This window comes from Nymphaea colorata, chromosome 5 (assembly GCF_008831285.2).
Source record: "Nymphaea colorata isolate Beijing-Zhang1983 chromosome 5, ASM883128v2, whole genome shotgun sequence".
Classification (NCBI taxonomy): Eukaryota; Viridiplantae; Streptophyta; class Magnoliopsida; order Nymphaeales; family Nymphaeaceae; genus Nymphaea; species Nymphaea colorata.
Genome location: NC_045142.1, coordinates 23016988 through 23088589, shown reverse-complemented (window position 1 = coordinate 23088589; position 71602 = coordinate 23016988). Strand labels below are relative to the sequence as shown.

The window sequence follows — 71602 nt, the reverse complement described above, 5'->3', positions numbered from 1 at the left end:
TCAGGGATACTGTAATGAGGACTCATATGATGACTTTATACGCGTGTAGATATGTTGTAATCTTTCACTAACGGTTCCATTTTTCTCCCAATCTGCTATAAATTCTTCGGCACGGTCAACCTATAAACCAACGCTGAAGTTTAAAAAAACTATAAACTTGAGAACTATAGATCTCCCAACCGTTTATTTCTGAATCACAGGGTTGTATGTACACATGCGTATATACACATTCGCCATACATATATACATACACAAGTATACACACCACATGTACTCTCTCTCTCTCTCTCTCTCTCTCTCTCTCTCTCTATATGTATATATATATATATATATATAATATATATATATATATATAATATATATATACATATACAAAGAGAGTAATAGCAACAAAGCCTAAAGCTAAAATGTGTGAATACGACTTTGTGATCTAAACAGGGACTCTCGGCGAGATGATGAAACGGCTTTCACCAGAATATCTAGAAAACACTATTGGGCATGAATAAGATTACAAGATTGAAAAGGTGCCAAAAAATATACACTTAAGACGTGTAAAGGGCGTTTCTTCCCTAAAAGTTCCCATCTCCTTTGTCATACTCTCCTAGAGAACATGAGCAACTTACCCCTTATTTTTCCATATTGAATCTTCCATGGAAGATACATGGTTGATACAAGCAGCGTCACAAAGGCATCATTTTACATGAAGAGATGATTTGCGTTTCAAAACAGAGCTGTTTTTTGCGCCTTTCATGCTAACAGAACTGCAGCATTTTGAACAAAACCAGTCATCTTCTGGAACAGAATCAAGGGGAGGATCACAGCAGTCAATGTGCATTGCAACTCCACAGCCTACTTTGCCCGCATCATCCCCACAGATGAGCATTACTTCTGCTCTGTCATTTAGTTTGCAGACTGAGCAGACAATGTCATCTTCCTGTGTTGGCACCTCAATGACCTCCAGCCTCTGTAAATGGTTTGCATGTGATTTTTCGGCAGCAGCATAAGTGTTGTAGAGGACATGGCGGTCGAGAGAAAAGCCAGGTTTGCAGACAAATTCCACCAAGTAATCAGCAAGAACGCATGGGACGTTGTGGGCTAGGAATTCTTGGATCCATGCATCAACTCGAGGCATGCCTGGACTGACAATGGCAAAATCCACATGAGACTTTAGAAAACGGTGATAGGGAGGGGAAGTAGCCAGGATCGACCCATCGCCGGCCTTCACTACACGCTTCAATGTGTCCTAATAACATTTCAGAACATAGGTTAAAAAATCAGTTATAGCACATAGTATCATAGTCATTTTGTAAGTAGAAGATTCATTTCACTTTTTGTTTCAAAAATACTAGACCATGGCACTGCTGCTATACATGTTTATGAGGCTGTATTGATCCAGTGTGAAAAGGAAATGGGAAATCAATGGTCTAAAGTTCATGTCATCTGTCGCAAGGTGAGTATGTAAATCTATTGGACAAATATCAAGTTTTCCTCTCGTTATAAGTTCAAGACCCCAACACTATATACCAGCAGAAGTCGTTAATCTTACTTTCCTCTCAACACTATCTTCCCAAGAAAGTTTCCATGGTTTAAAGTTTAAACTGCAAAAGCTAATTCAGGAGATGGGATACTCTTTTGGGTCCGTCCACATGTGATAGGAAGCAACAATGTGTTCCCACTGATTCATTGAAATGAAGAATCTTCTAGAACTACAATGAAATGGTGGCAAGCACGAAGGGCAGTTGTCTCCATCTTTCCAATTTCTGATGGCACAATCACATCGACGAAAATAGCAAAACTTCAGAATGAGCAAAGCTGCAACAATAAATTACTACAGCGAGATGATGCAGACACATACCAAGGATGGGGCGATGCACTCTCCATATATGATGATGTTCATTCCATAAAATGCACCATGCCCTGTCCTCTGCCTTAATAAGCGCCATTTTCGTGGAGATTCTAAGTTAATAGCACCATCCTCGCTGAGGCCAGTCTTGTACCATTCAAAGGGTTCTTCATTCAGGAACTTCCCAGCTTGACTACTAGCAGTCAGGTAATCCGTCTTAAGTATCCACCTGAATTATCAGAATTATAGTTAACCACAAAAAGAGTTTAACACCCACCCACCATAACCACAATATGAATCAGTTATGGGGGCAAGACGTGTCTAAAGAATATGATGGGGAAATAGATACAGAAATAGAGTTGTTTATCCACACAACTGAGCCTCTGTACTCGGTCGTTTAAAAGTTTTGCATAGAATGCACATAGAACTTAACAGTTAAAGCTACATGATGCAGTATCATCAACATTTCTAAATTAGGAACTGAAATGTCAAAACATATAATCAATTAAACTATACAATTATGCTACAGCAAGTGATGTCACCTGTCTGTAATACATGTGTGCACTAAGTAGCAATTATGAACTGCAAAGCTAAATATCAAATTATATATGACAAAAAGAAATAAAGGGTAACAAATATTTAGCTACATTTAACACCTACAAACCCATACCTTGATTAAGATTTACTAAACCAAAAAGTTGTACAATGAGTTGGGTTGAGGTAAAACTCTCCATCAACCCATTACCAAAATATCTAGGACCAGGGTTCATAACAATGCAATGAATCACAGAACAAATGAAGAATTCAAAAGCATCAAAACATATGATAATTTTTTTACATATTCTGAGAGAAAAAATAAAATTTGTCGAATCTACGCATGCTAATGAAAACCAAAGGTACCTTCCAGCTGCTGCTGCTGCAAAAAATTTCTCTGTTCTGCGGAGAGGATCTGGGACAATCAAATGAGTAGCTTGATAACACCAGTGGTGAGAATCTCTACAAATTCTGCCTCTCAGATTCTTAATGACCTGCTGAAATTCCTTTCGCTGGAGATGATGACCACTCAATATAAACCACTGGGGTTCAAATTGCTTGCTTGTTGACATCTTTCCCACTTTTGATGCATCAATTTTGCCTTCAGAATTAACCCCACCTCTCTTGCTCTTCACTTGTGTAGATTTAGACACAATCTTTCCAGTTGAATGTTTCTTCACATTATCAATATTTTGGCTTTCAGTTTCATTTGGCTGGTTTTCCTTGTCTGCAGCCAAATTAGTTTCACTCACAACCCTGGATTTTCGCTTCAAGTTACTTGAAGATTTTGGCACTTCCAATCTACTATTTTTTCTGCCAATATGCTGCATGTTATTTGCTGTTGGACCCAGGAATTTCTCAATGTTTTCTCGCCCTTCTGCACTTCTAAGAGCAAAAACATTTGGTTCATTTGCATGCTCAAATTTAGAGACATTCTTCTCACCATCACAAACCTGGTTCTTTGCGTTATACTGTTTATATTTAGTAGAATGTTTTTCCTCGTCATCAATAACCACGTCATTTTCAATCATAACTGCAGATTTTCTCTTTGTTTTGTTTGAAGGCCTCTGTGCACTTGGCCTATTATTCCCTTGCTCAATCTGCAGGACCTTACCGGCTGTTAAAGTAAGACCTATCTCAAAGTTTTTCTTTCCTTCCAATGGTTCATGTTGAGCATCAGCCTGTGATTGCACTGCACCATTTGTAAGGTTGCCGGTGATTGGCTCCTCACCAGAAGACAAGCCACATTTGGCATCAAAAGGAGTCATGTCATTTATCCCATGCCTTTTGCTAGTGTTCTTTCTGGCCACAAATTTTTTGGTAATCTTGATAGAAGGGTTCTTGGAAGAAGATCCATTCATCTCATTTTCACATGCCTCTGCACTCTCACCGGTTTGATTTTTTTCAGGTGAAAAATTATGGTCACTAGATAACAATTCCACACGGCTGCAATTAGTTTCTTTGGATTCATTATTTTGACCATTCAAAGGAATCAATGATGTACTCATATGTGCATTGTTGTTTGCCTGATCAGATATAGATCCAGAATCTATGAACAATAATGACTTAGTGCCTCCCTGATTGGAATTCATTTCAAGTGAGCCTCCCCCTTGTGTTACATAACCTTCAATAGGAGGCATATTGGCCCCATCCACCTTACCTGAGAAGGCAGTTTGATCCTTCACATGAAGTTCAGAAACCTTTGCTTGCAGAGTATCAGCAGGACTTGTTGAAAATGCAGTTAATCGCTTTGTTGAATTCCTTCTGAAACTCAAAAGCTTCTTTGGAGGTGGATCAGCTATTCTATCCTGAGCAGTTTCTACAGAGTGTGTTTTGACAGGGTTGCACACGCTACTTTCCAAATTATTCTTTAAAAAATTATGTGCATCAACAGCTGGACTGCAAGAGCTTCCATCTTCACTGCCCACTGATTTAAGTTCAGTTGACTTATTTTGTGGTTTTTCTTCTGCCCTTGCCAACGCAACACCATTGTCAGCCATAACATGAACTTGATTCACAGTTAATGTATCAGTCTTACCTGAGACCTGTCCATTGATTCCTGTAACCTCAAAGGCATCAAAGTCATCAGCAATTTGTTTTGAAGCTGGAGGTGAGATGCTTCTTTCTCCATGTGAATTTTGATGAGGGATGCTTAACCTATTTGAAGGATCTTTAGACAAATATGAAGCGCAAGATAACTTCGATGTTCTCGAAGAGCAACTTGGTGGAGTTCTCTTATCTGAGGAATCAGAATAAGGGGTTTGGTTAGAAATATTTATCCCAGAAATCACTTTACTGATATCATAATAACCTGCAGCTCTTTCACCATGTTCTGCAATTGGAGTTCTTTCAAAGGCGTGCTCCACAACATGGCCATTCGCTTTTACCAAAGAACCTCCAAAATTTTCAGTGCCTAATATTCCTTCAGGACGCCCTCCATTGCCTTTATCAGGAGTAGTTTTTCTTTGGATAGGTAACAGAGCGGCATTTTCTAGTACTTTGTTAGGTGTAGATAATGAAGCCTGAATTGCTTCATTGTCATATTGTATCTCAACCATTTTGCTAGCTTCATCAGAAATCCTACCATCTACAGCACCTTTATCAGGAGTACTTTTTCTTGTTAAAGGGGCATTGGCTAGCATTTTGTTAGGTGTAGATGATGAGACCTGAACTGTGCCATTGTTATATTGCATCTCATATGCTTTGCCAGCTGTCATGACATCTCCATGCCACTTATTCATGTAACTACCATCTCCACCAATCTTTCTCTGATTCGATGGTCTACCATAGCGCATGTTTTCAGATTCTTCCTCAGAGTCTCCAGCTTCAGCATCTACAATTTCCAATTCCCAGCTACTGCAGGGCAGAAGAAAAATCAAAAGAAATCTTAGAAGCATGTATTAATTGAAAATGAGGCAAAATGATAAGGAGACATTTTAATCCATGTTGCTTGTACTAAAACCATGATTGAGTATCAATAACAAATGGAGATTGGAAGTTAGTGAAATTGAGAAAATTGGAGAAGCAGAAGTTGATTTCATCGTTCACAAATCCTTCAGAAAAATGCAATTCCAGCCTCTATAAAGAAGAGGCTAGCAGAAGTCGAAGTGGAGAGTTTAGAGCCATGAGGACACTTTGACTTGGAAAACATAGATTTATGATTCCCTGGAATAACACATCCAATTTTGATTTTTATGGAGCATAAGTTACACCATATCTGCAAGAAGTATGTGAAACAAAATCATGTGCAAACAAAATTCATGACATAACAAGGTACAAATTATTGAATCCATACTACAATAATAGTAATACAGACTAAAATACAGTAAACCAAGATCCTGAATTTTCCTGACTGCTTTGCCACCCTATTAGCCTTCCAATCCATGGGTACTTGGCTGTCTGGTTTATAGGTTGACTGCAATCCTTGAACGCCATATACAGGTAGTATATTTTTGACATTTCACAAATGATGCTCCACATCCAGGCCCAAACTGGTCCATGTTTTCATGGAGATCAAAGCCAAAGTTCTATGGAACATAGCATATCTTAAAAGATGTTATATAATGTAACTATAAAGCAAAACGATACCATAGACCCCTGCATTTAAATTTTTAAATTTTTAAAATTTTAAAGTAAAAAACAAAAATAAAATTTACAGTTAACTAGGTGCAATAAAAGCATTTTCATGGTTTTTCTTACAAGATCCTATATTTATTCTCAAAATAGAATCTAAAATTTTGCGACCATAAGTTGCTTAAAGACTCCAAGGAGTAGATCATAGATAATGAAAAACATATTTATTTTGTTACCCATCAAGTATTGAGGGTAACTTAAGTGATCAATTTTGATTATTTCAAATGAAACATGCATGTTGTAGGTAACATATATTTGTTATTTTTTTTATCTTTATACAATCTTGCTTTCTATAGAGAGTATCTCTTCCTAATTTTTTCTTATTATTTTTATTTTTGTTTTTCCAATTTCTTTTATTTTTAATATTATAAATAAAACTTATGACTTCTTTACATTACATCACATATCTAACTTTGGACACAACCAATACAAGTCACATTACGCATTTTACAACATTGGTGAGGACATGTCCCAGTTTACATTGGATATGTCCTTTCCAAGGTGTCCCACCCATATGGTTGGAGAGTTGGATTGGCAGATTTGGGATACATGGAGCCCTACATTCCTAGTCCCATCATTTACAATCCTATATTCAATCGCAGCCAAAGTCCAACGATATTAACCTGGGATCAGGCCTTAACTTTGTACTCTGTCCTACTGAATTACCTTGTGAAAAGAATCACCATATGCATCCAAATACCACAAAATAGCCAATACTTATAAAAAAAAAACCTAATGGAAAACATGTAACAAACTTGAATACCATTACCTCTTACTATATTCATCTTCTGGACACTTATCCCATGCCCTCAAACTGCAAGTTTAATGTTGTACATTAGCTTCAATGTGAAAAGAATTGAAAAAAAGCCCAACCATAAACACTGAGGAACTAGCAAAACCTCAAAGAAAACAATCACATAGACATGCTACCTGTCCTCCAACCAGCGATGATTAACAAGTTTAATTCCTATCTTCTTAGCAAGGACATATTTTTCACCTGTCACCAAGAAAACCTGACAACTTAAAAGTGTTCCAAATGAGAGATGCTCTATGTTATAAAAGCACACTAGAACAACCATGTGGAAATATAGGAGAAAATAAAATTGGACCCAATCACATTTTCTCTAGAAGTCAATAACTGGAGGAAAAACAGTAGAAGCACCCAGATGCTTACTCTTAGCAGCATATAAAAACAGTACACATCATCAGGTAATCAATTTCTTGAAAGAACAAAGAGCCACAACAGAGGTCTTCAATCAGATAAATGATATGATCAACAGCTAAAAATTTATCAACATGATACTTAAGTTAGATCACCAAAAGAAATATAGAGGATTATCGAGGGTAGTATTTGTAATTTTTCAGGCAGAAAAACTTAGAACCAAAAGAAGGAATAAATGGGCATGGCTTGCCCAATAGCAGAAAATCATGAAGATTCATGACTTAGGAAAAGTCCACATGAAAACTAAACTGGACAGTCAGATGTGCATTCGTTTGGTTGTTCATTCCTTGTATTTCCAAATCATAGACAAGCTTTTAGTAAGTGAAACTTAAATGATTCAGAGGATAAAAATATACTTAAAATTGAAGCAACATAAATAAGACGGAAAATAGAGATACAGCCATTTTACTGCTTTTTTTCATCACAAATCAAAAGAAACAAAAAAAACACATAAACTGCAAGGCAGAGCATCCATGTGGCAAAATCCTATACCAAATAAGCTCTTTCTTGTACAAGAGATTTGCCACAATACAAACCTAAATTTAAATTTAGTGCACTATAAAGAAATAAAATTTACCTTCAAATTTGTAGCAGATAAGGTGCGTTACTTTGGTTGCTACCAATGGCTTGCTGAATTTTGCACCCACCAGTTCCACCATTCTCTAGAAAAGAAAAATAGTAATAATAAAATTGAGCGGCAGATTAACAGGAAAAAAAATTGATGAGAAACAAGAAGTAAAGACCAACCTAACAAATGGTTTATATGTCTATAGAAACTTTGAATGCAAACATTACCTATAACAGACAAAAGTCCTGCCGTAAATTAGTTTGTACATGCTTGAAATATGTATATTCACATGCATGAACAGAAACTTAATTTTGTCTGAAATCTTTCTCGCTCATGATGTGAATTTCACAGTTTCATTTTGAAAACAGAGTACACAAAGTTACAAACAATGGATCATAACAATGAGGAGATCAGCAGGTGCAATGCAGAATCCTGGCATTGCCCCAAGTTTAATTTGCAGAAACTAGAAAACATTGAAGGTCAAAAAATTTCTAAACAGCGAAAGTTCTAAAGAGAAACAAGAGAAAAGGAAAAGAACATTGGATGAGGTTCCAAGAAAATTAATGCATGCCTACACCCAAAGTCCTGCAGGCACACATACAGACAGGAGCCCATGAAATATTAACAACTCATGTTGTATATGAATTTGAAACAGGCAAGGAGATTCATTACGAGTTTATGAGAACAAATAATACATGTATTAAATCACCTATTTGCAAATTTCGAAAAAAATTGTGATTTTCAAGACCTGCATCATGCAGAGTTCTGATGCTCAAACTGGCATTTTCTGCATTCAAAATGAGGCTTGGAATTCAAAAAATTTTAAAGAATGCAGTAGTGAGGACATATATATGCATGTCACTGTGATTTTAATCAGTCACAGACACCAGTACCGCTAAAGTGTTCTATACCATATGGAACATAGGGATTCCAGTGATGAACCTTATCCTTCTGAGAAAACATGACTGATCCAAGAGACTAGCAAATCTTCACACATCAAAATGGAAACCAATGGCCAACAAAACCTTAAAAGTTTATGATTTTGTCAGTTTTCAAATCAAAATTTAAAGTTGCACAGAAAGCTTTTGAACCAAAGAAGCCCCTGATGCACCAACATATCAAGATCACCTTCACCAGAAAACAGTTCTTTCAATGTGATCATAACCAACTTTACTTGCCCTGCTTGAGTAATAATACAGAGAGAGGCATACACAACAAAAATACAACATAAAAATGCACCGAAGGAAATGAATGTGGTCACTACTGATTCTTTCAAACAAATAATTCATAAAATTCAGGTGAATTGTGTATGGCCAACATGGCTTATCAAAGTAGAAAAATCTAGTTTTAAGGGAACATCAAGCAGTCTTCGGGTGTCCGTATAAGGAAAGCTCTATTGGAGGTCAAGAGAAAGGTCCAAAGGGGGCGGGAAAACATCCATCACCCGTCAGTGAAAAGTTAGACGTGAAGTGCTCAGTAGTGCTTCACAACTACCGGAGCTTTGTTCAAAGCACTTGCTTTTTATTGATTTTCGTTAATCCATGAATAAGATCAAACCTTATTCCATTTTAATTTTAAAAGTAGTTTAAAGCTAGTTTTGCTACACTGTATAAATATCTTCTCCTACAAATTGGTGGAATTTGTGAACGAATATAGTGATCAATGAAGCCTTCTGTGTCCTTTTTCATCCCAAAGTAAAATGAGTTATGTAGGGCAGCCAATCCCTGGTAATCAAACTCCCACAAATATGATTTTTCTATTTCACTAGTAAGGCCATGCTATATGTAGTAAACTCATCATTAAATCAATCATCTTACAGGCGTTTTTAGCATGTGATGAGGAGATCCAAATACAGCATTTGAAAGAAATAAGAGGTTTCATTTCCATTCAACTGTGAGTTGCCATAAAATTGTTCTGGCCATTTTAAGTTTTTAACATAGCGTGCATGTCAGCATCTAATGGGGCATATATTTAAGATAAAAACAGAGAAAAAAATGAAAAGTATTATTATCAGAAATTCACATTATATTGCAGTTGTATTTATATTATAGATCTTCAACGCATCAAATAAAGCATCATTAGCATACCATAATATCATATCGTTCTTGCTTCTGATAACCAGTCAAACAAATGTGTATTTCTCGAAACTTTGGTATCCCATCTAAATCTTTTACCGGCATATATAGAACCTGTCAGAGTGAAGAAAACACATTAAATAAAAAATGTCACGTAATAAACTTAATTACTTAATTAGGTAATTTGATTAAGCACACAAGAATCCAAAGAGTTACCAAGCAAAACAGAGCAGTATGAAATATTTATCTAGACTAGGAGAGAAAATTATGCAAGTATACCAAGTACCAAAACTGTCTCAAGTCTCAACCTTGCATACACTTCAAAAAACATGAAGTGTCAGGATCAGCCAGTGGCCAACACAGACATGCGTCAACGTGCCCAAAACACTCCATTTTTGAAATATGATGTGTTCAAAAAAATACACATTCTTCTTTATCCTTTCTCCCTCTCTCCCTCTCTCTCTTCCCATTTTCTTTTCTTCCCTCTCAATATTCCCTTCTCTCTTCCTAAAATGACAATTCGTCATCTTTTAAAACTGAGTTTAAGAAAAACTTTGTTTTATTTTAATTAATTTCAAATTAGACTAAAGTCAATAAATAAATTATATAACAAAATTTCAAATAACTTCTTTTCCCTTATGGAATTTTTTATTTTTATTTTCTCTAAAATTATATGTATAGACATAGCTGATAGCTGTGTCCAAGTGTCCAACTTTCCATGGCTCACCAGTTCGATGCTTGTATCCGTGTCAGACATTGACACCCAAGTCCATGTCCATGCAATATAGGGCCCATAGGCTCTTGTGCTGGCTAACATCAAATAGAACCGGAACTCTTGATTGTGCAGTACCTAGATGTTGATGGGTACCATAGCTGCAGTTTCAGTTCAAGAAAAAGTATAAAAGGAACACTGGTTTGAGTCGACAAACTTTAGGTACGCAAGTAAATGCCTTGTCATGAAACCATCATCAGAAGGTACAAATAAAAGAAAAACATGTGCAAATGAATTTAAAAAATATATATATATAGTGTACAGCCATCCAATATAATGTCAGAAGAATATTAAAGCTTCACCATAAATGTACACATGATATTCTTAATTTCCAGGCCAACTGAAAATTAAAAGCACCGGACTGCTCTCCATGACCCACTCTCCCTCCTTTTGTCGGGTAATGCATTGTCTCATCCAAATTTTTAGCAGAAGGAATCCAATTTATATTTATTTATATATATATATATATATATATATATATATATATATATATATATATATTCATGCTGCGAAGCATTTAAGAAGCACCTTCTTTACTTAGATAGGCTATTCACGGCAAAATTTATTTATGCTTCTCTAGGTCACAATAACTAGAAAGTATCGATATACTACTCCATCACATTGTTTACCTACTGTTTTTAGTAACGGTTTGTTAGGACCAACAACCATATAAGTTGCATCAAACAAAATTTTAGGTAACTGATGACAATATTTTGTTACACCAGTAAGCATGCTCCTGAAGCATCACAGGATTGGAAATGCTCGTACAGTAGTAGCTGATAAGCAAGCTTGATACTTCTGATAGATGATTAGCAGCAGCACCTCCCGCCTCTTGCGTTTCCAATTACTTAGGTAGCAAGCGTAGCGTGCATGATCATCAATTTGTTAAATGTGTTTTGAATGTCAACCCAAAATACCTTACTCCTAAGTTTGTGATTAAAACCCCTCTTTTTCTTAATCAAGTGTCTGAGTCGCAGTTTGATGCCAATAATCATGCTTTAGTTAAGGCATCACAATCCAATATGATCAGCAACCAGAACATTCCCAGTTGACTTCCCCTGCTAAACAAATTAGACGGCCGTGCACTAGTTTGTGACATAATGGCATATTTCATTCTCTTGCCATGTTGCCATGCCTGCATCTTCCGGTTAACCAAACCGTGTCATAAATAGTGAAAAGAAAGTAAGCGCAAGTATCAATTATTTTATGACAAATTACAGCAGAGACTGGCATATTCGTTTCGCACTCTACATACCTATTTGGTATGAACATGCATTTCTAAGTTTCCACTATAGAATGTAACTTCAACTGGGGAATTAATCATGCACAAAAGGCATACTTAGGCGCCTAACTTGGCGAGAAAATGTGACCAGACAAGAACTTTCTGCTGGCGGATATTATTCGGAAGCATGAAATTGTTTCTTAATCAGCAATGTTTCCATCAAAAAGGAAAAAGTGAGCGCATACACTATTGTCCTATAAATCATCACGTGCGTTTTGCCCTGATGTACTTATTTATGTTCTTCCAAGTATTTCAAGCATTGTCTGTGTGTTTCCATATGCGTGTCCGTGTCGCCAGAAAACAAATCAATGCTAAACATAAATATCCGGAGATACAAAAGGAGCGAAAAAATGAAAAACATACACGATTAGCATCAGCAGGCCTCCCAAGATCAAGGCTATCTCCAACCCACGTCTCTGTAACGACAATTTTCCCATCACGCCACGCCACAACACAAACCGGATCGTCCTGCGATTCGTGAAACGTCCGATTAATAAAAACTCGATACACGGCAACAGCACAACATAAAAGCGTTGCGTATCAGCTAACCCTTTTCCATGTCAAGGATCGAGACATTTTCCGGTCAGTGTATACGCTAGGCCAAAATGACGAAAACACTGAACAATGTGGACATTTCATTCGCGATTTTGAACAGATGAGACTCGTAAAACCAACTGAAGCAAAGATAGAAGACTTACGCGAGTGAGTCGATGCACAATGACGTGCGTGCAGGTAGAATCGTACCGTCCAACGTCGACAGCCCCGCCGTCCACAAGCGCATCCCGGAACTGCAATCAGATCCAACGACGGATCAGTGCCGGAACAACCAATAAGAATCGGCCAATCTCCGACTTCCGTGGACCAAAAATAAGGAAGCGATGCATTCACCTGAACTTCGTCCGGCTGATCGAAGCCGCACAGAACGAATCGCACGCCCAAGAAGATAGACCCCGGAGGATTTGCATTGTCGGAAAATGCAGTCGGGCTCTCCGCCATTCGCCCCAAATCTGGAGATTACAAAAACGAGATGAAGCCCTAGAAGAATACAACGTCTGTTCTTGACGACGTTCCCTGTCAGAGAGAGGGCAAGAGAGAGAGGCAGAGTAACGAGGATACAAATACACTTCGATTTGAGTTGAGTGGCGGGAAGAAAGTAGCGGCGAAAAAGGTATTTGGTCGACCGCCATAAATTTGAAGGAATGCTAAAGTGCCGAAACATTTATGAATCAATCCTGAAAATAAGCCATCGCTCCCTTCATCAGACGCGTGTTACGCAAGCGGCTAGTTTCCCCTTAAAACCTCTGGCTTTTACCAATTTCTTTGTTCGAAAATAAATCACGTTATTTCCACGTTGAAAATCGGATATAGCTGAATCGGCCCCGTTCCTTGCGTTGGTAGCTTGCTCATTTGATTAAATTACTAATATTTTATTATAGATTAATTAAGTATTATAATTTGGTAAAATATTAATAAATCAAAATTGAATTTTTATTGTCATTTTGATTTTTATTTAATCACAGTCGTCCCTTGATACAAGGTATTAGGTGGATGTGATTAAACACAATGCATGATTGTTCTCACGAATCCAAAATTAATATATATGAACAATTAAGAATAAACAAAAGAAACTTTGTAATTCTTATAGAATAATCAAACTTGATTCCTTATACCAATCGACGATTTACCAACGATTTGAGTCAAACAGAAAAAGTTTTTTCACAAATGATCTTGAACTTAAAAAGACAAACTCAATATCATGGGTTTCAATTATAATAAGAGTATCATAAACCGTGCTTTTGAATTTTTCCGGTAACGAGTAGTCCGATAAACTACCGAACCCGTTGAACTGCTTGGCTGAAACAAACAAACACAAATTATCGTGACGATAAATGTATATAGAGAGTTTATTTTCACGATACGCTTATGCATCAACAATTGAACAAAAATTTCAATCAAATGTGAATAATTTTGTCAGTATAAAACATATTTCCAGAAAATGTTTAACCACGTGAACTTTAAATTTTTTCTTGCAGTTTGATTATTGGAAAAACAATTCAATAGAACATAAGCAACTAATTAGCTAAATTTTGACGACTGGCATTTTAAAATCACTATCAAATCGAATCAGTTTGTTCGTAGATTCAAGCAACGCTATAACAATCTGACTCACTCTTGAGCTCAGACTCTTGGTTCGACGGATCTCAACCCGTTACGTAACAGTTTTGGTTTCAACTCTAAAAAGGTTAAAAACGATAAAGATCTTCTCATCAATGACTCCCTTTATAAACACTTGAAGATTCCTTACAATTTCAATACATGACTAAACTTTTAAAGTGATACAAACACTGTAAAAATTATAAAAAAAAAAAAATTGAATAAACTCATGAAACATTATAAATACAACACACAAAAAAGGGTCAGATTTGTTGATATCTATTTATCACAAAAAATTCGGTTCATACAGTAACAAAACAAGCCATATAATATTAATTTGTTGATATCTATTTCTATGCACGTGTTTTTTATTGTGGTCGTAAAGAGTATAATCGGAGTTTATATGACATGGAACTTTGTCTCTTTTATGTCACTAAAAAAGACGACAAAAAATCTTATTTGTTTTGTCCCGTGACAATATGTACCTACCTCTTTGAATCAAGGAGGAACGCCCACTGACATTTTCTTTTAATACTTATGAAAAAACAACCCACTGACATTTTCTTTTAATACTTATGAAAAAACAACCCTCAATAAGATTTGACTGCTTGAAATCATTTCCTGTACGTGATTTGATTTTAACTCTCTTCTCATGCTCGTAGTTAAAGCAGATTAAGGAGTCCAGGTTGGGTCAGGTCCACGTTCTGCTCAACACCTAACTCTAGCTCGGTCCCATTAAATTAAAAATATATATTTTTCATATAAAATAATATATAAATATAATTAATCATAATAAAATAATTATAATTATATACAAAAACTAATAAAACATGTATTAAAAAAATATCAGTTTGAATGAGGATTAATCGAGCCCACTCGGGTCAATCCAATGCCATTTTTTCGGGCTCCAGCCCGAATCGGGCTAGCTAGTGCCCGACCCGACGGCCAGCTTATTCATGATTTCTTTTGGTTACAGCAAAAAAAAAAAAAAGCAAATAACAAAAACAATAATAATAACCAAACAACACATTAAATATTTTGGTGATTAAAACAACTTTTTTTGTCGGTAATAACTTGATTTTTTATTTAAGCAGTCACAATGGTATGTAAGTTTTCTATTTCATAATCTAGTTGCATTTGTTTACCTCATATCTGTATTTGATTTGAGGTGATACAAGATTGTTGAGGGTGGGGAAGGCCCCTGCCGGCCCCCACTCGGTTCTAAAGAATCCTTAAAAGGCCACGTGGTTTACACTGGTCATTTAATGGTTACCATTAAAATATATGTTTGTTTCGATTAGGAAGAAACATTTTGGTCCATTTATTGTCAATAAATACAAGTGTGAATTGAATTCCACTCGTATAAATTTTTTAAATTTTATGTTGTGGACTGCTAGCTCTAGATTTTGACTATACCAAACTCCAAAGCCGTATGTGACCATAAATTATATGCGTCACAATTTTAAAGTTTTATACAAGCAGCAGGTGCATGTTTGTGTGCGTGACGTTATTGGATTAACAAAGCAAATCATATTGCTATAAGCAATTAAACTTTTAAAATAATAGAAAGTCACCCATAGAAGCTCATTGTCCACGGTCGACAAGGATGATTGAAAAAAACAAAAGGGGAGACAAAGAGAAGAAAGTAGGTGAATAAGGTAGGTGAGTAAGCAGGATAAAAGAGGCGATTGAAATTAATCTCTCTTACCATTCAAACGTTCAGATTTGAGATCCACGATGATCCGAGTTCATCGATATATCAAATCTGTTGATTTAAAATCAAATAAATTCCCATCCAACCTTAAATCTACAGGTTGTCACGTGTAACGTAGATTTAGGGTGCGTTTGATGCACATGGAAGAAATTAACGTGGTAAATTTTCCTGGCAAATTTTTCTGGAAAAAAAAACAGGATGAAATTTAACCATCTTCCGATTTGAGGTCATGTTTGATTCACTGGAAGAATTTAACCTGTTAATTTTAACCGTGTTTGATGCATAATGAAAAATTTAACCTGGTAAATTTAACCATGTTTGATGCACATGATAGATAATTTAAAGAGACTTTTTTCAGAAATGAAATAAATTATATGACAACATTGCGGCCTCCAAGAATATTGGGAAAAATCATAAACATGCGCAATCAATGTAATGAAAATTCAGCCTATAAACAAGTAATCAACCTGACAATGATTAACTGATATTCATCCAACACTAGAACCTATAATTAAAAACATTCACCACAACTTATTGTTCCATCCAGTTCATAAGTTTAACGACTACAACCTGTATGAAAGTTTAAAGAGTACATATCCAATAAAGTTTAAAGCAGTCACCAAATAACATATGTGTCTCATTCAGTACATAAGTTTAACGAGTACATATCCAATAAAGAAAACAAGTAGTAACAAAAAAAACATTCCAGAAAAGTGGAATGTAGATCCGTCCATTTGTCTTCATCACATCTTTCTCTTCCGTTGCGTTGACATCGACAATGTCCAATGGCCTACAAAATTGCACATCGTATTTGTTGTGCAGATATTCATTCATGTGATGTTGAGCTGCTTCATAGGTATGAAATGATCTGAACAGGGCGCCCTTGTAGCGATACACTAATGGTTGGCACTGCTCCCAACTATTGTATATTCCTCGTGACCTGCCTTCGAAGACGACATAGTACTTTTGACAAGGAATCATCTTCGTTGTCCTGTCGAAAACAAAACAAATGTTAAACAACTACATGCAACAATGGTAAAGATAGATAAAATAAACTTACTATTCAATTGATAATCTGCAAACATTTGATTTGTTATAGTTGTTCTCAAGGGATTGTTGCTTCCCCGCTGGTGTGTTTGGCTTGCAATTTCCAGTTCGCTTACGATAGAATTATCAATTGAAGGTGCGTTCTCATCACCAAATTGTTCGGCATTTGGATTGTGGTCAAGTATGAAGTTGTGCAATACACATGTAGCAAGCACAATTTGAGCTTGTTTTTTGAATGAGTACGACACTTGCATTTTCAATATTGGAAAACGTGTTTTCAACATGCCAAAAGTTCTTTCTACTGTATTTCGAAGTGACGAATGCCTATGGTTGAATAATTCTTATGGAGTTATAGGTCTGCGTGCCCCCGGGGTGTCAAATTCTGACATATGATAACGATGTCTTCGATAAGGTGTTAGGAAACCAACAACGTTCGGATAACCCCCATCAGCAAGATAGTATTTGCCTACAATTGAACACACATTACGTAAACATTTGCACCTTTTTTGAAAAAGTAATTGGTTGGTTGGTTGAAGTACGTAGCTTCGAGGACCACAAATGGGTCTGTTGGATGATCAAGTTCATTGTATAATACCCTTGAGTCTGTCGCACTTCCTTCCCATCCTGCCAAAAAGTAGTGGAATCGACTATCGAATCCAACTACAGCCATAACATTTTGTGAAATAAAACCTTTTCTATTGCGAAATCTTGCTTGCTCTGATGCTGCGACCCATGCAGGTACATGAGTGTCATCAATTGCTCATAAACAATCATAGATCCATATGTGCAAGTTAGTCATGTTGTATGTTGGATGTGGGATGCATTTTGTTTACTTTACAATTTCGAAAATACCTGGAAATATGGATTGATTTTTTTCGAAAAAAACGAGGTTCACCCGGTGCATCAAACGCGGCCTTAAGATCCACACTAACATTTTGTTTGGGGTGATAACATAAAAGCTTCTCCTGGTCCCGGATTTACAATGCTAAAGCATTAGCGGAGTCATAATTTTTTAGTTGTGTGGCACTTGCATTTAGTAGCGGAGCTACTTGTTGGTTGGGGTGGGCCACTGCCCACCCCAACTCATAAAAAATCAAATTACAATATCTAAACATTACATTGTTATGACTCTAATTATATACAGTGCCCACACCCAGGGGCGGAGGGAGGGGAGGGCCCGCCCCTAAGTAGCTAAAAAAAAAAAATTACATTAAAAAAATAAAAAAAATTAATTGTTCAATGTATTTTTTTATTTAGATTCATTTTGGCCCTACCCAAATTTGAAGTTGTATTTTTTGGCCCGTCCCTAAATGAAATTCTGGCTCCGCCCCTGCCCACACCAAATTTATGTCACTATTACAAGTGCTCCATGACTAAAAAATCAGGGCTCCGCCACTGCTTACATCACAACACAAATTTAATGTGCCGTTGAATGTTCAATATTTTAATGCCATTTTTTTGGGCTAACGTAGACAGTGATTCACAACCAACAAGTAGCTCCCCTGCTTCGTTTGTGGAAGAAGTTAATGAGAGCATGTTTTTGTGAACAACAGCAATAAATTTTGTATTTAAAATCACCTTCATAAAAATAAATAACTTGGGAAAAAACCACCCACAATATTTAAGATGTTTACTTTCTGGCTACCAACTTTCCGGTCACATGTTCACGGCCGTCTATCTCGAGATGGACGGCGAGGAGGAGTCCTTGTTGTACGCGGTGCCCGTTCTCGCAGGCAAGCTTCTCCACCTACCAACGCTGGAAGACGAAATTTGGTGGAGCAGTTGGACCACCATGGTCGACCCGATCCACGTGCTTTGACTCGGATGACCAACGATTCAAGCGATCGACCATATTCAAATACAAAATAGACAAGTTGATATATCTATAAAGAACCGCTCAACATTTGAAAATTACAAAAAACCACACAACTGCACGATTGCCATGCCTGAAAAACATTAAAGGAACTAAGTATCCGCGGAGTTTGTATTTTAAAATGGAAGAGGAAAGAGCTTGTTCCTCACTCTTCTCTCGTTTTGGACACGCTCCGCAGCAAACCCTTCCTTATATAGGAGGCAGCTTGTGTGCTTTGTCGTGTAAAGAGGGAAGGATGTGAAAACTTGTCCCTCTCTTCATTTTGTGTAAGGATGTACAACGAGGGAGCCGAGTTTGGCTAGCTCGAGGTCGGATCAAGTCTCATATTGCTCAATTTGAGTTTGGTTAGAGCTTTATGAAGCAAGATCGAGTTTAAATGGAGTATGATGGTTCGAGTTTAAGTCGAGCTTCATGGTTCAAGCTGAAGCTCGACGCATATCATTATACATATGCATGGGTGTGTGTGTGAGAGAGAAAATGAAAACAAAAAAAAAACCCAAATTCATAAAAGATTACCGACATATTCATAAATATTAATAAACATGGAAGACACAAGGTGGGTCGAGTTTAGGTGAGTTGAGCTTGTATAACTCAAACTCGATTTGTTTATAACTTGAGTTTTAACTCAGATGAACTCGTTTATTAGATGAATTGAACTAAAGTAAATTCGAGCTTGAGCTCGGTCAGCTTTTACGTAGGCTGGTCCGTGAGGGTGAAGTAGGAGAAGTTGCATTCCCTCTTTGGTGTGGGAAAGCGAGATTTTCGTCGTTTGTGGATCACTCGGATAAATGCAGTAACCCGCGAGAATGGGGTACCCTATAGTCGATTAATACACGATCTGCGCAAGAAGCAGCTCCTTCTTAATCGTAAAATACTTGCACAAATAGCTATATCAAATAGGAATTGCCTTTACATGATTTCCAATGATATCCTTAAATAAGGAGATTGATCGGGAGGAGTCCGACGGAATAATTGAAATGAAACAGAGTTTCCCGGAGAATGACCCCGGGAAGGTAGAGTCAAAATAGCAATGTAAAGGAAAATAAAGGTAGAGCCCTAACGTTATGCCCTCCGAGGCATGTGGCTATGGACCGTTTAATCTAACATATTAAAAACATCAGCTTGTTTTGTTATTATTTAAAAATTGAGGGACTTTCTCTAAATTTTCTTTCCAATTCACACAATCGAGCGATGGGAGGTCACCGCCCAAGCCGACCCACTGGTCTGGTCGAATGGATCCAAACTTAATGCTGAATGACCCGAACCCGAGACTTAGAATCATCAGTCGTGCTCTGCTATTTAATGCAGTAAAAATCCGACCGGGAGAGAGAGAGAGAGGAGTGGAAGGGAGGGATGGGTTGGATCACGAGGTTCGTAGTGGTCGTGGCCTTCCTTGCGGCAGGCGCCGTGTTCTTGCCGGAGAGCTCGAGTTCCGACGCCGACGGCGCTCTCGTCGTCTCCCTCAAGCTGGGCCACCTTTTGTGCTTCGCCACCGCTTGGGGTGCCGCTCTCTGGGCCACCTTCATCGGTGGCATCATCATGTTCAAGTGAGTGACCCATTCCCCAACAATCTTCATACTGTTTTTGTTCTTCATTTCCTATTCGTTCACGCACTTTGATCGTCTTCTTCTACTCTGGAAATTCTCTAATTGTATTGGGATTGTCTCAGTTACAATCACGCTGTGGGAAAACCACAGGAAATTTCATGTCAAAAAGTAATTTTTTAATCTTTCAAAGCAAGAGTAAATTAATGTTAGAAGAACATTTTTTCATATGCGAAATTGTTCTGCTTGTTATGATGTTATCTAATTATTTTTTTCTCAGCGCATGTTTGCACTTGATTCCATGATGCTAAAGACACAACACAAGAAAGCATTTTCTTCCTCTTTCTAGCATTTTTTTTTTCCGAAAGCGAATCATTAGTACGAAAATTTATTTATATGTAAAGTCTTTCCTGCTTCCAAAACGTGCAAGGGTCGTTGCTATAAAAACCCCTAAAGTTTCCCTCATTTTTGTGAGCAATTGGGCCCATCGAAGGTATAAATTTATTCATTTTCCTCTTTCGAAGAAAATTTTTCCAGTTTTTCATCACGTCAATCGAACGCTTAAATGTACCCATTTTTAGTGCCGAAGAATTTTCAAAGGTGCTTCCTTCATGCTAGAGCTTTTGTTTCTATTTTCATGTTGTTTTTTCCTCGTTTTTTAATTTTTTTATGGGATATCTGGTGGTTTGAATGTCTAATCACCTTCACGAGTTCTTTTGGCAACCCTTTTTTTTTCTTTCATTTAGGTGGCTTCGACTACTTTATTAATTTTTAACTTCTCTTGATTGCCGCTTGAATTTATTCCCATTACATTAGGTTGCATTGTTATTTATGCTCATGATCTTTTCTTAACAAACTCTTTTTGTGTTACTTAAGTGACTTGAATTAACTTATTATATTCATGGGTTTCCTGATTTTTTTTCCTTTAAAACTTTTTCCGCTATATTAGGTTTTTTTTTTAATTGCTTTTTCCTGAAATTTGGTCTTAATTTTTTTCCTGAGTTATATTCAATGGTTTGAATCGGTTTACAGGAAAGGTTTTCTTTTGTTGAGAAGTACTTTGAATCATTTGTTGATTTCTGAGTTGCAATTTCAGGAACTTGCCGAGGCACCAGTTTGGGAACCTTCAGAGCAAAATGTTTCCAGCGTACTTTTCTTTGATTGCTGTCTGCAATGCCATCTCGATAATGGCATTCTCATACTTGCATCCATGGAGGAATTCTACTTCGACAGAGAAGCTTCAGCTGGGATTCTTGGCTTCGTCCATGCTGTTTAACCTCTCAAACTTGTTCATCTTCACACCGATGACAATAAATGTAAGTTTCCTAGCAATGCTTGCATTTCACCAGAAACAATCCTGTACAGTTCAAGGATGAATCAGTAGTATCTTGAGTTGAGTTGTGGTATTAGTTCTTTCTGAATTTTATTTCTAATAGTTTTTTTCTAAGTGAATATTATTCTTCATGTCTTTTATAGTTTTTATGTGTAATAGAAAAACAATATTTCAAGAATATCTGTTGCTAGACCAAGAAGTAAGAACTGGTACATATGAAAGGCACTTTGATCAATTTTGACACGTTGCATAGTATGTCAGTCTGAATTGTAGTCGAAAAGAAGTAATGGCAGAGTCACGTATGGATTGACTATGTGCACAATTTCTCATGCACAAGTAGAAGTCGACATTTTCACCTCCTGTGCACATAGTTCTTTTTTAATTTTTTGTAGCAGATCACTGTGGACCTTGCTTTTGATTCTATCACAGTGCATTCACTGCATTGTTGCATTTATTGATCAAAAGTTCAATGTTGGTTTGGCTTCGTTTCAACCTGTTCAGGGCCTTCGGCCCTTCAGGCATGTAAAAAAATGAGTTGTCCTTTTAGCTTGTGGGGATTACTAGGCTGAGTAACAAATTTGAAAGTTATTAGACTCCCTTTGCTTCAGGTCTGCTACATGAGCTTTTTTTCTATGTATATAGTATATACACATGCATATAAATTGAATGACATAATCCACCTACTATATTTAGACCAGTTTGTTGAGGCACATTGAAGTCTTCCATCATCACATAAACAAACAAGTTAAATAGTACAATGTTGAGTTTTCAGCACGCTTACATAAATATATGATTCTAAAATTATTGAATTTTCAAGATAGCTAGATGGTCCACACAAATTTTTCTGGCAACCCATGCTTGTACCAAGGTACATCCATCCATTGCCGCTATATTGTCCGCTGGGATGTTAAGCATGTTTAACTTTTTCTGTACACTATTGTGACATCTAAGGTCCTATTGTTATGGTTCATATCCTTATTTCTTTTTGTTGTCGCTAGTTCCAGTACCTTTTTGTTTGAATTGTCTTCCATACAATTGATTTGTCACATGGAGTGCATGGAACATGCCTTCTAAATGGAGAAGGATGTAATCATTCTACCGCATAAGCAGATCTCAAATTGTCGGCTGGCCTTGGTGTATAGGAGGTTAAACCCTTATATGTCAGTTTTGCAAGACCATGTGAATGAAATAGGTATCTTTGGTTGATCCCCTGCCGCAATCTTCCCAGAGTGAACAAGATCTACCATTCCACTCCACCTTCAAATGCTGCTCGTTGGATGATTTTTATGATGGCAACCATGAGGTCCTCTTGCTTAATTTGTTACAACCATGAGTTTCCCTTTGCACTTATCCTGTACTATTTCCACCACCACCATGTTTGCAATGGCCATGGGTTGCCCCCAGGCTAGTGGTTTGTTTGTTTTCCAATGATAAGAGTATAACCTCAAAATTTTTCCTTGACTAATGAGAATATATGTAATTGTCCTCGTTTTCACTTTAAATGTCCTTTTGCTCATTCAAATAATGATTTTCATCTTGTTTAGTCTGGACTGGTGCTCAGGATCGCTGCTTGAAGTTAATTGTATGATTTAAGAGGACTCCTTGGTGAAAAGGTGTTCACTGTTCAGTACATTGATAAGTGGCAGGCAGCTCGCAAGAGTTTGTTATAATATTAACTCTTAAATTAAAGATGGGATGATTGTGTCTGGAGCAATGCTATTATAGACTTAAAAGTTAAAACTGTATATCATAAGGCAAATGTCAAGGTCAGCTGTACCATGAGCATCTTGTTCTGCCTCCAGTTATTATTGATTATTAAACAGATCAGTGCCATGAGAATCTTTGGGAGAACTTAAGGGTTCCTACCGCTTTTCGTTGATGCTTTGTTGCTTGCTTAGTTCATTGAAGAGCTTTAAGCCTTTAAGCTTGCACTATAGAGTGTAGACTGCTGGAGAATGTGCAAGACAGACTACGGGCTTCTTTTCTCAATGAGCTGGTACCTTTGGTGTCTTCTGGCTTGCAGATTCGCAGGCATTTTAGCAGCTAACGAATTGGACTCGTTGTTGTGTCTTATCCTTTATCAGACATAAAAAGAGATGGTTGAACATGCATATTTTGATTAACAGGGTCATATTTACATCATCTTAAGTGAAGATACTCGTTCTGATTGGAAAAATCTCTTTGTTTAACTTGGACCGTGTTTGTATATAATGTTGGGTCTGATGGTTATCTTACAGATAGAAAATAAAAGTCTGAAGGCTTCATAAGTTCTATAAACATAATGCTAGTGTCATTTTCCGCAATAAGAAAATTAGTTTCTTTTTTGGCTTGTGAAAGGTTAAGCTCATCTGTCAACGACAGTGATTTTTGCATCATTCTAGAATAAAATTTGATTCATCGTTTAGCATTTTGACCGCTTACCTGGTAATTATCTCCTTCCAGATGATGAAACGGCGGCACAAAGTGGAAAGGGAAGCAAATATTGGTGAAGAGATCGGGTGGTCGAAGAATGTGGAAGTGGCAAAGGCCAACCCACAGCTAGCAGCTATGAACAAGAAATTTGGTATGATCCATGGATTATCATCACTAGCAAATATCTTTTCCTTTGGGAGCCTTGCCTTGCACTCATGGTACTTGGCTGGCAAGCTTCTCCTGTAGATTAGCCATGTTTACGAGAAATTTGTCACCTTTGCACCTAACGAAGCAAATGTTCCTCGGCAACTTGCATGTTATGCTTCAGTTGTGATTTGTGAAACAATTCTGCTGTGACTGAGATGAAGAATGTATAATGAACTATTTTTCTGGGTGCATATCTGTGAAGCGTGAGCTCACTTCTCGGGAGCTTCGCCGTACACATCAGTCCCCATAGGCGTGTGCGTTCATGGAAGAGTTCAAATCTGCTTGATGTTGGATGTTAGATATTGCTAGATGATTAAAAATTAAAATATGTCATTAAAAAAATGAGAAACTGTTCAACAATAATTTTAGTAATAGTTCATGGTGTTTTCAAGATGGGATTTTTAATTTTTTTGTCGTTTAAGAAATTTTGATATTTATATATATGGATATGTGTGTATGGGGATTGCTATGGCCAGGCTTTGGACATAGCAATATGGGGTGCGCATGCACCTGAGAGGCCGGATCGCCACTGTACGTAGGGATCCGGCTTATATTTATATATAAAGAGAGAAAAATAAATAAATAAAACCGGTTCCAAAATAGGAGTGGCATTAAACAAACTTCAAGGTTGTATTGGTATTCAACGTCCGTCACTGGTATCTTGGATTCTAAACAAACATGGGTAGAAAATATGGAAGGACAGGTCAGTCGACTTCTTTTTCTTGAAAAAAAATATATCACTGTGTAGGAATAACATTTTCATAATAAAAAAAAACCCACATCTCTCTCTCTCTCTTGCAAAATGACTGGCTGCGTCGGCCATGGATGCCCGGACCCCAAGCTCCCTCATCTGGCTGGGCCTGGACCTGGACCCGAGATGGGCCACGCCCCGGCCTGATATCTTAACAGGTGGGTTGCTAGCAGCCAGCCAACTGGTTTCGCCCAAACACCCTTAAGCAACTGTTTGACAGTGTGTAATGAATGCAAGGATGATAGGTGGAAATGGGATTTTGACAAAAAGCGTGTTTCAGATACTCTGAATTGCCTCTTCACCCCCTCTTCCCCCACCCAAATAATAAAATAAAAGTTCTCACATAAAATACGGTATTTTTCTTATCAGCTGAGCATACAAACTAGGTCTGTAATCTTTTAAGGGCAATCCAGGCCTGTATAGTGTTTCGAGTATTGTTGTAAAAATTGGATACCATATCTATTTGGTCAATGTGCCTATGGTTAATCGCCCGATGATAATTAACAAAAGAATTACTGTCTCGATTAATTATGAATTAATGAAATGTATATGTATGTTTGAGTGTACATGATTGTAAATAGCAAATTGTTACATGGCAGTGTAATATTAACCGCTGAGTCTCCCCATGGTACTTCTCTTCCTAAGACACGTACTTGCTTGAAACGGTGCATGAGATTAACGGCGGTGGCAGAGGCAGAGGCAGTTCTTGGCGATTGCGCACATAGATCTTACACAAATTGCCTTGTTTATATATTGTTATTTACATAAGATTTACTTACTTATTTGCATACATTTGTCCGTTAAGGTCTAAAATTTAAATTATTAATGCCTCGTAGCTAGAAATTCCTAGCTCGATCACTCGGCCATAAGAATTGAACTAGCCACTAGCGCCCTAACAGCCAGCCTTGCTAAGCTCATCGAAGCTGCAAGAATGATATTTGATCTAAACTGTTCAAACTTATAGATTTTCACTTTCTTATTTTGTTACCATTTCATCCGAATTGACTATAATATTTGTTTTTAAACAAGCTATAGTGTGTTGTTGATATAATTCGGTCACTATTTAATGTGTATGTTCACATATTAAAATGAAAAATCAAAATTTTTGTGCATATATGTTAAGTCAAATATCTCGAGGGACTCAGCATAGTTGATCAGGTAAGTGGGTGCATAAAAGAATCGATTTTCTTTGAGTGTCATTCTTCTCATTGCTGGCCGTCGGTCGAAAATCAAATGCGATCCAAATTGCTGGACCCGTATCCGACTCGTTTGAGCGGTTGGCGCCACGATGGACATTTACGTCCACCAGCCGCTTCATGAGTAAAGTATTACAAAAGCACCACTGTGACTTGTGCGTAGTGAGTAACCTTAGCAGCGTAAAATACCTATAATACCCTCTACCTCAGGCAACCGGTCAGCGGAGTCCGTTCGGCATGGACAACGGGGGAGGGCGAAGGACTCATCAGTCATTACTGGCAACAAATATGAATTCGAGGGGCAGCTTCGGCAAAAGGAAAAGCCCTCGGGGGTTGCCCCTGCTCTGCCCGTTCGGGAGGGAGCCTTTCCCGTCGCGCCCTATCCTCTTTCGTGCTGGATAGAAGAAGATACTCTTCCTTCTCTTCTCTGGCTCCTTCTCTGAATCCGAATTCCTCGTAGAAACGGGGAAGGGAAAGGTTAGGGAATTCCGATTCATAAGGCGAGCGCCAAGTCCTAACAATGGCGGAGGCTGGAGCTTTTCTCTCTCTCTGAGGAATAGGGACTCGGGAAGCGACGCCCTTCGGGCGTGGGTTTTTCGCCATTGGAAGCCAAACGCGGAAGACAATCGCCAAAACGCTAGCTCGTTAGGTGATTTTTTAGCTTCTTACCTGCTATATGTTATTGTGCTATTGATCCATGGAGGCGACCCTCACCGCTCCGCCTTTTACGAGCAAGGGAGCCGCTCCGTCTTTTGCTGGATTCGCATTCTCTCGTTACACAGTTCATTTATGCAGAAACCTGGGATTCAACGGTTTTCTGCGAGGAAGTCCGGTTTTGAGGAGGAATTTGGATCGTCGGCGGCGTTTTAGCCGGCTCAGAGCAGAGTCGTCAAGACATGGTTTGGAATTGTTCGGTCTTCTGCCGGCCGCTCGCGGTTTCGGCGATCTAAGCTGTTGCTCGGACAAGGAAATGGCGAAGAATGGTGAAACAGGGATCGTAGACAAGAATTTGTCGCCAGTACTCGTTGCCTTGAAGAGTTTTGACGGTTCGCAGTGGAATGTATGGAGTTTCCTTCGAACGCCTATATGTGTCGTGGTGTTCTGCGTCGTCACCGGTCTGATACCGAACCAGATGTTGCAGCGGCAGGCTATTGCGGCCCCGGCCGTTGCCAAGACTACTAAGAGAACAGCTACTAAGGAGGAACGCTTAGGATGGAAGGAACATGAATATGCCGTTTACACTCGGAGCCTGCTGGATACCGTCGCTGTTTTGCTAAAAAGAATTCAGGCGGTTAGGATTTTTTGGGACAGTAAGACGAATCCGAAGGTCAGGGCTCCTTTTGCGAGCGTCGAGACGGCTCTCGAGGACGTGAAAGTGAGGAAGGCCAGGCTTCAGAGGGAGATCTTTCGAGTTCTCAATGCTGAGTTGAGTAGGTTACGGAAGGATAAATCTGAGCTCATAGTTCAAGCTGAGAATGCATTAAAGCCGGTTACGAGCGCAAGAAGGGAGTTGCTTAAATTGAGGAGGAGTGGCAAGGAGGGGAGGGAAGTAACTGATAGGATAAAGGAATTGGAGATGTCTATCAGTGCTGCAGAAGCTGAATATAATGGATTGTGGGAGAAAGCGGATGAGATTGATGAGGAGATTTCAAGAAAAGAAACGAGAGTCTACAGCATTGTCGTGAGGGAGCTGATGTTCATTGAGAAGGAATGCGAGACTTTAGTTCGGAGATTCAAACATGAATGGGAGCATTCAACTCCTCAACGGTATATGTTTAAAAACTAACTTGCTTCCTATTGTAAATCAAAGACTGACGGGCATAGTCTCGTGAAGATTATTAAATGGTGAAATGAAAAGGATAAGGGAAAGGTTTATGAAATTATACGCTTCTATTATTTTTCTTACGAAAGGTATAGACAATGATTCATGAACAAGGCGACACGGTTGTGGCATGTTAATCGATGGAACTAAATCTCCGAGTGGTTTCCTTTTTCATTTTCCTTTTTTCTACCTTTGTTGAAGAATACATTTTTGAGATAAATGCATCTAAAATGTATTGACATTTTTTTGTCTTAGTGAACAAACTTCACCTCTTTTACCGTGCGATTATTTTCTTTGGCGTTTCTTATTTGCTTTCGTTTAATTTCTATTGCTTTTCGTTAAGATGTTATTCAAGATCCATAATTCCTTGTAACCCGTGGAACTTTCTTAAAGCTGTCCCTTCTTGCACGACAGTACGCAGCAGAAAAATATTGCGGGTTGTCATCTCTAGGTGAAAATTGTCATGTCACTGAGGCGCATGGACCATTATAAACCTAAGAATGTTTATGCTGTGCATATGCACTCGTTTTTCTGCAAATATGTTTATTTGGATTGTCGACTCCAGAGAAAAAGCAGAGTGCAAGATTATGAAATTTGAACGTTTTGTGAGATTCTTATTTAAATCGGTTACTTGCAAGCTCTTATTTGTAATTACTTTAATTTTGTAGTTCAGGCATTTCAATAGCTTGTTGCTTCTGGCATATTGCAAAAAGTCGTTGCATCGTTCTTTTTCAGAAAGCCTCTACTCCATTTCCTTAGAGCGTCTATTCATTTGGTTAGATCTGTTACTGCAGGGAGGACAAAGGCTCTACTAATAGGCTATCAGTTTCTGACATTCGTGAACAACTAGAAAAAGCCAGATTGGATGTTCTGGAGCAATTGATTTTGCCAAGTCTTGTGGAATCAAGTGCTTCTGATGCATTGGAGCCTAGTATAAAGGATTTTGTTGTAAACATAAAACATGTATTTAAAGAGTCAAGAGAGATGCAAAGGCATCTCGAATCCTCTATAAGGAAAAAAATGAGAAAGCATGGGGAGGAAAGGTTGTTTTTGCAGCAAACACCAGCAATTGAAGCAGTGAAAGGGTATCCAGAGTTGGAAGTCAAGTGGACATTTGGAAAGAAAGAGGTTGTTCTGCCAAATGCTGTCAGTCATCACTTATACCATGGTTGGAAGCAATGGCGAGAAGAAGCTAAGGCAAACTTGAAGCAAAAGTTGCTTGAAGACAGTGACCATGCTAAGCAGTACTTAGCCAAAAGACAGGTATATTTGATGTTTCTGGAAAGCATATGCTGCTATAGGATATAAGCAGAATGTTTCTGTTAGTCTTATGTTGGCTTTTGCGTGGATATTTTCCTTTTCAAATCTATTGTTTTTGTGATTTATAGCCGACAGTAATTGCTTCTTATATCTATCCTAATTTGAGTCCTTTTTAAATATTTTTTCCATTTTGCAAGCTTTATTATTTAGGCATTTTTTTTCTTTAACTAAAAATCTTTCCTTGGGGTTGCTCATCTAAGCTTTCCTTGAAAGGGTAAAATTATTTTGTGCTTGTTCAGACATTAGCAGAAAGAAACAAAATCCAACAATTGCTGTCTCTACATTATACGGATCTCCCTTTCTATGAATTCCTTGTGATCATCTGATACCTGCATGATGACTTTTATGCATCAAATAACCACATGCTACTTCTCCCTTAACATTGTTTATATTCTTATGCACACATGAATACCATTGCAGGCCAATGATTTTATTTCATGGAACAAGTAACTACATTTTATGTATATTATTTAGATAAGATATTCAGTAAAAGTTTGAGCCCTTAATCTAAGATTGTCATTCATATAGCGTTGCATGTAATGAAGGGGATAGCTGGATAAACGCACCTTGTAGCATGTGGCCTTCTTAGATTTAGAGAAAATACTATGATGGACAAAATTGATGACAATAGCCTAGTGAAACTTGAGCTTTCTAAATCAACATAATGTATGAGTAAACATGTCATCCATCTACAGTATTTGCATCTTATGTTCAAGCAATTAGATGTATTCTTAAATTAATATTTGGTGCACTTTTCTATAGTTAATAGTTTGACCACCTATAAATCCAAAAAGTTTCTGAAAGATATATTTATCCACCTCAGTATTCATCATAATGGATTGTAGAACCGTAGAAGTAATCCAGACAACCTTGTGGCACTTATTTGTGTTCATTCATCTGCAAGGTAGTCAATCTTATATCTTGCATACAGCAAATGGATGGTGAAAATTTTCTTCAACAATAAATAACTGAATTTGTTATTTATTTAGGAGAAATTATAAATGGATTTATGTAACAAGGAGCAGAAAAAAATGTTTCTCTGTTCCACAGTCAGAATGAGTTACTAGGAATTTACTTGTCTGATTAGATATAGAAAGAATTGTAATGCTTACAACTCGAAGTGAATCTGATACAGTGCAGAACAGCCAACTAAAAGGATTCACCAAAAAAGTTGGATAAGGATAGATGTGACAGAATAGGCGGAGAAAAAGAAAGAGACAATAGGGAAGGTGAAAAAGGTGGACAAAAAATCCTAATGACTGTGCAATTGGTGTTTCATAATCTTATTCATGGATAGACATTTTAGCACATGGTACTCTGAGTCACCAGACAACTAGCTGCTCAAGATTCACATCGATTTAACTCCATGCCCAAAGAAATTGTAGTCTTTGATGTATCAAATTTGTTGGTTAACTGTTGTACACTTCTGTCATGTCTTATTCTTGTTATGGTCGTCATAACCACCATCATCATCATTTTCACTATTATTACTATTATGATCAGTCTGTGTCTCTCCATTGTATGTGTGTGAAAATTATTCATGTTCCTTGGCTTACCTATCCATCATTTTCAAGTGTGTTCACGGATTTTCTATGGTTCCTCGTATTTTAGGTTAGAACTTTGTTTGAATTTTCTACAGTATGTGCATTTTCCAGGTTCTTCTCTTTGTGTGAAACCTCTTTGTGGTAAATTTTGTAGGAGGTATATGACACATCTTTATGACAGGAGCGTATACTTATTGATCGGGACAGAGTTGTGGCTAAAACATGGTACAATGAAGCAAGGAAGAGATGGGAAATAGATCCACTAGCTGTTCCTTATGCTCTTTCAAAAAAATTAGTGGATTATATTCGCATTAGGCACGACTGGGCTGTCTTTTATGTTATGCTTAAAGGAGACAATAAATCATATTTTGTTGATGTCTTGGTAAGGTTCATATACTTATTCTTTTTCATTTCTTGTAATCAAGGAAGTTGTTAGTTGTTTAACTGTCATGGCAGATATTTTAGTGTTGATCATGCTTTTGTTTATTTTTAGTTCATTGATTTGATTTAATCTCTTCTTTCTCCTTCATACAGGAATGCGATATGGTTTTTGAAGATTTTGGGGGCTTTGATGGGCTATATATTAAGATGTTGGCATCTGGAGTCCCAACTGCAGTACAATGGATGTGGATACCATTCTCTGAATTAGATCTGGTTGAACAACTTCGCTTGTTCACAAAAATGTTTTATAAATGTTTAGTTGCATTCTGGAATTTCGAATTTGTAGCAAATGCAAGAGAGTCGTGCCTTTCTAAGTTAACAAATATCAATGCTGATATAATGGTCATGATTGGTTTTCCGACTCTGGAATTCCTTATACCAAAACCGGTATGTATTTTCTTCTTCCAAGATCTTCTAGTGTTGCAAATTGATTTTACCTCTAAAATGTTTTTAACTCTTTCCACAAGAAACTTAATTGGCTTTAAGACCTGCTTTGCTTAATTGTTTATGTGTATTCTTATGTTCAGATAAGAACAAGATTAGGGATGGTCTGGCCAGAAGAAGAAAGTGAAATTGCTGGTTTTTCGACTTGGTACTTAAAGTGGCAGGCAAAGGCTGAAATGATTTTTCGAGCTAGGAAAAGGAATAACCTAAGGTGGTTTCTTTGGTTTGTGATTCGAAGTGTCATCTATGGATACTTGATATTTAATGTGATCCGTTTCGCAAGAAAAAGGGTTCCAAGGGTACTTGGCTATGGACCCTTTCGCAGGAATCCAAACATGAAAAAATTGAACAGAGTGGTATTGTTCTTATATCTTTTCCTCTATTTTGTTTAGGAAGTATGCTATTATATTGTTCCAGTTCTGCAGTCATGTCTTGATAGGTCACGTTCCTTTTTCAGAATGACTTAGGCTTTACTGTAGCTTGCTCTTAGTACTAAAATGGTCTTCTGGAGCTTGAATTTTTCAGAGCCATCAATTTGTAAAGGCCTCTGGTCATGTCTTGCCTTTCTAACAATCTTATGGCTGATGGAGCTATGTCTATGTGAAGAATAAAAACATCATATTTGCCTGTTTGTTGATATAAGATCAACCTTGCTCACTGATCAGCTTTGTCAATTTGTTGATTCTCTTGTGACTATTTTTTTGCATGTTGTCTGAAGAAATATAATTTGCATTTATTCCTTTCCCATTGAAGAGTTTCTTCTATGTAATTCTGTAATTATTTATTTCTTTTTATCCAAAACGTGCTTGCTGGAGTTCTCACTGCAATTGTCTGCCTGGGATCTGCAGTTCGGCCTTTGTTATATCTTGTTAGTGTGTGCTTGTTTTCTTCAAGTTTTCATGGCAAAGTCCATTCACATTTGTTTAGCAAATTTTTGGGTTCAATTATGTCATCCATTTTAAGTCTATGACAATTATGATGGTCTCTGCCTTTGTCATATCTCATGATTTTACTGTTGTCAATATCAGCTACAGGTTATATGTTGCTTAGCTGCTTTCTACTATGTGTATATATATATATATATCTATACGTTTGTATATACGTAATGTTAACGTGTGTGTGTATGTTTGTTTGTACACATGCACAAACGTGCCTCAAGAATCGGGGCCATGGCAATACAGTCTAGCAATTACACCTTAAATCTCCCATGTATTTTGTTATTGCATCAAAATTATAGAATGAGTGTAGCAGGCTTTGTTGTGTATGGTGCATTGCATGGGGATTCAGTTAGGCACTTGTTATCTTAATGAACTTGGTGAAGCATAATTGTTCGTTTCACTAGGCCCATGCTTCCTATGTTCTCCTCCTTTCTCTTCCGGTGTCTTTCAGTGAGAGGCATGGTCCATGGAGAACTTCCATGCATCAGCAAAGAATGACATCTTTTGATTTTTTTTCATTTCCTGTAGTTATAAACGAAAGGAACAAACTTCATTCGTTTTTTTTTTCTTTTTTTCAGAAAGCTTATTTTCGATTTAAGTTCAGCAGGCGAATTCGTCAGAAAAATGAGGGCGTTGATCCTATAAAAGCAGCTTTTGAGCAAATGAAGGTTAGATTCTGTATGGTTCACTTGGCTTCACGTTTGCATGTCTCCCTATCTTTGCTGATTAAGTTCTTACTATTCTTATTGTGCAGAGGGTGAAGAATCCACCAATTTGGTTGAGGGACTTTGCTAGTGTGGATTCTATGAGGGAGGAAATCATTGAAATTGTAGCATTTCTGAAAAACCCTACTGCTTTTCAGCAAATGGGTGCTCGCGCACCTCGGGTAGGTTGTCTATATGAATTATAATGTATAGCATTATCAATATTTGTCTCTTCAAACTTCAAAGTCATCTTTTGGTTTGGAAGAAACAGTTTTATTCTTTTGGTGTGGAAGACCATTTGTTGAAGCAAAGATATACCTTTTCCATGATTGCATGTGATCCCTATACGATTGCATCTATTTTTTATGATAATAAATTGTAATGTTTATGTTCATAATTGAACTTGTTCTAGCATTAAGCAAATAAGCATTTGAATTTTAACTACAGTTGTGTACATTCTTGTTCAAACTTCAATGGATAGTTGAACAATGAAGGTTTGTAAATGTCAGGTGACTTGTCTGTGATGTCGTCATTCCTTTTGTCAATGACAACCAAGTCAGAAAACCAGAACAGTAGGCTAACCACAATTATCATTATCAGGCGATCCATCAGAAAACAACTTTAAGTGGGATATGATCAATCTGTGATTCTTGAGGAGGAACTGGATCTGGACACTTGCGCTTGATAAAATGTTGTATTCATTTCTGTTGCTAACAGCATTTTAATAAAATTTCATTTGCTTGTCTGATCGTCTTGAAAAACTTGGGTACAGGGACATGGCTGTATAGTAGATATATATGCACACACACACACACATAACAAACAATATGGCTTTAAACAAACAAAGCAACACGTTCATGATTCACAATTTATGAATTATGAAGTAACCAATTAAAAAGTATGAAAGTAACAGACATACCAAATATGTTAGTATTATTGATCAACTTCATTATCAAAACAACGGATGGTCAGACTTCAAAATCAGATTATAAGTGCCAAATCAGTTCATATTCATATGATGAAATAATACTAACAGGTAAACGTAAACAAAATCTGGTAAAAACAAGTAACGAATGTACTTAAAACTAAGATTATAAGTGGCACATCAGAGCATATTCATACAATAAGAACACCAACAAACTTTCAGATCACATATTCATCTGAAAAAATAAAAACATAAGCTGAAAGCCTTATATGTACTGAATACTGATGCAGTTGCATGCAGTCACAAGATAATGTCTGTGTGTCCACAGTCCACACATATATATATGCATGAACACAGAACACACACTGATTTCACAGTCCTATTCAGAAGAAAAAAGCCTAAAAATTAGTGAAACTATAAAACTGAAAAAACTGAGAAAGAGAGGCAGGAATACAGAGAAAGAGAGAGAGGCGGAGTTGCAGAGAAAAAGAGAGCCAGAGAGAGAAAGAGAAAGAGATATGTGGAGAGAGAGAAAATGCAAGAGAGAGATGGAAAGAAAGCGGCTGAGAGACACACTTGTCACCAAAGAAACATCACCTGGAGGTACGCTGTTTCATTAGAGATGGTGGGTTTGAGGGTCGAGGTGAAGCTTAGAGAAATGGGGAAGGGTCAAAGCGTCAACCCTTTCTTGCCTTTATAAAGGAAGATCAAGAAACAAAAAAAAAGCCCCAATTTTGGGACTGATTTGGACTTGGCCAATTAAACCAAGACCAAGAAAAGGATGGATGCGGCCTCTGTTGTGGTCAGAGAAGTGTCCAGGTCATGTCCAGACCCACAGGTATACCTCTGTTGGGTTGTGTCAACATGGCGTCGCTCATTGTGAAGTGTCCATGTTACATGGCTTTTGATGTATTCAGCTCTTATTTCTATGCTTTTCTAGGGTTAGGTTGCTGTATTTTATTTATTTATTCAGGTGCACCTGTGTATTCTTTAGTTTATGGAAGTTATACTCTGTTGACGTGTTATGTATGACTGGTCCGGGTCTGGACCTGATCCGTCCCACTCTAAAGGGGCGGTTCTTGTTGATTTCTATTTAAGGTACTTGTATAACCCTAATTTAGGTGTGTGAATGAAAGATTAAGAGAGGGAGTGAAATTGGCTGCTAGTGAGTGCCGGGAATCATCTCCTCCTACCGTGGTTTTTTTCCTTGTGTTGAGGTTTGTCCATGTTACATTTTGTGTTCTCTGTCACATTGCTATTCAACATACTCGACAAGTATTGTTAGCAGGACTTCTGTTGTATTCAGGGACAGCCCTTAATCTGGCTCTCTTTGACATCACCATTTTCTCTTCTTCTGCTTCTTGTCACTTATTGTTAGAGATTGGTATTACTGTGGAAATTTTGTTTCGTCTTTTGTTTTTCTTTAACCTCCACTTTGGTTAATAAGCCATGCATTTCTTGTTCATGCTGGCCATTTCAAATTGAAACTGTTTTTGTTGGGGACATTGAAAAGCTTCTTTGATCAGCTTTCTTGTATCATCAGTATATCATGTTTTGCCTCCTTATTGCCTTGTGGGAAGTTTCTTCGTTTTTCTGCTTATTGCATAGACTGATAGACCTCTTTTGGTGATTATTCCTATGCATTAAGGGTTAATGACAAAGATACTGCTGCAGTTGATGGCTTTTTTTTTTTGATTAACCAGAAATTCCCCTTGTGTAGTTAGCTTTCTTTCATTATGGAATGTTAAACCACTTCATTATTTTTTTTCTTGTTTAGACACTGAAGACTGCTGAACTTTATTGACATTCCAGAAGTTATGTTATGGTCTTCTCTGAATTTTAAGCACATCTAATATGAATTATTGCAGGGAGTTCTGATTGTGGGCGAGAGAGGAACTGGTAAAACAAGCCTTGCGTTAGCTATTGCTGCAGAAGCAAGGGTTCCTGTTGTGGAAGTTAAGGCTCGTCAATTAGAGGCTGGTTTGTGGGTTGGGCAAAGTGCCTCAAATGTTAGGGAGCTTTTTCAAACAGCAAGAGATTTGGTTAGCTTTTAGTCTTTCCTTTTTTCCTTTTGGTGTTCATCTTTTTGTTTTGTGAAAATGCAGGGGTGGTCTAATAACCCTTTTCCCTCTACATACATTTAAATCAACTTGTCTTCTATGTCACCATGGTACGTGGGGAAGACCCGCGTACCCGTACTGGTACGTTGGTACGGCAAAACGGGTGTGCGGGTACGGTTTGGTACGTTGGATCTGGTTTTAGGTTGGAACCAGATCTAAACCATAATAACATGTTAAACTGCTTCGTGATGTTTCTTTCTTCTCCCTCTCGATCATCTTTGATCTTCCGGTGGGAGCTTGGGCAGTTGGCGATGGACGTCTGCCGGGAGCTTGGGCAGCGACTAGCGAAGGACGGCGAGTCGGCAACAACAGGCAGAAACTTTCTGTATATGACCAATAGATGCCACTGTGAGGATCCCTTTTGGCAGACTTGTCTCTTCACCTTCGTCCTATTTCGGGAAGTCACCTCTTTCTCTCTACCACCTTTTTGGTATGGTTAGTACTAATAGCATACAATTTTTGACTGTTGACTCCGTTTGAAAGCAACCAATATCTTATGATCAGGATTCTCCTCTTTCTACAATCTTCAGAGAGATGCTGTCCTCTCGCTTGCCTTAGGCTGCTTCCCTCTTCCCAATTGATCCACTCTTGGAGGGTTGAGAGTTCTCATTCTGGCCAAATGGTTCTAATTAATTCACCACCGATGCTTTGGTCATTCATCCATGGCGTCTCACTCATTCCTGCCCTTTCCAATCTCTAACCGACCCTCCTTCTTGTCGATTTCCATCAATTTGCATTCTTGGCGGAGCTATGAACTCCTCTGAATCCTAGGTCGACGAAAGGTACCATGTTCGGCTTTGGGAGTTTGAGGTCAAATGCTCGGGTCGTTACCATGTTTCTAACCTTTCAATATATTAGAGGAAAGTTGGATGCATTGTACAATTCTTTGTACCATGTTTGTTCAAAATTTGAAAAGGTGAACTACTTATCCAGGGATCTTCCTAGGAGCTTATTCTTTCCAATTATCATGTTTTTGTGATGATGTAGAGTTTTCAGGGCCCCAGGCACCAATCCTTTCTCCCATTGAATGCAATCATCACCATAGCTAAGGCTTGTATTTGCCAGTATAGTTATGTATTAGATTTTGGCCCTTTCTTTCGTATCAATTATGTTTTTTTATGAGATTATATGTAGGAACTATGAAAGGAACATTGTCTTGATGATGTGATGATATCAATTTTGTTTTTTTAATTTTTAATTTTATTTTTTGGAATTAAAAATATATAATTATCACCGTACCGCCGTATCAGGATTGGCGAAAATGTCATACCCTTACCCGCTTCCCCGTACCTGTACCTATGTGACATAGCTTGTCTCTTGTTTATATATTTCAAAGTACTTGTGATGCGATTGACGACATTGGGTCAGCTCCGACTGAATCAGCTGATTAAAGCTTGTTGGTTCAGTTGCAACAGCAACTCACTTAATTTAGTTCATTCATGGCTTTGCTATCTTTGCATAGAACCCTACCAAGTTCCTTGTCCATATAGGGAGAATGTTATGAGTATGTTATTTTAGATCGTACATGAAATCACAAAGTAACCTTGTGCATATAATCTGGAAAATCATTTTGGGACTGAGAAAGCATGAAATATTTTATGTCTTTACGGTGACCTCGGGAAAGCATCAAAACTTTCTATTTTTTTGGATACATGACCTGTTTTTAGGTTACTGCTTTATCTTTGTAATAATTTTATGACTTAATTTTTCAGGCACCTGTCATAATCTTTGTTGAGGATTTTGATCTTTTTGCTGGTGTTCGGGGTGAGTTTATTCATACAGTGAAGCAAGATCATGAGGCTTTCATAAATCAACTCCTTGTGGAACTTGATGGGTGAGGGTCAAACACTCTGCTTTTGTTTTAGGAACTAGACCATGGAAAATTGGTACTTGCTGTGCATGTTAATTGTCCAATGCCTATGGATGGTTTAATTCTTGTTTTGGTGTTCCATACTTGGTTGGTGACCATTGACAGGTTAATATTCACTACGCATTTTTGAGAGGATACTGGGGTGGTGTTTTTGCATCTAAAGCATAAATTAGTGGTCTTCATAGTTTTTCTCTGAAGTTTGGTAGTTGTTGCTGTGCAAACTATTTTGGGGAAATGTTTGTTTAAATAAACATGTAGTAGCAGTTGTCTTTTTGATTTGCTACAATGCCAAAGGTATAATCTTTATGCAGCTTTGAGAAACAAGAAGGGGTAGTTTTACTTGCTACTACAAGCAATTTAAAGCAAGTTGACCCTGCTTTACGGAGGCCTGGACGAATGGACAGGATTTTGCACCTTCAGCGACCCACCCAACTTGAAAGAGAGAAGATCTTGTACACAGCAGCCAAAGACACTATGGATGAACAACTTGTTGGCTATGTTGACTGGAAAAAGGTGCTTATTCTGCTTTTATAAAATCTATCACACATAACAAAATGCACAATTCGAGGATCATTTTTGTGAATTGCCATTAAGGACAAACATAAAGTCTGTTACCAAAAAAACATAAGGTGCACCTCTGTTCTTGTGAAAAATTTCCACTAAGGAACCTGCATAGGAGGATAGGACATGTATAAATTGGCAGTTCATGCCGTAGCTTAATTCACATGATTCTGTTGCAATTTTACTATGAATTCTCAATAATGTTCCATCACCATTGCAGATATTACCCTTTTTCACACAAATTATTTTCCAATTATTTGAATTGCATAGTCTGTTTATGACTTATGTGCACATTGCGATTCATGTTTCTTCAGTTCCTGCTATTCTCTTTGACATCAACTTCTTTTCCTGAGACTTCAGCACTTTTCCAAAAAGATATAACATGTTATATGGTGGAATTATATGGAAAGCAACTTTACCTGCCCATGACTTTGCACTGCACTTGCCAGTTTCTGAAGCATTTATGTAGTGCCCCTTGTTTTAAGTTCTTATAACATGTTTATTTCTTATAAAATATTCCATGGAAGACTTATTTTACATCTTTCATGTCCAAGTATATTGGTCTGTCTTAAACATAAAGGCTGTGTAATGCAGACATTTTGATATTCTTGTTGACATGTGAGTGTTTGGCAACAATATTCAGAAATTTCTTAGGCTAACTTAAGCAATTTGTTGGGAAGTTCTGTTCATTCTGGAGTTAATTTTTTTGGGGAAAAAAGGTCTGTTTTGTGTATGCTAACTTGAGATAATGATCTGATGGTGTCTTGGAGCACATGCTTTCAACAAGATTTCCAGTTGGAGCATGTACTAAAAAATTTCACTTGTTCATTTTAGTAAGTGGAACATGATCTTCTAAAGTCATATATAATTTGCAAGAACCTGGAATAAGACAAGAACCTGGAATAAGAAGTATGAACTTGGTAATTGATTGTCAAAAATGTCTGAATCTTCTATCCTTTGGACTGTTTTTTGTTTGATGCTTATATGAGGATTTAACAAGTACTGTGTGCTTCTTTGAGTATGAACATTACTTTGTAGTATGACTTTCCCAAGGTTTTATAAATAAGGACATTGCATTTGAAAGTACAAGTGATGCTTTCTCTTTTTTTATTTTCTTGGGGGAGATACACATATAACAAGTACTGTATGCTTCTTTGAGTATGAACACTACTTTGTAGTATGACTTTCCCAAGGTTTTATAAATAAGGACATTGCATTTGAAAGTACAAGTGATGCTTTCTCTTTTCTTTATTTTCTTGGGGCGATACACCTATAACATTTGGACATAATGCTGTGGGCAAAGGCATGCAGACGCTGCTTGGGCATGGCAAGGTAGAAGCTAGTTGAGAACTATCCTCGTTTCGCGAGTTTTTTTTTGTGTGGCATGGATGGGGATGTGGTCACAGGAATACAAACCCTGTTGGGAAGCTTCCATATGTACACGAAGAATGGAAATCAAACAGCAATAATTGGCAGGCTTGGCTGGGCATTTACTTAACTTCAGTCATTTTGTGGTTGGACACCTAGTCTTGATAAATTCTAAAATAATTGCTAGCAAAATGGGTTTCGGTTTTCTTCTAAATTATGTATGGATGTAAATTCACTGGCTTTGACCTTGTGCTTGATTGGGCTGGAGGAAGTTCAGGCTCCAGGTGGAAGCGGCAGAACCAACTCACTGTATCTGGTCATTGCATGTCCATCTGGGGATTACCATTTCAATGAGCTACAATCGTTTCTGTTATAATTATATTATGAGTTAAAACAAGAGGGAAATGATAACTGTAGATATTACTGCTTTCGGAGTAATTGGTTCTGTGAAAAAACTGTCTGGGTTTCCAACAAACTGACAATGGTGAAGAATTTGCTTATGGCATATTAGTAACTATGGAATATCATATTTGCTGACAAAATGGAGTAGTCATAATTATGATAATGGGAAAATCTGAATATACAGTCCAGTTTCCCTGCATTGTGAAACACCAGACTTGGTGACAACTGACAAGATGGAGTAGCTCAATAAAGATTGTGATGGGAGAATTTCAGGATGTGGTAAAGTTTAATAAGTTTAATATTAAAGCCTTGGTCACTGTTGTATGTGTGTCCATGTATACAATCCTGGGTTACCGAAACAATTGATATGGCCATATGGGTCTGTTCTTCTGTTGTTTATGGTCCATTGATGCTGGAGTTGAGAACCGATGACAAACGCAACTCTCTTTCTTGCTTTCTCTCTGCGCACACATGTTTAGTAGATATTGTTGTTGCAAATGCAAGTTACTGCCTTTACTTTATATATTATTATGACAGGATTGGCTTAACTAAAATTGTGACTGCAGAAGTGAATGCCAATTTCTAATGTAGGTTGCAGAGAAAACAGCCCTTCTTCGCCCTATAGAACTCAAGGTTATCCCTATGTCTTTGGAAGCTGCTGCTTTTAGGAACAGGGTTCTTGATGCAGACGAGCTTATGAACTATTGTTGCTGGTTCATGGTAAGAAAGTTTATGGTTCCAACAACAATTTTATTTTGTTCTATGCAATTTTTATCAGTCTTTTGCTATGCTTTGTGTTGCATGCTCTGAATAGAATTCAAGTACTTGGAGCTATTGTATGTTCAGGCGACTCTTTTGTTTTTTCTTTTCTTCCTCTGTGCCAATGAAACAACACAGTGACGAGGGGTATGATTGTCTTATTGCAATTTTAGTAGTTTGATGAAGGCATATTTCAAGAAGAAATGTTTAGAATTGTTAGAATATTGAGACATTTAGTGTTAAAATAATGAAATATTAGTTTTTCAAGGCTTCTTTTGAGAAAAATCGCAAATTCTTCAGAAGAATTTTGTATGGGTCACAGTTTGTGTTGGGCCTCCGTGACATAACACAAAGACTGTTACACTTCAAAGATGTTATGTGCAATTATACGTTAGAAGTTTCAAGATTCTTTCAAAATATGGCTGCTGCCTCCATGGTCCAAGACTTATTGAAGAACTGGTCATTGACTTTTGTAAATTATTCTGGTTGGTAATATCGTGTTTGTGCCTGACCTGTGCAATCAATTGTTTCATGTATGCTTTGGCACCATCTCTGAATAAACATATTTTAATGCATCCTCTGCTCCCAGCTGCCACCTGGTTGTTCTTATGGTCGCTTAAATAGTTCTCAGAATGGATTTTTTCCTTTTTAGTTTCTGTTGTGTAAAGTTCTGCATAATCACCTGTGCATGATTGATTTAGGTCAAAAGAACCTTCTTTTTCACAGCTGAGGGATGTGGTAATAAGATCGTGAAACCTATGAAATTCTGGGAATATGGTTTGCCCTATTTCCAGTCCTTATCTAGATCCCTAACCAAACTTATCTGAGAGCAGACTTATAAGGTTTACCAATTATTGAATGTGAGTTTTGAAAATAAGTGCAAATTGGACTTCTAATGTGTAATTAGGTGGTTTTTCTGCAATCGTATTACATAGATTTATCCTCTGCGTGGCCTGCATATTTTTCTAATGCTTTTTGTATGAAAATATTTACTGCCTGAAAGCATGGTCTTCAGGTGGAAAGGATAAGAGAAAAAGTGACTAGGCTATCCATTTTTCGATCAATCATAGGCTGGGATATCATCAAAATGATGCCTCCCTTGCCAAGCCATACTTCTATAATTCCATTAGCCTTTGTTGACCAAGAAATGCTTGATAATTGCATCTATTAACAAGAACATGTTCTTTCCTTTTGGTCAATCCTTGGCCATGAAGTGGCCGAGTGGATGGTATGCCCTGTGTTCTATATGTGAAGTCAAGTAACTCTTCAAACATTTTATGCTGAACATGATTTTGGGATATTCTTCCTTACTCCTAAAGTTCCTTTCACCTTGATCATGGAACTTGATAATGGAAATATCTTTCTGTTTCTGCAGTCCGAGTTCATTGTCTTTTTCTTGTATTAACATTTGACATGGCTACCACCTTGGGAAGCTGAATCAAGGTTCAAGGTGGCTGGTGATATTGCCCAAAGAAAACATTGTTACTACTATTATTTCTGCTGCTGCCTGCTAGTACTGTTATAAGAAAGCCAAGTGTTGCTTTAGATTATGCTATAGCATGGGTAACATCCTTTTCATTTGTTAATTTTCTTGATTGGCTTTATCTATTTATTTCTATTAGGGCTTGAAGTGGATTGATCATGTGTAATTGTTATGATAAATTGCATGACAGGCCCGTTTGATTTGATCTAGCATTGGTTTGTTAGGTTAGTGATACACTTTGAACCACTCGATTGAGAAGAAGTTTTGTGCTTGTATATAAGAATTGTCTAATGATTTTTCCAATAAGCACTATGTGATTAAGAATAACTTCTGATCTTAATCTCATTTCATTCTATTGGAAGCTCACTGTGTTGGGGTTTTGATCTTTTCTCTTTGTAGGGTTTGAGTCATTTTATTCCAAGTTGGTTCAGGCAAACTGCAATTATGAAGAGCACAAGTAGGTGGCTTGTAAATCATCTTGGCTTGACCTTGACAAAGGAAGATCTGGAATCAGTGGTTGATCTAATGGAGCCTTATGGACAGATAAGCAATGGGATTGAATTTTTGAGTCCTCCACTTAACGTAAGGAACCTTTGGATGATCTATGTCACAGTAAAAGATTTCACATGTTTTTCTTCTTATTATATGAGTTATTTTTTTCTTGAATCATCTTAGCAATTTTGTCTTTGAAGGCTACTGGTAAATTGCATCAACCAACTAACTACTTTTGTGTGGCTTTTTCAAATGGTCTCTCATTTGTAAGTTTGAATGCTAAAGGTTGTTTGGAGAGGATCTTTTTAACGTCATTACATTTTGGATGGAATGTGATATTGTTAGCCACTGGATAACAGGACAGGTTACAAAAGCAAGACACCCATGTAAAACCCCTAAAACTCACCCACGCAGACCCTAATCCCCGATTAGGGTTCTCTCCTCCCAGAGGAAATGACCTTCACTTATCGGATCGCCTCCCTACTATGACCTGCGACCTATTTATAGCTTTATTTGGGTCTGACCCAAATTGGATCTGATCCCAATCACCTAACCATTACTAACAATACCCCCCTTGAAAAACACCTTGCCCTTAAGGTGTGTGCATGGAAATGATTGCCGCAGAAAGGATTTCTCCCTTGCTTCAGCCTGTCAAGTTGGACAGCCAAGTGTAAATTCTGTCTCAACAACAGCCCTCATAGTGTAGGTGCACACTTGAAAATCAGCTGCTCCCTCTCTGTAGTTTCCTCAACTATAGTAGAAGCCGCACCCAGATAAATGCAAGCCAGCTGCTTGGTCATTGAATTTCTGTATCCCAGCTTCCATGTTTGTGACTTTGTTCGTATTTGAATAGCTGCGGTGGATGCCTGCAATTCGGGTTGATGTGAAACATATGTCCATCTTTGGAGTGGGGAGTATTCTCATGTGGGTGATTCCGGAGCTTCCATGATATCCAGTCTCATGGAATGATTTGAGCAAGACTTGCACCAACATTCTTATCAACGAAGAGCTGTAGGTCATTATCTGACCTTGTAACTGCTACTATAACCACTTTCAAGTTAAAATTTCCTGTGTTCAACTCTAGATAGCACTCATGTGTGCTTTTGAAATCCATGTCATCCGGGATGTTAGCCAACTATCGTTGACCGAGCCAATTGTCGTTGACCAAGCACATTTGTCCTCAGAAGTTGGTTTTGCTTTTTGTTTAAAGTTGAATCCTTCTTCAGTTGATGGGTCAACGTTATCCCATTAAGTGGGTTTCTTAGCTCCTGTCGAACCCGTCGATTCCCCAAAACCTCTGCCCAACGAGGACAACGCTAGCTCTGCTCCTGCTGGTGGAGGTGGTCGTTGTCCTCCTCCTGCTGCTCGATGACTCTCAGTATCAACCCCCTCTGCACTTGGTGCGTTCGAGTTCCTACCTTGCTGTACAAGCTCTCGCAACCTTGCCATGAAGGATTGCTGCTTGCTGAGAACCGCTAGAATCCTTCTGTCCCTCTCCTGGTGATGTCGCTCCACCATTTGCAGTCTGCGGTCCATTTCCACCATTGATTCTTCCATGCGCGTTTAGAGAGCCTCAATGGCCGTCATCATGTGATGTGTGGTCCCCCACTACCTCATCGCGGGCTTTGATACCATTATTGGCCACCGGCTAACAAGACTGGTTATAAAAACAAGGCACCCAGGTAAAACCCCTAAAACTCATCCACGTAGACCCTAATCCCTGATTAGGGTTCTCTCCTCTTAGAGGAAATGACCTTCACTTATCGGATTGCCTCCCTACTAAGACCTTTGGCCTATTTATAGCCTTCTTTGGGTGTGAACCAAATTGGATCTGATCCCAATCACCTAACCGTTACTAACAGATACCTGGTTACTGGTTAGATATAGGTTCACCGTGATTAGTTGAGTGATGTTGTGGTTGGGTCCATGAAACGAGAAGCCAAAGTTCATGGTCGGTCATGATGAGTCAAAGATATGACCTTGTTCCACTAATAAGGAAAAATTTAAAAGTTTTCAATGGCCATTATATCAATGTATGCTAAATAGGTACCATTCATACCTAGTATAAGAAGGTAAAAAAGCTCCCACTTTTAATGGTAAATAAATAAATTTGTTTTACCCTCAGAAGTTTTCTATGCAAAAGTGTAGGTGATATCTGCTTTCACTTGTGTACATATGATTATGCCGACTCGGCATTGCTTCACTTTGAATTGACAGGCTTTTGGCTGGTATTTAAGGAAGTGAAACCAAGGAAAAGATATTAACTTTATAAATAGTTAAGGGGTATACACAGAAAATGATTGCATTTAGATGTTTTTTATAGTCATAATCTATCTCAGTATGATGTGGTGAGTTGTGCCTTAGGTGGCAATTTTCTTGGCAAAATTATTGAAGGTTGGGCATACAATTAGTACTTGTATTAATATGGTAATTTTGTTACAAAGTACTTTAGCAGGCTTGGTATGCTTTCTATCCATATTTATGGTCAGTCATACAAGTCATACCTATAGCAACACAATGGAAGACTTTATCCTATGTTATCACTGTTTAGGCTGGGTATGATTTCTTCCCATATGTGTTGCCAATCATACCTATAGCAACTCATTATAAGATTTTAACCCAAGTTTCTGTTGTTTCAATTTTCCATGTGCATGGTGTTTCTATTTGTGTATGTTTCCTTTTTCATGAGTTTCACTCGAAAATTTAATATCCAGTGCTACATCTTAGCTTGGTAAAATGAATATCATCGTTGACCTTGTAGTATTTTTGTTTTTGGTTATCTGGATATATTAGAAATTAGCATTCTCCTGGTCTATCTCATAGACATTGAATTACTAAGGTTTGCATGGTTGACTTTTCATTGTGATCAGTCAAGGTTGTGCCTTTTAGCCCCTTCTCTGTTGTGTGTGTGTGTGTTTATGGAATTCTTTTAACGTTGTTTCTACATTCACAAGTGGACTAGGGAGACAAAGTTCCCCCATGCTGTTTGGGCTGCTGGTCGTGGTCTTATTGCACTTCTTCTTCCAAACTTTGATCAAGTAGATAATGTGTGGCTTGAGCCAGCTTCATGGGAGGTTTGATATTTTCACTTTTCATCTTACTTTTCCCTGTCTTTCATTAGGTATTGATCATCAAAATGCACCACTTGAGAAATCTGACAATCGCATCTGTAGTCACTGTTTTATGCTTTCTATTGATTAATTAGTAGAGAAAGTCTGCTGTTACTATTAATGGTGTTCTGTGTAGCTAATTTTCCATGCTTATGAATGACTTAAGCTGATCATACACGCTTTATCATTATCTATTTTCCTATTGCAGATTTAAGTGTGAACAAATTAATTTTGAGAAAATGCAAGCCTAAGTATTGCAAAATGAAATGTTGTGTTGATGAGTAGCAAAGACTGTAGAATCTACTAGAGCTTTTACCTGACCACATGAGAGAACGTCTCAAAAAAGTTAACTCCATATGTCTGAGTGTAACCTTTAGCCACTAATCGAGGTTTATATCTCTCTCCAGACCCATCTGAGTACTTGACTATAAATACTCATTTGGAGCCAACATTATTTGGATCAACCAATTCCTAGGTACCATGCTGTACGAGAGCATCCATCTCATCTTGCATAGCTTTCCGCCATTTATAGTCTAGTAATGCCTGTTGATGTCCAGTTGGTATAGTATGAACTGACATAGCCTTAAAAAACTGCTGTAAGTTGTCATCAAGATGGTCAGTGGAAAGAAATTGTGAGATTGGATGCATGGTACACTGTCTCTTGCCTTTGCGCAGGGCTATATGCAAGTCCTGAGAATGTTCGTATACTTACTTCAATGGAGCTTACATCCTGAGAAGATTCTGATGGTCGACCATGAGAGGGATCCTGTCGACGAGTGTAAGACCAATGGAGGGTCTTGGAACCTATTCATAGTCGGAGTAGGAGAAGAAAACGATTGCAACAAAACTGAAGGAATATGACATGGCATCTCAGATGACAAAGAAGTAGGACTGAGACTCGAAAAAAGTGACATCCGCATTGATATACTCTTTTTGAGTTGCCGGATCAAAGAGGATAGCCAAAGAAAACACACTTAATGGCTTGGGCAGAAAGTTTGTCACGTTTAGACCCAAGAATGTAAACAAAACAGGTACAACCAAAAACTTTAGGTGCAACAGGAAATAAGCTTTGATCGGGATAACAAGTTTAATCGGTACTTTGTTTTCAATGGAGGATGAGGGTAAACGATTTGTTAGGTAACAGGCCATGAGTATTGGAAGTCCCTCCCGTTCATGGCCGCCATCAATCATCTTCCCAGTTTGTAAGTCCTGAAAAGAACATGAACTAGGATAAAAAATGACTATTGGAAGAAGAAGGGGTGAGAGAGATAGAGGGAGAAATTGAGAGGACGAGAGAGAGAAAGGAAATTTTTTCTTATTTCTGCACGTAACCCTAACCTCATATTAATGTGAGGCTAGGGTGTGTTACCAATTTACAAAAATAGTCCACTAAACATAGGACAATAATTAAGTGGACCTATTTCAACTTTCTAATATTTCAGAAAGCCTCCACCCGACTACTATAAGTATTTAACACTTTTAAATAATCAGAAAACTACCAAACTTAAACATAAACTTTCTAATTTCAACAATAGATAAAGTGGCGTGTTCCTCTCCAGGTGGCAAATTTTTTTTATTGGCTATTCTGCACTATATTATATTGCTTTTAGAGGTTCAATTTGCTTTAAGTTGGGGAAGCAGCTGAAGGATCAACCATTGTTGATAAATTACTTATCCTATCAGTTACCTTTGATTGGAAAAAAAAAACGGAAAAAAAAGGTCTCGGACCATGAGACAATGGTGTACAAGTTTCAGTTTGGAGAATTAAGAGCATGTTCCATTCAAAAGCTATTCATGGAAATTGCTGTCACAAGTTGGACTTTTTCTATTCAATTTGTTATTGTTGATGACAATATACCTTCGCTTGCTTGTGATTCAAGATTTCCTTAATTTGATATAATTCTGACATTTTTGCATGTCTGACTTGATACTTTTTCTCTTTAGGGAATAGGGTGCACAAAGATTACAAAGGCAAAAAGTGAAGGGCCAAGAACTGGAAATGTTGAAACGAGAGTTTACCTTGAGAAAAAACTTGTATTTTGCTTTGGTTCATATGTTGCTGCTCAAATCTTACTTCCCTTTGGTGAGGAAAATTATTTGTCATCATCTGAACTACAGCAGGCACAGGAGGTTAAAAAAGCATTTCACTTTTTTCTTTTCTTTTTTGTCATCTAAGAATTTAATAGCATTTTCGACTAAGGGTTAGACTTTTTTGAACTTTCTATGTCTAAAAATTGAATATGATGAGAGCTACCTAATGGTACATTTTCTGTTTGCTACAGATAGCCACTAGAATGGTGGTTCAGTATGGATGGGGTCCAGATGACAATCCGACAATCTACTTTTGTAGCAACTCGGTATCTATGCCTAAGTGCTAGTTTTTTTCTTTGGGATTTGTTGTGGATTAGTTTCTTATTCTTTAATATATCATTCTCCAATCGGTGGTGAATGACAATTACAGGTTATTTAAATGTAATTTTTTTCTGCCTATATGAATTTACTTCAATTTTAGGGAGCATGCAAATAATTTCATTAATGAAATACATATATAGCTTGGATTTAGGAATCAGATTATTATAAGTGCACCTTTCTTGGTAAATAAAATCCATGTTATACTGACACTTAAGGAGGTTGCTGCACCGGTGTTGTATCCGCACTGGGTGCTGGTGCCGATCCGACTCACCAAATTCAATTGTTAATCCTGACAAGTGCGATTAACTGCATATATGCACGAGACTGTCTCAAGTTTGATGTTAAGTGAGTTATAAATTCATAAATTTATTAGTTTAATCTCATAAATGAATTATGTTTTTGTTTGGTGGATGACTTGTAATTTTTTAAGAAATTAGTTTAACCTCTGTGTGTGTGTGTGTATTGGTTTTTATGATTTCCTTCCTTTTATGATCTTAGTGATAATAACAAGTGGGGGGAAGAGAAGAGTAGGCGACAAAGTGTGAGTTTTTCATGGGGGGTGGGGTGCTGTGGTGGAACCAGTTCCCAGAAGGGTCTATTGAATCCATCCTATATATCCTGCACCCAAGTTATTCAAACTGCACCCAAGTTATTCAAACCCAACCCGTTTCTGAGCCCACACCTGCACCCTTGACAAAATACCTTTCTGAGATTAGCCATGAATTTCTACTAATCTGGCATGTCTTCATCTTAAGGAAATTTGTCTTTTTCAAAATAAAGTAACGGATTAACATACATATCCTTTCTTGCCTCAATATAGATTAAGCAGTGCCCTCTATCTCTGCTTCTGGAGGCCTTTCTTTTATCAACTTTCAAGGCTGTGTTTAGGAACCAAGCATTGGAGGCGGAATGTGGTTGCTATGTTTTGCCAATACATGGATTTGGAGTTGTCAAGGGTTGAAAGTATTTGAAAATTCCTTTTGGTTTTCTGGTTGTTTTGGCATTTCAAGGAATCAGGTTTTAGATACCAAATAAGTGTGGAGGCTTCTGGAGTGGCAGACACAAGTCTTGTCAACATTGAGTACCTTCACCCATTGACTAAGTACATTCAAACCTATAACTGTCAAATTCCAACCTTTGACTGTAGAAACACGAACCACAAGGAGAGAGTAGAGAAAACACACACAGTATACGTGGAAAACCTCAGAAAGAGGTGAAAAACCACGGGGGAGCTCTGACCTAGGGGCAAACCGCAACCCTAGGAGAGAGAAAATCACATTCACTTAACTTAACAATTACATGTAAGTGAAGAATATATAGGAGGGAGAGAAAGAGTGCCGCCTAGGATACCGAGCCCACCTCGGTATCCGTGCCCCATAGGACCGGGTCCAGATATGGACCCGGTTCCCCATTACAATATATTCTAACACTCCCCCTCAAGCTTGGCATACATGTCAAACATGCCAAGCTTGCTAACATTTTTCTCAAACTGAGATGTACATAAAGACTTAGTTAAGACATCTGCAACTTGATCTTCAGACTTCATATAGGGCAGAATCAACTCCTTTGAATCTATGCGTTCCCGTATGAAGTGGCGATCGATCTCCACATGTTTAGTCCTGTCGTGCATGACCGGATTATTTGCCAGGTTAATAGCAGACTTGTTGTCACAATACATCCTCATCTTCTCTTCCATTTTAACCCCAATATCTGCTAAAAGAATTTTGAGCCATAGCATCTCTGTAACCCCCATAGCAACCGCCCTGTATTCAGCCTCAGCACTGGACCTGGAACAAACTTCTTGTCGCTTACTTCTCCAGACCACAAGGTTACCTCCAAGAAAGATGCAGTATCCTGTGGTAGACCTCCTAGTATCTGTGCATCCTGCCCAGTCGGCATCAGAGTATCCTTCAATACTTAGTCGATCTTGCCGAGTGTAGAGCAATCCTTTCCCTGGGTCATTCTTTAAGTATCCCAATACTCTTTCAGCACTTTTCCAATGACAATCAGTAGGGGCATGCATAAACTGACTTAACACACCCACAGCATACGTAATATCTGGGCGAGTAAGAGTGAGATAAATAAGTTTACCAACCAGCCGCTGATACCTCCCTTTTCCTTCCTCATCCAAGATAGTCCCAGATTTGATACTTATCCTTGTGCCAGACTCCATTGGGGTAAGAAAGGGCCTGCATCCCAGTTTACCTGTCTCTTTTAGAAGATCCAAAGTGTATTTTCTTTGGCTCATAACAAGCCCAGTCTCAGATCGCGCGATCTCAATTCCCAAGAAATACCTTAGTTTGCCCAGATCTTTGAGATCGAATTCTGCAGCTAACGTTTTTTTCATCTTCCTTTTTTCCCCCTCGTCGTCACCTGTGACAATCATATCATCAACATATACAAGTAGAAGGCTCACCAGACCATTTCTCTGCTTGATGAAGAGGGTGTGATCACCATTTCCCTGTTTATACCCATTAGTCTTCATTACAACCCTTAGTCTTTCAAACCACGCTCTAGGGGACTGCTTGAGACCATACAAAGCTTTCTTGAGATAGCAACACTTCCCGTTCCGAGCATATCCAGGCGGCATGCTCATATAGACTTCTTCCTCAAGGTGACCATTCAAGAAGGCGTTCTTGACATCAAGTTGGTCCATGCTCCACTTCTTCTGCACTGCAAGAGCTAGGATGACCCTTACGGTCTTCAGTTTCGCCACGGGAGCAAACGTCTCAAGATAGTCAATCCCGTATTTCTGGCTAAACCCTTTAGCAACAAGGCGGGCTTTATAGCGTTCTACTGTGCCATCAGGTTTGTACTTCACATTAAACACCCACTTGGAACCAACTAAGTGAGTTTCCTTGGGGATGTCAACAACCTCCCACGTACTGTTCTTTTCCAGGGCGTCCATCTCCTCTGTCATGGCCTGTAGCCATTTAGGATCCTTCCTGGCATCTTCCGCTGACCTGGGAATAACAGCCATAGATAAAGAGGTAACAAAGCACTTGTAGTCTTTGCTGAGTTTAGCATATGAAACAAATCTCTGAATAGGATGAGAAGTACATGACCTGGTGCCCTTGCGCAGGGCTATGGGAAGTTCTTCATTCATTGGACTTGGATCATCCGGGGAGGTCACAAGATTGGGAAGATTGGGATTGGCAACATCGACATCTTCCATCACATCCTTCTTCTTCCTGCTGTAAACCTGACCAAATAAGTGACCTCGAGACTGTTCTTCCACAGGGCCCCCCTCCATCTGATTGTCTCTGTCCTTCCTGACAACGTCTTCCACACTTGGAGAACTAACTGTATAATCCAAGAAATCCATGAACTGAATCAACTGATGCGAAGAATACTCTTCCCTTCTGTCACCTAGACACTCCCCCTGAAGAGGAGTCGCAGGGAAGTATGCCACATGTTCATGAAAGGTAACATCCCTGGAGACATATACTCTGGAAGTGCTAGGGTCAACACACTTGTATCCCTTCTGAGTGGAGGAATACCCCAAAAAGACCGCTTTGATGGACCAGGGATCAAGTTTCTTGAGAGTGGGACTATGATCATGGACAAAGCAAACACACCCAAACACTCGAGGGGTCAAAGGCCAGGGATTCTGAGTAGGCCACAAAACAGAATAAGGGGAATGACCATTCAACACACGAGTAGGCATACGGTTAATGAGATGAGCACTAGTGAGAAGTGCATCACCCCAGTACCGCTTAGGGACATGGCGTTGAAACATAATGGCCCGGGTGACATTTAACAAATGACGGTTCTTCCTTTCAGCCACACCATTTTGAGGAGGTGTGTAGCTACAGGATGTTTCATGTATAATACCCTTGCTTCGCAGGAAGTCATCAAGGGATTGGGAGACATACTCTCGAGCATTGTCAGTACGAAGGGTCTGAACAGGGGTCTGGAATTGAGTTTCAACAAATGCCACAAAGTTTTTGACAATGTCGGGAACTTCACTACGTTCTTTCAACAGATACACGAACGTACACCGGGAGTAGTCATCAATAAGAGTCATGAAATAGTGAAAGCCACGACAAGTGGGTACTCCCGAAGGACCCCAAACATCAGAATGAACCAAAGCAAAAGGACGGTCGGCTTTATTGAATGAAATAGGGTACGAGGCCCTAACATGTTTAGACAACTGACACACTTCACAGGCGAAGGTGTCCAAAGAAACAGAATGAAACATCCTAGGAAACAACTTTTTAAGCAACGGGAATGGAAGATGACCAAGTCTCTCGTGCCAACGCATAATGATGGATCTGTCCTTCATGCCAGGCAACTGTCCACTGGTGGCTGAAATCAAAGCAGAAGCAACTTGTACGGGCAGTCTGTAGAGACCATCAATAACCGAACCAATCCCAATCTTCTGCCCCGTCCCCAAGTCCTGCAGTAAACAACGATCAGCAGAGAAAATTAGATTACAGTTTAACTCTTTGGTAATACTGCTGACAGATAACAAATTGACAGGAATGTTGGGAACATGTAGGGCATTATGAAGACAATATTTGTTCAGTAATGATAAACTCCCTTTTCCAGCCACAGAGATAGAGGAACCATCAGCCATAGCCACACGCTGCTGCCCAGAGGTCAACCTGTACTCTTGAAACATCGTAGGGTCCCCTGTCATATGATGAGTGGCCCCACTGTCAACAATCCAATCACCGAGGGAGGAATTACCTTGATCACTAGTAGCAACTAGGGCCTGGGCTAACTTAGCCCCCTCAGAAGTAGAAGCATCATCCTGGGTAGACAAACGACTAATGTATGCTTGCAACTCTCTAAGTTGATCTGAGGAGAGCTTGGATTTTGCAACATTGGTCGACCCTGGACTAGGCTCGGGCACAGAAGGAGCACGGCGATGAGGAGGAGGACGACCTCGGACGAGACGCTTCTCAGGATGAAGGTCCCAACAAAAATCAACAGAATGACCCACTTTGTTGCAATGGCTGCATCGGCGAGTAGGACGCTGCCCTGTCCCTGAAGTATGGCTCACAAAGGCTGCTGGAGAGCTCCCCTGATGGGAGTCAATATGCATAATCTGGCGCCGTTGCTCCTCAGACTCAATACGAGCATATACCTCTTCGATTCCAGGAATCTCATCACAGTTAAGAATCTGGCTCCGAATGGTTTCAAACTCATCACGCAGGCCTCCAAGGAAGATAAAGGTGCGGTCCATCCATTCCTTTTCCCAATACAGGGCATGATCTACACCACATTTCCAGTCATCATTCACATGATAGTCAAGTTCCTCCCATTTGGTCTTCAGGGCGGCATAGAAGGAGGCAACAGATAAATCACCCTGTTTAAGAGCATATATGCTCCGTTTGATTTGATATGCACGTAAAACACGTTTTTTACGACCATACATACGTGCAAGAACAGTCCACATATCATATGCAGTCGATTTACGCAAGATCAAAGGCTGAATATCTGCGGAAACCGAACTAATAATCCATACTTTAACCTGACTATCTTCCAAAGCCCAGGTCGGCCATTGCGAATCAGTTTTTGAAGGTGGAGGCTTCTCCCCAGTGATATAGTGCAGGCGACCACGACTAGTAATGCCGATTTCTAGGGCAGCAGACCACGAGAGATAGTTATCCTTGTTCAGCCGAATGGAGGTGACATGAACAGGCAAGTTCTCACCCTTGGTATTGCTGCCCGTGTCCAGGGCATCATCAAGCTTGGAAATCACTGCGTCAGCCATGGCAATCCCCAAATAAGGTCACAACTGGCCAGCGGCGAAAACAAGACAGCCGGCGGCGACGCGGAAGAAGAGGGCAGCGGAGAAAAAAACCAGTCGACGGCGGCGCTGGGACCTGTGACGGCAGCAGGGCAGGGCAGCGCTGATAACGACGGCGACGCTGGGAGCGGCGACGGCAGCAGGGCAGGGCAGGACGACGCTGGGAACGGCGGCAGCAAAGAAGAGATCCACACCGGCGACGGCAGCAGGGCAGGGCAGAACGGCACTGGGAACGATGACGACGGCGGTGCCGGACGGCGGCAGCGTTCCTGGACGGCGACAGCAGTAGAAACAACGACGGCAGCGGCGCTGGGAACAGTGTCGGCAGCGGTGCTGGAAACGGCAACGGGGGCAGCACGTGAACGGCGGAAAAACACTACTTGCACACCAACGATCTCACACGCGGTGGCTCTGATACCATGTAGAAACACGAACCACAAGGAGAGAGTAGAGAAAACACACACAGTATACGTGGAAAACCTCAGAAAGAGGTGAAAAACCACGGGGGAGCTCTGACCTAGGGGCAAACCGCAACCCTAGGAGAGAGAAAATCACATTCACTTAACTTAACAATTACATGTAAGTGAAGAATATATAGGAGGGAGAGAAAGAGTGCCGCCTAGGATACCGAGCCCACCTCGGTATCCGTGCCCCATAGGACCGGGTCCAGATATGGACCCGGTTCCCCATTACAATATATTCTAACATTGACAAAGGCAGGTGCAGAACTCTTGACTCATCGAAGCGTGGTTATTAGCTTGCACAGGTTCAACCCATTGACTTGGAACTGATTTCAACTTGACTCCATTCATTGGCTTGGCTCCGCTATTGACTAGTATAGGTTGGACTTCTTGTCTCCAACTCAGGTCTGAACTCTGACCTAATGACCCCAAACTGTCTCCAGCCTATTGGCCTATTTATAGTTCACCTATTGACTGGTATTGATTTTGCCAACTTTGAGCCCAAAATTAAACCTATCTTCTCATCCAACACTAACCAACTAACTAGCGCTGTGACATGCGTCCAGCATGTAGGATGCTGAAACAAGTGTACTGGCTTATCTATAGTTCACCTGTTGACAGGTACTGTTTTTGCCCACTTTTTGAGCCCAAAATTAAACCTGTCCTCTCATCCAAGACTAACCAACTAACTAGCACTGTTACATGCGTCCAGCATGTAGGATGTTGAAACAAGTGCTAGTTAGTTGGGGGCTATAGGTCTACAGCCAAATGTATATAGCAAAAAAGAAATCCTTCACTGGAAAACATTAAAATTGTGTTTCCACTTTTAAGCGGGATAAGGGGAGAAGGGGAAAATGGGTTTTTTGCAAGCCTGGTCATTACCATATTTTTGTGAAATTATTGCTATAATGAGCTCTGGACTTGCAGGTTGTGTCAAGGTTAAAATCTCCTAAACACAACAGAGAAGAAGGTGAATGGGGGAAAGGTCAAGAAGAAATTGCAAACTATGGTGAAGTGGCAGAAGGAAGAGTGTGATGAAAGGTAGTAATGTCCATGCATGGGAGAATGGACAGAAGGTGTTGGTGGACAGATACAGTAAAAAAAGTTGTTTGTCAACTCCACTACTTATGGAAGTTTGTTCTGAAAGATACCAGTCAAAGAGTTAGTATCTAGAATAAATTTAACTACCACAGAGCTACTGGGCAACCAATTAGGGGGTTGAACAACAATTTCTTTTAAATATTGTTGAGAAACCAAAGTAATAAGTGAGCTCTATGCGAAAAACGAGTGATAGAGATGAAGGCAAATGACAAGACAAGAGAAACAGTTCTCTTAATAAAACGATAAATTTCTTCTTTTTTACACTTTACATACTTGAAAATCATTGTTATAGGAAAACTGTGAACCTGCTAACAGATTGTCAAGTATCAACAAAATGTGTTGGTGCAGAATCCACAGGTCTGCACTATCAAGTGCATCAACAGGGAATGTGACGAAAATCATGTGTCTGTAACCATGGAGACGTGACCAAAATGATAAATCCTTGTGGCATAAATAAATCTGCAGAATGACACTAAACCTCTCTGAATCCAAGTTTCCAAGTTGCATTGGTTGATGACATCAAAAGGATTCTTTACATGCATCACGTTGAAATATTCCAAATGTCAGCAATTTGCTTGATTTTTCACAAAAATAATATTCTCTTGAATTGCCACGTGAGATAAAGTTTTTAGGTTCACTGTTTATTATCTTTTGGTAATTGTCTTCTGATACAATTTGCACAGAGCTTTACTCTAAGCATGGGAGATAGTCATGAATATGAGATGGCAGCTAAGGTTGAGAAGGTAATTTATAGTTACTCAATATAGATATTGAAAATTGAATTTCTGTCCCTATCAATGTTCTATCCAGATATATTGTAAAAGTGATCCTATTTATTATTTACTTGTTCAGTTATATTATTCTGCCTATGAGAAGGCAAAGCAGATGCTCCAGAAGAACCATAGAGTACTTGAAATTTTTGTGGAGCAGTTGCTTGAGTATGAGATGTTGTCGGGGATGGTACGTTCTACTCCTTGATGAAGCCTTTCTTTGTCCATGCATTTCAACCTTGTGAAGCTAGACAATTTAGCCTCTTTTTTGTAAATAATAATTATACAATCTAAATTAGACATCATAGTATTATGTAATTTGATTTCATGCTTTCTTTCTGGGTTGAAATCTCGTTATAATTAGGTTCATGTCATCATTTACAGTACTATTGGTTCTAGTACCAGGCTCTTATGGGACGAAGCTTATTTTTTTGTGTATTTTATTTCTCGTTTGTAATCTGATTTACAAGGAGTTAGTGCTCTTCAAGATGAAATGCCTCATCTTTGAAGCTTGAAATCTGAAAGGGGTCTTTTATCTTCTGAGGGGGCTGTAGTTCCTGAAGTCCTTGTTAAATTACAGGTGATTTTGCAAGTTGGGTAGAACTTGAATAACGAGAGAGAGAGAGAGAGAGAGAGAACTTCTTGGCGGAAATGCGGCTTGCATGAGTAACAGAAAAACCTCACAGATGAGATGAGGTAGAAGAAGAGAAATTTTTAACTGGACATTGTTAAAAGATGGCTGCTGAAGCTGGGCTTGCCAGATGCTGGAGTTTAGCTTCTTAACAAAAACAAACATATTTAAACGTGAAGAAAAATCAGTTGAAGAATGTGGGTAGAAGAAAACGAAGTCAATGGAAGATGAATAAGTGTTGAAAGAAGAGGATGCCACCTGTGGGGCCTTTGACATAAGCCATCAGAACCTCTGGAAGTAGCAACTGAAAGAAAGCTCCTTGCCATTAAACAAATAGGAAAGAAGTGGAAACCAACAGAGGAAAAATAGTGGATACAGGAAAACAAAGATGAAGAAGACTGTAGAAGAGAAAAAAGTATCTGCAATGCGTGGGATACACTAACCACATTTTCCTTTGTCCACCATTTGATTCTGTGCATGGGCCCTACAAATACCGTGAACCAACATGTTGCCAGCGAGATGTTTGTTCCACAAACCAAATGCCTATTATGTGCATGTTAGAGCATATCTGATTTTAATCCTGAGATTTGATTGTGGAAAAAATGCCACAAAAAGGTCCAAGCTTTGTCAAACGAAGGATCGGATCTGTATCCATATTATTTGTACATTGACAAAAGGTTTGATTCAAGGCTTCAAGCTCTTTTTCCGTTAGACGAGATTATAGTTTGTGCTCCACATAATGGTTCTTTTTTTTTTGTCATTTTATGATTCCATTTTGTTATGTAGAGTAAAAAATATCACCTTTTTGCAAGTTCAGCCTGTTTGAACCTTTGGCACATCGACACTTCATTTGCATGTGTATCCTTCGTTGACACGTCACATTCTTGGATAACTATGATATTGCACAGACATAGTCAAACTAGTGTTGGAGAGTCAATTCTTCGTCATTAATTTTAGCTTGTCCAGTTGTTCATATTGATTACTAATATTACATTGACTTGCATTTTCCATTTGAACCTTTATTATCAATACCTCACCATTTAGAATTAATATACAACAATTTATGATGATCTAAAACCGTTTTAACTTTTAAGTATTTGGACTTGGGACAATATTCTTGTTCTTTCCATACACATGTATGTGTAGGGAGAGAGACACAGTGGTTCTGCACTCATGATATCTTAAGGTAGCATTCACTATTATTTCTGTTGACCTGTCCATTAAATTCGATGTTTAAAAAATTACTGAGTCAACTCGATGGCTTGGCCCCTTTAGGGTCAACCTAGTAAGAGGATTTGGTTTTATTAACTTGGATAGACTCCCCCAAAACTCATCTTACTGTGCCAAAATTTGGTAATGGATGCTATCTTGTCTTTAATGTTTATTTGGGTTGTGTAGTTGTTTTCCACTAATATATTGATACTTGACACTCAATAATGTTGAAGTCTGCTACTATCGAGTAGCTTAATGGTCCAGTTTCTTTGTTATTACATGAGTAAGTATAACTTAATCATAGCTTCAGTTGATGTTAATTTGATTTCTATCTGAATTATGCAAGTGAGGTGGTCATTCTACAATTTTTCTGTTTTAAGTAACAAATTATAATTATTTTTATTTAAAACAATAGACAACAAACTCACCCCAAGTAATTGAGTTTACCCACCAAGCCACAAGTCGATACTTGACAAGGTCCCAAGTCATTGGGTTTTAAAGCATTGATTAAATGCTTAATGAAACTGTATGGATGTCCTTTAATTTATATACCATGTCCTGGGGTTTAATCACCTCCTGACATGAATAATTTTGGTCTCACGAAAGGACAGTGATTCACAAACATGAATATGGGATCACTTCAAAAGTAGTCCAGAGCATGTGGAGTTAATCTGTAACATAAAAAATAAATAAGCTACATGAAACAAGAGGAAATATTAGTTTTCCCTCTTCGGAATTGGATCCATGAAAGGTGAAGGGTGTAGCATTGTAGTTGTGCTGCTTGTGTGTGGGTGTGCAATCATGTCTGCAACCTAATGCTTGTTTTTTTCATATTATCCAAGTATTTTCACACCCTTATTCACATCCATGTGACATAGGTTTAAATTCATCTACAGGATACTTCTGCTGCTATTCTACTCACTATCAGTATCTGTTTCTGTGACAATATCATGCTATTCTTCAAATGATTCATGATTCACTTTCACTACCACCTGCAGAAAACTAAGCTCTAGGATGTATGTGAAATCTTGCAGGATATGGTAAGAATTTTCGAAGAAAATGGAGGAATTCGGGAGGTGGAGCCTTTTATGCTGCTTAACCATTTCACTAAGGAGGTATGCTATCCCTATGGTAGAGACAAATGAACTAATTGACTTGCATTCAAATTTAGTAAAAGAATCCCGTAAATACTACTATGGTGATCTGGAAACTTGATCAGAAAATTCAAATTTTCGAAACAAATGTAGATAAAACCAAGGCAGTCGTATGGTTTCCTGTAGGACAAGCTTTGAGTTAAGGGAGTAACTGCTTCAGTTTTGTGCATATGCTCCTGCCTGGTTATCATTTATAACTTCACCAATACCTAATCTGAAATATGGATCTTGCATTCCGAGGATTTGCTGGGGTTTTGTTTGACAACCATTGATCTATAGTCCCCTTTCCGGTAACTTTGCCAACAGTCCTGTGGGTCATGTGGATTAAATCTGGATAAATGTGATGTACACTGCTCTCTTCAATTAAATGGGATAATAAAAACAAACAGTATCCTGTCTGCATACACACAAACACATGTCAATTGCTGGTACATGTCATTGACTTGTATCTGCAAACAAATGTGAGATGGCGATTTCCATATTATGTGATGATGCAGATGGGCAGGGTATTCTGAGGCCGTTTTAAAGAAGTTTAGAAAAAAAATTGTTTTAAAATTAAAAGATGGTTTGTAAATTAAGAAGAACTCTGGGAAAAGCTTTGACATCCCCAATAAGGAAAACATCAATATGATACAAGTAAAATAAGTTGCATATCCAAACCTTTGTCCACAAAAACAGGAACCCAAGTGGTGGGGCCCTTGCAAGTAAGACAGAGATTCGTCTATGGTTTTTTCCTTTTCCTTTCTTCCTTGCTTTTTTTTCTTTTTTGGTTTTGGTTAATTACTGTTTAGTAACATTCTTGATGTAATCAATTTACGGCTTTAAAATATGGCCTTTTATTATCATTAAAGCAAGTAAGAGCATTGGCCAGTATGTGGGCACGATGTCCCTGGTAGTGCCTGGGTGGGGCTAGTTGATCTACTCTGAAACAGCCCCAAAAAGAGAAAGCATCAACTTAGTTGTAGACTTGTCGCCGATGCAAATTCTCAGTAATGTCAGTTTGCTTTTGCAGTATAAGTATGCACCAAAATATCGAATACGATAAATCTTTCGTATTTGTCATTGAATTAATAGTTCCCAGTCACCGTGTCACGTTTGATTGAGTGGAAAAATAAACAGATTTGAGGTGGATGGAATGTGGAAATTCTTGCAGGGCTTGTGTATATAAAGTAACATTCATGTAGTCTAGCTCCCAGCAAACTTTTCATTGCAAGGAACTTTCATGCAGCAAAATGAGCTTTCCATTCTTATATTTTTGGCATACGGTAGCATATATCACCATAAGTTCTTCCAAACATGGCTTAATCCTGAATCATTTTCCTTTTGATTCCTGTTGACTATCGTGTTCCTGAAATCCTTGCTTTTATGCATGCAGCAGCCCTCTAGTAATATCCCGAACGCAACCCCAGTGCTCACATAGCAAAATGCCTGGCCTTCCACTGAACGCCACAAGATTTTTGGAGATCTACAGTCTCACTTTGTGGCGGGGCACTGTCTGCGCTGGAAGAACAGTTTTCACGGCATTGGACGCTTCATATCAAAGCAAATTTCCCCTCTCCAGCTCCTCAAGTGAATCGTCATTCTTGGACACCAAATCGGTGCTGATGGGTGCCGGCCTTGTGGTTGCAAGGAACTGACATCAGGTTACGATCCAGAAGCATTCGATGGTTTATGTGCTCTAGAGGGTGCATTCCATCTTATGAAGAGCATGAGAAGTCTGGTCGATGTAACTACTACCATTTCACCATCAAGGCATTTTGAAAGCCAATCGTATTCCATGAGTATTCTAGGTTCTTAGTTTTACTGAGAGAGAACTTGTAATATGCCGGCTTTCTCCTGTTCGGAATTGTTTTCTGTAAATTATTTTTGATGTCCTGTCCCAGATTAGTATCTCTCTTTCTCTCTCTCTCTCTCTCTCTCCGTGTGTGTGTGTGCGTGTGTCCGCAGCTTACTTACCAGCCAGGTCGAAACCTCCCACTCACCCGATAATGGGGCCCTATAGCCATGCGTGGTTGCATATCGGCCGATGTAGACACCCATGCACCGGCGTACTCGCATGAAACCAGCCCAGATGCGTTGATTGTGATTTATATGTTAACAACATACACTTGGAACATGGTTTTTCTGATAATGATTATGAACCTGAAATAACTGGAAAAGTTTAGGCTGTGATTTTGTTTAAAATCTATGTGAAAACCTATAACTATTGCAGTTAACGTTGATTTTTTGAAAAAAAATCAATTGTATGCATTACATTTTCGAAGATAATACAGATTTGATAGCTCATTTTCTAAGTTATTTTTGCAGAGAAAAAAAAGCGTGGTTGAATAGGTATAATTCGGCGGTATGTGAGAGAGAGAGAGAGAGAGGAAGAGAAGGGGGGGGGGGGGATTCGATGGTGTGCTTAATACTGCCATAAAATCATCCGTTGAAGTGAATGGATCTCAAAATAATTTGATATATGTATTTACACAGTTAAATAAAAAATAACAAGTTTCGAAAATCAAGGGCATGAAAAGCGAACAGTTGAGTGTATCAAAACTTTTGATGGGTTAGAAAATCAGGATTTTGCTTTTAGAAGTTACAAATCAAAGCATGATTTTAACAAAAAAAAGCTGTGTTTGCGTCAGATTATGTAAAACGTTTCGATGAAAATATGATATTGTAGGACTACAATATGAAAATTAGATCTTTAAATTTTAGAATAATGAAATGAAAATCTAAAGCGGCTATCTATTAAATATATCTGAATCACATCCTAGTAATTATTTTTTAAAACGTATGGTGGGACCCCATGCTGTAGTGCCATTCTTCTTGCAGGTGGTCCTGAATGTTTACCATCGATAGACAAAACACCTTTGTTTTGTTTCATGTCCTGCCTTTTAGCAGGGAATACGTGGAATATGATACTTTTGTAAGGCAGATGGTCTTTCCCAAAAATTAAATGACCTTGTTCGATCTAAAACTTGAAAGAGATGTAAACTTTACTATTATTTTTTTCATCACAATCAGATTGATGTTAACAACTGCTTTTTAGGGAGATGTTGGCAAGGAAACTTACGAGAAACACCCCGATTTGATGAGCAAAATCATATTACATGCTAAAGAAATCATCTTATTCTAATAATCTAACTAATTTATGAACTTTTTTACAAATAGACAGAGCGCCATAATTCAAATCTTTGTTACTTTTCATATTATTATAATGTTAGACGATGTATTAATTGCTATGAAGTGCATGACTGAGATGGTGGCCGGTGAGCAAGAGAAGAGAAGGATGGCTTTCCCTTACCACAAACCTATTCCAGCTTGAAATTAAACAGAAAGAATCGGAAATTCGTAGATTCAACAAAAAAGGACCCAAAATGCATAGATTCCGTAGAAAATAACTATAAAGAATAGGTACAAGAAAAATTTAGGTGAATATAATGAAACAAATAAATACTTTTGCCATATGTTTCAAGTTATGTAAACAGATTTGGTAACAAGGAGAAGACAGCAAACACAGACATAAAAGTAAAATGTTTAAGAAAGATCAAATGGCTAAAAAATGAAGAAATAAAAATAAGTAATGATTTATCAATCGATAATAAGACCTGGAATGATATCTGACCGACTTGACTTGGGAGGTTCGTGAATAGTTTTCACAGAATCATTTTTCAGATAAGTGAAAACACTATTAACACCAAAGTTGTCCTAAATAAACACTACATCATATACTCGAGTGGCAAAGGCTCTACCACTGGTATTAGGGATATATTCACCATCAAAACTTCAGCCTCACTTGAACACTTTAATAGGGACAATTGAGTTGATACCATCATTTGCAAGCGCATTTTCAGCAGCACACATCCTTCCAGTACGTCGCCAACACCCAAAATACAAAATAGGCACATCTTCAAAATAGTGAATTAACAAAAAATTTGTTCATCTCAGTTACATTTATTTATGATATAACCATCTCATGCTCTTCATTTGGGACAAATTTTAGCGTTGAAACGAAATGGAGTAAGATCCGGTATTAGGGTCTTTGACAGCCTTAAAGTTGTCCAAGCTCATGCCAAACCGCCCTAAGACAGAATTGCCAAGATCCTTCAGCTTTCCTGCAATTGGCACAGAACGAGATTGCTTACAACCTATTTTCACATTGATGTGTAATTCTTAAGTGCCTGTATCACTGGAATTAGTCCTCACCAAGCATGCTCGAGTGCATGTCCAAGTAAGCGTGAGAGAAAGAGAGAGAGAGAAAGAGAGAGATTTTATTCTAGTTCAAGCAATCATGAAAATCAATATAATAATAGCAAGGAAAACAAGGGACCAATTCCAAAGCAGTCCAAAAGCACTCGGAGTCAGCATAATTAAATCACAAGATCAAATGGAACATATATAAGACTGAGAAAATTTATGTCAAGCTATTAGCTATTAGAAAGCTGCAAGCAGACAATGGGTTTACCAATCTACAACAAACTCCTAGAGAATGTGTTATGGATAAATTTTATGACATGAATAACTATGTATCAATCATCACTATCGCGAACACCAAGTTCAAAAAAAGGATGAACTTCATAATGCCTGATGAAAGCATGAGACATTCTATGGAACTAGCACGTTTACCAGGTCGTCAATAGACTTTATAAAGTTTCAATACCATTAATACTGACAAATATGAAAGTGTCATGATACCTTTAAACTTGAGCTTGTTAATCAAATCTTAAATGCACATTCCTTGACTAATTTCCTCGGTGAACTTCTAAAGAAGGAAAAATTCTATAAGTAGCAGACCAGAATAGTCCTCTTGCCTAGCTTCAAAGGAAGGCGTAAAATAGGTGTTCCAGCCACCATCTAGAGCCGGCAAACATGCTAATGTTCATCTAAGAACTAAGATGGACAAAGGACACAAGATATATATTCATGTTGGTTGTCCAGGTGTTTTAGATATTCCTCCAGAAGCTAAAAGCTTTCTGATAATTATTCTGTTATGTCTTTCCAAAGAAAGTCCTATTAGGTTTTATAAGAGCAGACCATTCGATGATTGACTCTAACCAAACTGAAAACATGTAGCCTCAGTGAACATGTAGAAAGCAGCTGAGATTGCAATAAGTTTTTACCGTAACAAGTTTCAAAGTGAACACTAAACAAGGTGAAAGCACGTGCAAACCTAATAAATTAAAAAGCTAGGTTGCTACATAAAGCTCCTGATCTTCACACAGCTTACTTCCTCCAGGAGAAAAACATTAAAAAAAAGAACATCTAAAATAATCTGCTTAAAGCCAACAAGGAGGCAAAGCCATAAAAGCATACGGAATAGGTCTAAAAGCAATTTGAAAGAAGAAAATATTGCATAGACGTGATTATTAGATCTTACCCATCATTTCTTCTTTCAACCTTTCTCTCTTTTCAGCAGCCAATGGCTCTAAACGTTGTAAGGACCTTCTAGCACTGTCATTTGAGGGCTCTATCTCTAAAATCTTCTTGATGTCTAGAAAGAAATTTAAATAAAAAAAGAAAAAGGGTCACTTAGTTTATTTTCAAGATATTTCATGACAGAATCATGAAAAGCTCATTAATAAAAGTTCACCAACTACTTAATCAGCATGCACCAAGTCTGATGTGATGGTCAAGTATTTCATACTTGAAAAAGTTGATTTATGAATCAACGTACCTGCAATAGCGTCTTCGTAGTTCTCAAGCTTTTCATTTGCATCTGCTCTTCTAGTCAAAGCTTTGAGATATGATGGATTCAACTCCAGAGCTTTCGTGCATTCACTTACAGTTTCTTTGTATTTCCCCTAACAAGTATTTAGATGGACATGAGCTTCAAATTTGACTAATAGCCAAAACGAGTCCAAGTGAAGACTAGAAAATATGGAATACAAAGCACTTATTAGCTCATAAATGGGCAACAAGAATGAAACCAATAAGAAAAGGAGGCCAATTGTCTACTGAAGATAGATCTCCTAATGCAATGCCTTCGTCTCTAAGGGACAGGGAGATTTACATTTTTATTTGAAATAAAATTTAAACCTCAAAAGCTTTTAAAGTAACAAAAGGACCAGGACACCGATACTCAGACCCTTCCCTTTTAAGTTAATGTGGAAAGAGGAGCTTGGAGGTCTTTTCTGGCTGGAAAAAGAGCCTACATTCCTTTCATTTGTTGATACAAAACAAACAAAAGGAGAGATTATTTGCAATAAAACATGTAACCCAAATCTCTCCTCATTGACCACCAGGGATATAAGATGTCCAAAGACTCCAAACCTACTTTTCTGGCGACTATCCTCTTCTTTTGCATTTCTGCTTTACAAAATATTGAGTAACTTATATATTTCCCCCCAAAAAAGCAACTTTCTAAAACATGTGATGTCAATAAAGTAGAGCTGTCTGACTAGAACACAGTTGCAAGTAACATAATGTAGAAAGATACATTTCAACTGCATATGAACCATGCAAACAAGCAAGAAAACTTTGTCATCTTCAGAATCCATATAGCAAAAAGATTTGCAAACGCATATGGTGGGTATCCTAGTAAATTTGATATCATGACTTGTCGACCCCAAAATTGAAGATCATTTTTGAGACATGAGTAAAAGAAAATACGTACAGGTATAAGAACTCAGTTGCAGTGCACTCATAGTCTAGTGCATACAGAAAACTAAATTGAAAAGTTAATGTATCACCACTATCTGAAGGGAAAAAAACTCCATGGTTAGTGCATAAACTTTTAGGGCCAACATACCAATTTTGAAAAGCAGATGGCACGATTTGCATGGCAAATTGAACGAATTTCAGTTGATAGAGGTCCTTCAGGGGCAAGTTCCAAGGCATGGGCATACTGTGACAGTGCATCTTCATAGCTGCCAGAACTAAATAACTTATTACCTTCAGCTTTCACGTCATTTGCTTGAGACAAAGCTCTCTGGATCAGATAGTAGAACCAACCATTAGGACAGATTTTTTTTTTTTTATCTGGTACTAGAAAAAGGAAAAGACATTTTTCAGAAGCACCCATCAGAGAATTTTGTTTAATTCATATAATTTCGGTGATTCTTTTTGTTTTGCTAAGTTTTCACCAACTTCTGGAATAAAAGAGGTGAGAAGCATCAGCCATCTGGTATATTAAGGGATAAAAGTTGTGCCAAATAGAGTGCACAATTTGGAAATCAAGTGTGAGTCAAATCATATAAAATAACATAAAAGCATCATCAGGAAAATGGATTCCTAGAGAGCAGAATGTCATAAACCCCAAGTTAAAAAGAAAATTCTTCACTGCAGAATTTGTTGAAAGATGGGAAAACCAGCACTCAATGAAATTATTAATTGGCGCTGAGATACAGCACAATCAGAGCCACATGTACAAGATGCAGTCCATAAATGCCGTGATTCTCATACTATCAAAAATAAAAGGGAGACAAAAAAGACAAAGCAAAAACCTGTCAATTCTGAGGGGTAAATGCTATACTAATATTCATCAGTTCTCCTTGTAAACAGAAGTACCAAACAGAACAAAACTACAGATCATACGAAATTGGTATGGTAACGATGGAAAAGAATGTATATAAAAATGATATCATAATGATGGAAAAAAAAATACAAAACAAAAGGGTAAAGAGCTAACTAAGATCCAATTGTCAAAGCAGGTTACAAGATGCGATTTTATGATTTAGATAGTTGCAACTTCCATTTGACATGGCATGAACTGAAAGCCTGGTGAACTTCCAAGAGTTGCACATCGCAACAAAAAAAAGTTGGTCATCATTGAGGAGACCATTTGATGAATGTGCAAAATGCAAAAGGAAAGGATATAATAGCAGCTACTCATATTGGGCAAATAGATTAATCTAATGACCAAATTGGTGATGCCTTCAGCATTTTAAATTTAAAAAATAAGCTTCCAGGATTCTAGTATAAAGGCCATCAATATTCCAGTTGGGTACTTTCTTTAAGCAGATCAATCATCTACATGAAAAGCTTAAGAAACTAACTTTTATTAAAATAACTATGGCACTACAAGACCGCTACCTTCCTAGAGTAGAATGTCCAAAAACACGTTTCTTGGTTCCATCAAGTGTATCAATGGAATCGGGGTATAGAAGGATCATCTCTGCATGCAACCATATCTTGTATTCTACTAGAATGTAGCCCATGAAGCAACTTCACTATTCAAAACTATAAACCGTAGGCTGCTCTGATATATGCGTTTAATTGAGTACTCACTGTTACAAATTCTGGACTATATTTGTGCATTATCTGTGATTTTATGCAAAATGAGAATCAGAGAACCTCTTGGAAAGCAAGAAGAAGTATGAATACAAAAACCACACCCTGGGTTCACACTTCACAGTAATAAAACTCATAATGTATACATTTACACATGGGGGATTGGACATATATATAGAGCACTTACAAAAGATAGGCAGCAACAAAACCATAAAACTCCACTAGAATAAGTGGCCATATTTGATTTGTATCTCCATTAAGAGGTGAAGGATTCAGCTAATAAGACCATAAAGCGTTTGATGTTTATCATGAGTTCCAGGTCACACATTCACAGGCAACAGCATGGCATATAGCTTGCGAGCAGCCGAGCACAAAGTTTACAGAATTGATAAACAACTAAGTTGTAACTTTAACAACTCCTCAAGTACAATAATTGAGAACTAACAAGTACAGTAATTGAGAACTATGTCGAAAAGGAAAAAAAATCTAACCAACAAGAAATTAGGATGCAAAAAACTGATGATAACCTCTTTAAGCTGTTCATCTGTCAGTGCATCTTCATAAGTGTCATCAGCAGGATGCGATCCAGACTTTTCATCTCGCTCCTCTTCACCTTCGCTAGCAGTTTCATATCCCTCAGCATCTTTACCTTTTTCTTCCACTACCAAAGAGGAACTGCCGTCATCTTTAACTTTCTCAACACGGTCATCCTCGCCTTCGGAAACAGGTTCTATGGTCACCATGTCTCCTTTCCCCTTAACTTTCTCAACACAGTCGTCCTTGCCTTCGGAAACAGGTTCTATGATCACCATGTCTCCTTTCTCCTTTATTTTCCTTTTTCCTTGTTCTTCAGTTAAATGAAAATGGGAAGCGATGAGAATAAGGGGAACGGGTATCACTCCAATGAATTAAAATCCTTCAAGAAAAGGAAAACCACAAAATGAGTAAGTTGCGTAGGCATACTAGAAACAATGTACAAGAACAATAAGATTGAGGTAATAATGATAAGCCCGATTCTCGCACAAGAACTAAATCTACTACAGGGTACAACCCCAAAAGTATACTAAATCCAAGAAGTTCCGACACAGCGATACTATCACGATGATGCATAAAGGGACTAGGGAAGGACCCAGAAAATTTATGTGGAGACATGCCGAAACAGATACATGTGTACTGAGAAAAAAAAATAAAAACAAACGCACGTATGACCTTTGACACATAAAACAAACCTGCTGATCAAATTTTTAGGCCATCGACACAGAAAAGAATGGATGAAAATCAAAACCAGATAATAAGTCCTTGCACCATAAAAGAGACAAGAAGTAATCAACCTAAGGAAGAAGAAAAAAGAAAGCGAATGGATGCAAAACAAGGTTGCCCGATATGACAGTACTGCGACAACTTTGAACAATCAAAAATTCACAATCGAAGGAAGAATCCGAGATGGGTTCTCCTCAAATGCCCAAACCAAAAAAAACAACACAACAATTTCATGAAAATGAAACGCACCAACAAACGGCATGGCATGGAGGAAGCAATGGCGAGAAGAAGACCCCGATCGGTTAAGTACGTAAGGGCGAGAACCAAATCAGAGTTACATGACACGCGCGCTATGATTCAAGGGTCCCAAGTCCCCAACCATAAGAATCAAGGAACAAAGAAGAAGAAATTTCAGTCTAATGGCAGGACAGAGAAGAGGAAACAAAACAGAAGGCCACTCGTTTGCACTTTGCACCCACGAATCGAAAGGACAACCCAGAGAACCAGAAAGCCATATAACAAGAATTCCAAGAACAAAGATGTAAATTTACAATAAGTAGTCTCAGTTTCTGATCTATTTACAAATAAACGCTCTATCCTTCTAAATATTACAGGTAATTCACAAAGGGGCGCTTATGCTTACCATCGTTCAAGTAACTAGAGTTACGTGTGAATTAACTCAATATAAAATGACAACATTACCCCTGAATGGAGCCACAGGGACCCAACGGGGCTAATAAAAGTGGGGAAAAAGAAAATAATAAAAATTTTGAACAAGGGTGGTTCAGTCTTTTCACATAACGTTACGTCGGAAGAACAGGCAAAAATGGAATTATGTAAAAATTGGTGCATATTTATGAATAAACAAAACAAGGCTGTTAATAAAATGACAGGAACGCTCCAGACTCTAAAGTCGGTTTGAATCCGAATCGGCTTATTTGTATCGGTCCACATCCGAGTCGATGCGGTGGCCGAATCAAATGTTGTTGAAAATGGGCCGATTTTTAGACTCTATCAGCCAAAGCAAGCTTGAATCGTTGAATCACTCGATTTCGTGCACTTTTGATGTTGTCATGGCTCTTCCAACGTCCATCTTTCGCACAAACAATTCTGATACGGATTGTTTTGATTATATATATATATATATATATATATATATTATTTATTAATGCAAGCTCGAACTCGACTCGTTTAACCCATTTAACTTGTTTAACTGTTAACTTATGGAAGCATTAACTGGTTTAACTCATGTAAGTTGTGAAACCAGATTTGTGAGTCAAGTCAAGCGAAAACGAGTTGAATTCCTGAAACTCGAGCTCAACTTGTATATCGTTTCGAGTATCTTTGTAAGTTTGAACTCGGCTTGTTTGTAAACGAGTCGAGCACGAGCCAAGTTTTTTTTAAGCGATTTCGAGTTGAGCCCGAGTTAGCTCGGCTCGTATTGGAGCCCTAATGATGAATTAGTTATCTAAAGTCACCCAAACATTTAACCAAGAAAGAAAAATTAAGAAAAAAAAGTGTAAAGTAATAGTAGATGAAACATTTAACCAAGAAAGAAAAATTAAGAAAAAAAAGTGTTAAAGTAATAGTAGATGATGAAAATAATTATTACATTTTTTTTAATTTTCTTTTAACGAATCAGACGATGCAGATTAAATAACAAGGTGATTCTAAAAAACTAAAGTCACCAATCAATTTTCATATATCAAGTTGAAGCATTTTGATATTTTAGCTACCAGAATTACATAAGAGAGAGAGAGAGAGAGAGAGAAGGCAAACTCTTGCTCCTTCCAAGATTCACAAGTCCCACCCAACTGATCCAACTAAATTAGATTCCGTCTCACATCCATTTCTCTTCTTTTTGAAACCAAACTCGAGTTCAACTTTAAGACTTCACATTTGAAACCTTGTTCGATCACAAGAAGGCACAATGTCACAAAACATTTTTCATTATTTTCTGCTTATTTTTTTCAGAATTTTGATGACCTAGAATTTTGACTATGGAATCAAAATTTCACCTCAAACTACAATTAGAATGAAAATTCCACTTTCCAGTTCTCATTTCTATTTGGTAGTTCGGAATTTTGGTTCTAGAATTGAGAATGACTCATTTGATGAAAAGAGCATCCAAATTCTGTATGAATTAAAGTTTTCATGCTTCGT

General features: G+C 38.1%; 4 protein-coding genes across 7 annotated transcripts; 2 read left to right on the top strand and 2 right to left on the bottom strand.

The window, feature by feature from the left end:
* Window positions 1–492: 492 nt before the first annotated feature.
* Window positions 493–13030, bottom strand: LOC116253898 (BRCT domain-containing protein At4g02110). Its single transcript, XM_031628888.2, has 10 exons — window positions 12818–13030; window positions 12628–12717; window positions 12293–12397; window positions 9888–9989; window positions 7810–7894; window positions 6941–7007; window positions 6780–6824; window positions 2744–5233; window positions 1856–2072; window positions 493–1243 (listed from the first exon to the last, which is right to left on the bottom strand). Exons 1-10 carry the CDS (start codon window positions 12923–12925, stop codon window positions 692–694), a joined length of 3861 nt encoding a protein of 1286 aa, XP_031484748.1. The 5' UTR covers window positions 12926–13030; the 3' UTR covers window positions 493–691.
* Window positions 13031–20039: 7009 nt separating this feature from the next.
* LOC116253915 (uncharacterized) lies at window positions 20040–24404 on the top strand. The gene is made up of 3 exons (XM_031628908.2): window positions 20040–20264; window positions 21358–21577; window positions 24037–24404. The coding sequence occupies exons 1-3, from the start codon at window positions 20071–20073 to the stop codon at window positions 24250–24252; spliced, it is 630 nt and encodes a 209-aa protein (XP_031484768.1). The 5' UTR covers window positions 20040–20070; the 3' UTR covers window positions 24253–24404.
* Window positions 24405–26510: 2106 nt separating this feature from the next.
* On the top strand, window positions 26511–61854 carry LOC116254000 (probable inactive ATP-dependent zinc metalloprotease FTSHI 5, chloroplastic). 3 transcript variants are annotated; one of them, XM_031629013.2, is made up of 20 exons: window positions 26511–26809; window positions 26956–27927; window positions 28777–29245; window positions 31028–31228; window positions 31381–31674; window positions 31815–32087; window positions 33248–33337; window positions 33424–33555; window positions 36167–36340; window positions 38131–38252; window positions 38600–38801; window positions 41211–41339; window positions 43261–43443; window positions 46308–46427; window positions 48408–48593; window positions 48746–48820; window positions 56879–56938; window positions 57048–57155; window positions 59843–59923; window positions 61338–61854. In XM_031629013.2, the coding sequence occupies exons 2-20, from the start codon at window positions 27131–27133 to the stop codon at window positions 61380–61382; spliced, it is 3741 nt and encodes a 1246-aa protein (XP_031484873.1). In that variant the 5' UTR covers window positions 26511–26809; window positions 26956–27130; the 3' UTR covers window positions 61383–61854. The 3 variants fall into 3 exon arrangements, with proteins under 3 accessions (XP_031484873.1, XP_031484872.1, XP_031484871.1); XM_031629012.2 differs by having other exon boundaries at window positions 26511–27927; window positions 61341–61854; XM_031629011.2 differs by having other exon boundaries at window positions 26511–27927.
* Window positions 61855–63842: 1988 nt separating this feature from the next.
* LOC116255138 (uncharacterized) lies at window positions 63843–69944 on the bottom strand. 2 transcript variants are annotated; one of them, XM_031630897.2, is made up of 6 exons: window positions 69689–69944; window positions 68707–69026; window positions 66699–66878; window positions 65625–65751; window positions 65328–65441; window positions 63843–64065 (listed from the first exon to the last, which is right to left on the bottom strand). In XM_031630897.2, exons 1-6 carry the CDS (start codon window positions 69699–69701, stop codon window positions 63950–63952), a joined length of 870 nt encoding a protein of 289 aa, XP_031486757.1. In that variant the 5' UTR covers window positions 69702–69944; the 3' UTR covers window positions 63843–63949. The 2 variants fall into 2 exon arrangements, with proteins under 2 accessions (XP_031486757.1, XP_031486759.1); XM_031630899.2 differs by having other exon boundaries at window positions 68707–69095; window positions 69689–69943.
* Window positions 69945–71602: the final 1658 nt, after the last annotated feature.

What these genes read in the sequence shown, in the direction of transcription:
- LOC116253898 (XM_031628888.2), bottom strand. Translation starts at nt 12,925, where the DNA reads ATGGCGGAGAGCCCGACTGCATTTTCCGACAATGCAAATCCTCCGGGG. An exon ending in ATCAGCCGGACGAAGTTCAG is followed by an intron (nt 12,718 to 12,817) that starts GTGAATGCATCG and finishes ATCTGATTGCAG; the next exon opens with TTCCGGGATGCGCTTGTGGA. An exon ending in TTGTGCATCGACTCACTCGC is followed by an intron (nt 12,398 to 12,627) that starts GTAAGTCTTCTA and finishes CACGAATCGCAG; the next exon opens with GACGATCCGGTTTGTGTTGT.
- LOC116253915 (XM_031628908.2), top strand. Translation starts at nt 20,071, where the DNA reads ATGGGTTGGATCACGAGGTTCGTAGTGGTCGTGGCCTTCCTTGCGGCA. An exon ending in GGTGGCATCATCATGTTCAA is followed by an intron (nt 20,265 to 21,357) that starts GTGAGTGACCCA and finishes TTGCAATTTCAG; the next exon opens with GAACTTGCCGAGGCACCAGT. An exon ending in TCACACCGATGACAATAAAT is followed by an intron (nt 21,578 to 24,036) that starts GTAAGTTTCCTA and finishes ATCTCCTTCCAG; the next exon opens with ATGATGAAACGGCGGCACAA.
- LOC116254000 (XM_031629011.2), top strand. Translation starts at nt 26,858, where the DNA reads ATGGAGGCGACCCTCACCGCTCCGCCTTTTACGAGCAAGGGAGCCGCT. An exon ending in ACTATTGTTGCTGGTTCATG is followed by an intron (nt 41,340 to 43,260) that starts GTAAGAAAGTTT and finishes TTCTCTTTGTAG; the next exon opens with GGTTTGAGTCATTTTATTCC. An exon ending in ATGAGATGTTGTCGGGGATG is followed by an intron (nt 57,156 to 59,842) that starts GTACGTTCTACT and finishes GAAATCTTGCAG; the next exon opens with GATATGGTAAGAATTTTCGA.
- LOC116255138 (XM_031630897.2), bottom strand. An exon ending in CCATCTGCTTTTCAAAATTG is followed by an intron (nt 65,752 to 66,698) that starts GTATGTTGGCCC and finishes AATACTTGTTAG; the next exon opens with GGGAAATACAAAGAAACTGT. An exon ending in GTTGAAAGAAGAAATGATGG is followed by an intron (nt 64,066 to 65,327) that starts GTAAGATCTAAT and finishes TGCCAATTGCAG; the next exon opens with GAAAGCTGAAGGATCTTGGC.